At 41.0% G+C, this 72,089-nt stretch overlaps 1 protein-coding gene and 2 long non-coding RNA genes across 3 annotated transcripts; all 3 read left to right on the top strand.

The window, feature by feature from the left end:
• Positions 1–5,399: 5,399 nt before the first annotated feature.
• On the top strand, positions 5,400–6,498 carry LOC131018054 (uncharacterized). Its single transcript, XR_009100001.1, has 5 exons — positions 5,400–5,623; positions 5,750–5,784; positions 5,954–6,044; positions 6,138–6,208; positions 6,288–6,498. It is a non-coding gene; the product is annotated as an uncharacterized LOC131018054 (long non-coding RNA).
• A 5,402-nt stretch (positions 6,499–11,900) lies between these two features.
• Positions 11,901–53,013, top strand: LOC131018051 (uncharacterized). The gene is made up of 5 exons (XM_057946786.1): positions 11,901–12,334; positions 13,440–13,512; positions 52,031–52,143; positions 52,225–52,332; positions 52,426–53,013. Exons 3-5 carry the CDS (start codon positions 52,060–52,062, stop codon positions 52,822–52,824), a joined length of 591 nt encoding a protein of 196 aa, XP_057802769.1. The 5' UTR covers positions 11,901–12,334; positions 13,440–13,512; positions 52,031–52,059; the 3' UTR covers positions 52,825–53,013.
• A 2,700-nt stretch (positions 53,014–55,713) lies between these two features.
• Positions 55,714–58,351, top strand: LOC131018057 (uncharacterized). The gene is made up of 3 exons (XR_009100004.1): positions 55,714–55,950; positions 57,455–57,518; positions 58,030–58,351. It is a non-coding gene; the product is annotated as an uncharacterized LOC131018057 (long non-coding RNA).
• Positions 58,352–72,089: the final 13,738 nt, after the last annotated feature.

Below are 72,089 nucleotides of genomic sequence, written 5' to 3' on the forward strand. Positions count from 1 at the left end.
CAGCGCAACGATCAAATCAGATCCACTTCCGCCACCTCATCAGATCAGATCCACCGCCGCTTCATCAGATCAGATTAGATCCGCCGCCGCCGCCTCATCCTCCGCCACCTGACCAGTCCCTCCTCCACGCTGTCGATTTCAGAGGACCCGATCTCCTCCACTGTCGCCGCCTCATCCTCTACTCCGACGAATTCTGCCCAAGCGGCACGCTGGAGAGAGAGAGAGAGGGAGATGAGGAAGAGAAATGAGAGAGCGGCAGCCGGTGGAGAGAGAGGGGGGGGGAGAATCTCCTCTACCGCCACCGCCTCATCCTCTACTCCGACGAATTCTGCCCAAGCGGCGCGCTGGAAAGAGAGAGAGGGAAATGAGAAAGAGAGAGGAGAGAGGAGAGAGCGGCAGCCGCTGCCCGCTGGAGATAGAGAGAGAGGAGAGAGAGAGAGAAGGGTAGAATAGTCATGACATACAAAAAATGGCCAAAATTTATGTTTTTTCAAATGGTGGACAAAATTTGATGTTGTATGTTGAATAGGGTCATCCGGTCCTATTGTTTCTTAATTAGGTGATCGCGAATCTAACTATGGCCTAATTAATCTAGCTAATTTTTCGAATGGCCTTATCGTAGCGTGTGTAATTCTGCAACAACTTGTTAACTCTTTTTACATGGAGTTGGGACAGATCTTGAGTTAATTTGTCTCCTTTTGTAATAATTAATCTTTTAAGAAAATGAATTATGCATGCATATAGAACAATTTTATTGTCTTAGTTGAGAATATGATCCTTAATAAAATCAACTATATATTCTTAGACAAAGAATGATATTTCGTATATTTAGAACCAATTAAACCTGTAGTAATTAAATGAATTGACTTTTTTTTTAGAACCAGAATGCATTAAACCCAATCAAGTAGAGTTTACAGCTGAGGGAAGCTCAACAGCAGAAGAAAAGGGAGCAGAATTACACAAAGCAAAAGAAGCTAAGCTATGTGCATCCAAATTACTATCACGAGGCGACCAACTAAAATCAGCATGACGAAAAAAACTTAACAGCCCATAGATTGCGTTCAAGGTTGATCCAAGGTAAGAGAGGTCGGCTTCCTTCTTCGACACAATCCAGAAAAGAGATTGGCAATCAGTTTCGAAAATGGCATCTGTGATCCCTCGTTCCCGGCAAAGAGAAAGGCCTTCAAGCATCGCCAACGCTTCACCTTCAATGGCCGAGAAAACTCCCATTTTGTATCCAAAACGGCAACCAACCACATTATTCTCCCCATATTTCATCACCACACCAATACCAATGCCAACCCCATCTTTCACCGCCACATCACTCGATACCTTCAACTGTCCTTACCGACTGCATTCCATCCGGAGCGCCCGATGCTGAAACTGAGTAGCGGGCACAAGAGACGTCCATTGAGCACGAAGAGCAGTCGCCAAACAGTCTACTTGCGACATCTCTTTTTGCTGGAAAACCAATAGGTTCCTCGCGTACCATATGGCCCAAGCAAGAGTGGCGAACTGTGCATGGGTCTCCCTTTGAGGGCAGCTACGAATTTTGTCGAACCAATCTGCAACAGAGCAGATCGTCTGCATCGGCTGGAGTCGAATAGGAGACACGGCCCATAACATCTCAACCCACTTGCAATCACGAAGCGCATGTTCCACCGTTTCCTCATGTTCGCCACACCGTCGACACACAGGATCAATATCAACACCTCTACTCCTCAAAGCCAAAGTCGAAGGGAGAGCACCGGCAAGGCATTTCCACATAAAGAGGCGCACTTTCGGAATGACATCGAGGTTCCAAACCCAACTCCATAAACAACCAAACAGAGACGAGGAAGACGCTTCATTTCTCATTCGCAACTCCATTGCAAGATGGTAACCAGACTTAACTGAGTACGTATTAAGCTTTCCACTAGGCCAAAAGGGCTTATCCAGCTCATGAGGCCTCCCTTGCATTTGCGCCAGAATCTTCCAACGATCTCTATGATCCATTATCTCCTCTAGCTTTCTCAAATCCCATGAGTAATCTGCCTCATTCATTAAATCTCTAGCACGCAAACCTGCTCCATCACCAATCACCCTAGCACGTTCAAACTGTCATTTCCCATTAGGTAGTCAAGGATCTAAACCAACTCGTATACGATCTCCATTGCCCAATTTCCAAGCCAAACCAACCCCAAGTAAATCTCTGCCCACTAGAATACTTTTCCATGCAAAAGGTGGGTTATGAGCATTTCTAGCAAGAGGAAAACCATTAACAAGCACACGGAACGAGACAGAGGAAACACAACGCATAATCAAATCCACAAAAGTCAGAGAAAAACCCAAGTGTCTCATAATGGAATCCAAAAAATCCCATTCAACACGATCATATACCTTAGCCATATCAAGCTTAAAGGAAAAAACCCCATGATTTTTCGCCTTATTCAATTTCATCATATGGAAAATCTCAAAAGCAAGAAGAGCATTATCAGTGATTTGATGACCCGGGACAAAAGCCGATTGACTCTCATTAATAATAGAAGGGGGACACACTTTAAGACGATTAGTAATGACTTTGGATATAATCTTATAAACCACATTACACAAACTGATAGGGCGGAACTCAGAAGGATGGACACACTTTTTCTTTTTAGGAATAAGACAAATGAACGTCGAATTAAGAGGACGCGGAGAAGCACCATTATTAAGAATATCAAGAATCAAGGGAACAATATCAATTTTTGCAGAAGACCAACAAGAAGTGTAAAAGATAACAGGCATACCATCCGGCCCGGGAGCCTTGAGATGATGCATCTGCTTGAGAGCATAGTCAATCTCGGTCTGAGTGAAAGGGAGTGTAAGATCTCGATTCATATCTTCAGTAACTACCGGCTCAATGGAACGGAGGACCTCACCAGGGTTATGGATCGATCCCGAAGAAAAGAGCTCCTGAAAATAAATCCGAAACACATCATCCATCTCATCATTCTTCCTTGTCAAACTACCATCACTTTTCTGGATTTCTCTGATATGATTCTGCTTTTTTCATCCCTCGGCAGCTTTATGGAAAAAGCCGGTGTTTCTGTCCCCATTAGCCAACCAGTCAGCTCTCGAGCGTTGTTTCCACATTAGTTCCTCTTGTTTAAGCAGTTCATCTAAATCATTCCCAAGGATTTTCTGCTCGTCTTTCGACCAAGGCTCACGTGAGGAGCTCTGCATAATCGCTAGCTTCTTCCTGATCTCAGCACTCTTTTTCTTGACATTGCCGAAAGCTCTCTTCTCCCACATTTTAAGCTCATGACCCATGTTCTCAATTTTTCTACTCATATCCTCCACCGACCTGGACTCAGGTCCAGAATTCCAGAGAGCTTCACAGAGCGGCTTACAACTGTCATTACGAAGCCACATCGCTTCAAAACGAAACGGTTTCGGCCGATTTGAACATAATTAGAGCCTTTATCAAGACAAAGAAGCAACGAGCAATGGTCACTGGATTTACGCAAAAGGTGAGCAACTTCATATTCTAGGAAAAGATTAATCCATTCCTCACTTCCAAAAATACGATCAATCCGCTCTAAAATGTTGTCCGACCCCTGCTGGTTGTTAGACCAGGTGAATGGTTCCCCAACATAACCAAGATCAATGAGTCCACAGTTCTCCGCCGTATCCCGAAATTTCAAAAGTCTGGAATCAGCCTTAAGATTACCACCTCTTTTCTCAAAATGAAACATCGTCTCGTTGAAGTCTCCGCCACAAATCCACTTATCAGCCACTTGAGGTAGCAAAGAGCTCATAAGGTCCCATGTAAACGAGTGCTCATCAGTTCTACTCCAGCCATAGATACCGCATAAGTCCCAAATACCGTGTACACCATCATTAATACTCACCAGGATATGATTAACACTACAAGAAAAACAGGTTCTTGTGACGACAATCTGAGTGACGATAAAAATTTTGTCACTACAAACGACTGTATTGTGACACCAATTTTTGTTGTCACAAAATACTGTAACAGTGACAAATTTTATTGTTGTCAGTAGTTATTGTCACTATATGTTAGTGACGACTATAATTTTATCACTATAAATATATATGTTGCGACAATAAATATTATCGTCACAAAAATGTGTAATAGTGACACAATTTTATTTTGTCAGTATTTATCGTCACTATACGTCAGTGACGATCATGTCGTTGTCACTACAAACATATATGTTCTGAGACTATTTTTTATTATCACAAAAAACTATAATAGTGACAAGTTCTGTTGTTGTCAATAGTTGTTATCACTAAAAGTTAATGACGATCTTATTTATGTCACTATAACTATATATGTATAGTGATGATCTTATTTATGTCACTATAACCCTATATGTATAGTGACGATTATTTGTCACGTCACAATAAAATAAATTAGTGTTAAAATATATTATTATCAATATTTATCGTGACTATATATCAGTGACGTTTATGATGTTGTCACTAAACATATATAGATGTTGTCACTATATATATTATAGGGACAATATTTTCGTCTGACACAAAAACTATATATTAGTGACACGTTTTTTTGTTTGTCAATATTTGTTGTCACTATATGTTTGTGACAATCTTTTTTTGCCACACCAACTATCTCTATACTATAATAATATCTTCTGTCACAAATAATAGATAACAATGACAAATTATAATATCACAAATATATATATCCTATTAGGTAATTTTAATATGTACAATATCTAAAATTATATATATAAACATCAAGAACTCATATTAAAGTAGTTAGTTTTTTATGTGTTTGATGTAGATTTGATCGTTTTTTATGTATTAATTTTAATATAGAATTTTATTATTGATTTTTTTTTATTGTACTAAAAGTTAATAAAGTATACATTTATTTTGGTATAAATTTTTAAATAATTTTTTGAATTACAAATTATAAACATAATTTATATCTTGTGTATTTTGTAAAACTATAGTGTTTTGTTTTAAATGTCATCTATTTACATGTCATTTTAATATTACCTATTAATTTAAGAGTGAATTTTGAAAATAACAATTTTGGAATAGTAAATTTAAAAATTGACCACTAAGATAAAAAAATTTAAAAATTGGCCACACTTATCATTTTCCCATTGCATATAAAAAATTTAAAAAATATCAGCGAATTCACAACCGACATTCATTTTAGTTGTGAATTCAAGTAGTGTGAATTTGAGTTTTAAATTTTGAATTCACAACAAAAAATAGTGTTAGTTGCGAATTCAAGTTTTAAAGCGTGAAGTCACAACTATAAAATATTATTAGTCGTGAATTCAAGTTTTAAAGCGTAAATTCACAACTAGAAATATTGTTAGTCGTTAATTCAAACTTAAAAACTCACATTCACGACTACTTAAATTCACAACTGAGAGAATTCAAATTAGATGTCCTTCTGGATGAGTTTGTTCTCCTTAATTCAAATATAAAGGCTTTCAGGTAAGCATCATCACCTTGAGAGAATTCTTACATCTACTTCACTTGTTGCACTATGTGATGGTGTGATTATTCTCCGTTTTGGGTGCTTTTAGGTTGCACCAGCGGAGCTAGAAGAGTTGCTTCTCACTCATCTTGAAATAGTTGATGCTGCTGTTATAGGGTGAGCAACAAACACCCCAACCCATGTATCTTAAATGTGTTATGCAATCTGATAATCAATGAGTAGGCAAAAGTTATGACCTTGGCTTCATACAATCTGAACTTTTTTTCTTTTTGCTTCATATAGTTAGGGACAGCTTCTAGAGAAACGACGAATCTAATGTAAGAGTTGAAAAATCTGTAGATTACTTGATGGTTTTTCATGTTGATTAGGATAGGTAGATATATTTTGGTTTTTCTGCCAGTAGCTCTTCTTAATGTCCATTCTCCTTTGATTTAATTATATATATTAGTGACAGCTAACATATTATATAATATTTGGCTACACTAGGATTCTTTCATGTTTCAAGTTAAATGCTTTTGAGTATCTTAACCTTCCATTTACATCCTCTATAGAAGATGTGAAAAGACAATATTGTAAGGTGAACTTCTATTTTTATTTTTTTTATGAAATTGCTAAGTACAGGTTAATTGCCATATGTGAGAAATAATTGCAGGTTAATTTCTCTTAACAGGTCTAGCTAACTAAAGCTCACAACTGTTACTCGATCAGCAAGAGAGGGATTATAGGTTAATGCTGCAAGAGGTAGATTGATTAGTTTACTTTCACTCTTTGGTTACATTAATGTAAAGTTGTTAATGTACTATTTTTCTTTGACTTGTAGATTGACATGTTACATGGAGAAGTTCTTGCCTGCTGATATGGCTTATGAAAGTTTATTGGAAATATTATGATGTGTGGGTATTGTATGTAAGATTGTCATTTGAAAGATACTATTATGGTGTACGTAGCATTTTAGATGTTTGTTATGATGTTGGGAGATGTTGTAAAAGAATGGAACTCATTTGTAGATGTTGGATGATTTGTTATTTTCAGTATGTGGAGTACAATTTATTTATATTTATAAATTTAAAAATAGGAAAAATAAATATAAGCGTGATCACGCTTAAAATTTTTAACGCCTTATGAAATAATACTGTCAAACTAGCGTGATCACGTCTTTACTTAAAGAAGCTTCCGCATTAATTTTGCAATTTGATCTAGTACTTTTAGAAATAAATATGATCACGTCTTTTCTTAAGAAGCTTCTACATAAATTTTACAATTCGTTTTTTTAAAATAAACGTGATCACGCCCTTTTCTTAAAGAAGTTTTTAATATTAAAATAATTCATATAATTATACATGTATAGTGACGATTGTAACATGTGACTAAATGATTACGTTTTAATGACGATAAAAGCATGCGACTACATGCTGATTTATATAGTGACGGTAAAAATTATGTCACTAAATGAGAAACTTATAGTGACGACAAATACATTGTGACTATTGACTTGAAAATTTAGTGATGTTTGTATCATGTCACTAAATTAAATAATTACAATGACGACAATATCATGTCACTGCAAACAGAAACTATTGTGACAATCTTGGAACGTGGCTACAAATTTTAAAATACAGTGACAAAAATAATTTCATCACAATTTAATCATGTTCAGTGGCGACATCATCCGTCACAATAATTAGATTTGTAGTGACAATGTTTTATCGTCGTCACTGTAACTTTTAGCGACGGTTGATATAGCTGCGACTTACCGACGACCACAAAAGTTGTCACTGAGATGCTTTAGTGACGATTTTGGCACATGTAGTGACAAAAACTGTCGCCACTAAAAACCTTTTTTTTTGTAGTGTAAAGGAAGAGGATTTCAACTTGACAGTTAAGTCATCCGCCCAAAGTAAACATAAACCACCACTTCGGCCCCTGGCCGAACAAACACAATCAACCGCAATGAAATTTGAAAAACCCGTTTGTAACAGAATAGGTGACCATTCCACAGAGAGAAGCTTTGTTTCCATTAGAAAAATCACCTCGGGACGCTTTTGTTTGGATAGCCAAACAAGATGTCGAACTGTCGAAGGATTCCCAAGCCCCCGACAGTTCCAGAACAAGGAATTCATTGTGCCCAGCGGGACTACCTTGAGGCAATCTCCGCCGATGGTGCAGGTGAGAGGGTATCATTGTCAAGAAATGTTTCTCTGGGCCGTTTAGGGGGCATATCAGCATCAACATTTATGACTGAAGAGACGTTCCTTTCCTCCTCGCGCAAGGAACATTTCTGTCCAGATTGGGAAGAAAAAGATTCAGGCTTAGGTGTGGGGTTGGGAAGGCGGGCATTACGCTTCCATTTTTTCACATGCTGTCGTAATGACTGGGCAGGGGAGGACGGAGTATCAGTAGAAGAGGAAATTTTAAGAAGTTTCATGATTTCTGAAGTTGGAGTGAAGGGAGCTGGGGATTGGACATCAGAGGACTCAAGAATAGGCAGGATTAAATTAAGGTGAAGGATGTAACTTGAGGAATTCCATAACATCAGTAATAGTGGAATCTGAGGTTTCATGGGCTTTAGGGGTAACTGCTGGATTAAGAGTATTAGCAGAGGGAGGTTCGGTGCTAGGATTTTTCGGCAGCAATTTGAGAGCGGGACCGGGAGGGTTGGGGTTATCATCAGGGATAGAGGAATGTTTAGGAGATGTTTTAGGATCAATGATAGGGTCATAAGAGAGAGGTGGAGGGCGGGGCTTTCGGTTATTATTCTTGGAGAGGATAATAGCTTGGAGATCATTAGATATACCGGAGGGTGTGTAGGGGATGTTGGGGTGTTAAACAGGCGGGGTGGAGATTTGGGGTTCTGAGCAGGCCTGATCCTTTTGAGTGGAGAAGCCTTTAGCATAGGGCCATATAGGAGATCTTCGAACTGTTTGCCATTATCATCTTCCTCTCTTTCTTTATCACAACCTCTGGTGTGATGACCCATTAAACCACAGCGGTAACAATAGATCGGAAGACTCTCATATTTGAGGGGGATCCAAAGCTGTTGGCCTTCAAAAGATATGGCTATTCCTCTTAGAAGAGGGACTGTTATATCAATCTCAACTTTGAATCTGACAAAGCACCCAGCGTAATTAGCATTCGTATCAATTTCTTCCACTGTACCAATTTTCTTCGCAATGTGTCGTAGCACCGCCGGTCTAGTGCACGTCATGGGCAGATCGTAAGCCCTCACCCAGAAGCTGCCCCTCTCAATTTTGATGTTTGATGGCTGCTCAGATCCATTAAGACGAGCGATAGCAAACAAGTGACCATCGAAGTGCCATGGTGGACGTCGAAGAACCCATTCCCGATCCTCTGCAGTATTAAAAGTAAAAAGAAACAAATTCTTTCTCCATTCACGCGCACTAAATTCCTTTTGGGTTTTCCACGATTTATGCATGATTTCCAAAAGATGGAAACCATTAGGGGCCTTTGCACATAAAAGCTTGCCCACCAAGCAGTAGCTTTGATTAGAATTCAGATTCTCCTCACCCACAATATCATGGGAGATTTCCACAATATCAGACTCACGATCAGTACGTTCTTCAACTTCAGCATCTAAACCATAACCCCGGGAGGATCCACCACGTTCCATGAACCTGCAACCACAGAAAAACACAAAAGCGAGAAGAAAACACAAGCCAAACCTCAGACACAAAAGAGAGACGGGAAGGGAAAAGAGCCGAAGGGGAGGAGAAGGATGGGGAGTGGAAAGAGAGACGTAGGTGCTGCCGGAAAGAAGGGCAGCCGACCAGAAGGGCAAAACCCTAGACAAAACTCGAAAGAAGAACAAAACCTTAGTCGGACCTAGAGAACGCAAACCCTAGACCTCTAGGGAACGATCTTTGGAAATACGTCGTGATGTAATGAATTGACTTCAAGTAAAGATCAAATGTATTCTTAGTTTAATAATATAATTGGACATACATAAGTTAATAATTTAGGCAAATATTTGTTTGCATCTAGATTTACGGTGCATGAACTCTAATTAAATTTCATTAAAATTATTCAATACCCAAATATAACTTGTTTTTTTTTTTTTTTTTTTTTTTGATCGGGCAAAGTCATGTTAGATGTTAGTAATTAGTTCCCCATCCACTCCAAGAACCCCTTATCTCTCCATTCACCAAAATCCACCTTATATCTCCAATCTCCAATTCGCTCCCAAGAGGGATCGAACCCGGGTCACTTCACTTAAGTGAGGACCCGGTGGCCAGTGGGCTAAGCCCCCTGGTTAATAATTAGAACTAGTATATTCACCCATGCGATGCACGTTGGTTATCGAAATTAAATGATTTATTGGTTAATTAAATATGTTATATTTTTATGTAACTACAAATCACTTTCTCCATCGGTCCCAATTCAATATGTCACATTTTCTTATTTGAACGTCTCATTTCGATAGATTAATAATTAAAATTATGACTTATGCATCAGGCATCCGAAGGTATCGTGTCTCGTTAACTTAAATGTCAATCTTAACCCCTAACTAATTTAGAGGGAATTTAGTGTCCCATAAACTTTTTGTGTATGCCATTGTATATCATTATTTAATGATATTTATATAAAAAGAAAATTTAATATAATATTATGAAATATTATATACTCCACTTTAACTTTGGATTTATCAACCATAATTATGAAGTAAAACTGAAATATATTATAAAAAATAATTATATACCCATATTGAATGAAATCGACCCCGTAGTTAACATTTATAAAATTAAATTAAAGCATACAAAATTGAAGTTGAAGAAAATAAATATGTACAAAATTATAGAAAGTTGAAAGTGAGACTAATATGATATCAAGTGTGGTATACTAATTTTCAAGAAAATAACTAATTTGTGACCGCAACTATACATTGTGACCTCTATAATATATATATATATATATATATATATATATATATATAGGGAGAGGTTCAAGAAAGAACCATAAATAAAAGAAGATCGGAGAACCATTTTCAGCCATTCGATCATCAAGATCTACGGTGGATGCATCATCTTGTTGGATGAATGCAGATCCTGGGTTCGAATCCTGAAGGGAGCATTTTTTTTTTATTTTTTTAGTGCATTAATTTTAACAGCGAATGCATTAATTTTTACAGTGGATGCATTAGATTTGATGGTTCTCCCGTTCTCACAAATAATGTAGTTCTCTCTAGAACCACACCCATATATATATATATATATATATATATATATATATATTGACGTACACCTCTTCTTAACATTAATAAATTAACACTTTCATCTGAAACCCTAACTGGAGTGGCGACTAGGGCTTCGAGAGTGCAACGTTCTTTTCTTGGAAAATGTGTCGTCCCCTTGATCGGAGGGCCAAGTGTAACTAGTTCGTAGAGAGAGTGTTGTGTAGCTGATCAACCATGGACCCTAAAGAAATTGCTCATAGAGTAGTGGCGCTGAAGTTGGAGTGGGACACCCAATCAAGATCTATCAAACTAACTATGACAGAGAAGGAGATTGGGAAGAATCAAGCAGCGAAGATGCTAATAGGCACGATATTTGTCGATCAACAACACCCTTACGAGAAAAGCTTCCAACAATACTACAAATTCGGGGGCCTTCAGACATGGAATTGGTATGCTTTAACGTATTTGTCCTCCACATCGACCTTGATGCGGATATTGATCGAATTCTCATGGATGGGCCATGGCATATATTTAATGGCCTCATACTACGCCAAAAACTGGATCTTATGCAACAAATGGCAACGATGGAGTTTAAAGACATAACTATATGGGTTCAGGTCAATAACCTTTAGACAACATCCTTGCATAAAGATATTGTCAGATAAACAAGAATCTGCCATATGGACTTTAGCTTAGAGCGGGTCGAGGCTTTGAATACTATCGACCAAATGGCCCAACTGAGAATAGGTTCATCCCTTGTGCTAATCCAAATGGATCAAGATCACCACCACTTGGTCTCTTGAATGATGGAAAGACAACTACTGCTAGCCCGACTACTAACGGGCAGAATGATATGGTGGTAGTGATGGTGGCACCTATTAGTGAGGATTTGGGATAGGAGATAAAATGGCTACAAAGGAGGACACCATCATCACCCACTACAAGAAACAGTGTCGGACACCGACAGAATCAGCGACGGAAATTTGTCTGTTGTTAAATAACGACGGAATCGCCGACCGAAAACGACGAATATAGTAGCTCCGATTCACCGTCGGATTTAACGACGGAATGACGTCGGATGATGTTTACGACGGACGGATTCCGTCGTTAAAGATGATTTTTATTTGTTGTTTAATTTTTTTTTTTCGATTAACGATGGAATATGGATCCGTCGCTATTTTGCGACGGACATCTCCGTCGTTGTGCCCTAAATTTTAAAGTTACGGGACTCACTTAGTCAATTTCATCTTCCTTTTTTCATCTTTCAATTTTCACCGCATCCCCTCTTCCAATTTTCTTCATCCTTCAAATCCCCCCCTTCAATTTCACCGCCGATTGCCAATCACCGGCGACCGGGCCGTCCCCACCGCCACCCGCATTCGCCTCCGCTGGCTTCCACGTATCCCTGCCTTAGAAAGCCATCACAGAAGCTCTGCCTCCGCCGGAAACTACGTCGTCTGCCTTCGCCGCTCTGCTGTGCTTCCGGAAACGACGTCGCAAAGCCTCCGCCGCTCCAAATCCGTTGTGGCTATACACCATTGCTGGAGAAGGTCAACCCCGCCGCTATCAAATCCGCCGTCGATCGGAGCCTGCCGCCGCGAGAGAAGGTTCGCTCCCGCCGCCGCCACTAAAGAAGCTCCGCCGCTACTGTCAAATATTCCTCTCCGCCGCTGAACAATGTCAGTGGTATAGTTCTTCAAAATAATTTTTTGAGTCTTTCTCCTTGTTTGTGTGTAATTCTGAAAGTTAGTAATAAATGTTTGAATTCGATCCTTGAATTTTCAGTTAATATGTGATCATTGCTTGGGTATTTGGTATTTGGATATTTGGTATTTGAAGCTGATCATTTATCTCGACCCGTAGCTTAGTCGACCATCGTTTAACTCAGAACCACGTTAAAACAGTTGATGGATTTCTTCTTTTGATGTGAGCATTTCATGCTGATGTTGAAAGAGAAGGAAATACGAGTGTTGTCCATTTTCTTTTCTAGTATTATCTTTTTACTTAGTTGAGACATTCTTGATAGGAGAAGGCTAAGTATCAGTTACTTTTCGAAATATTGGAATGTGATATGGCTTGCTCGGACTGCTGAAGTCTTTGATTCTTACTGAACCTATGTTGCTTGTGTCAAGTTGAGTACTGTACTTTAATATGTTTTAAGGTGAATTCTAAACATGTAATTAATTACTACGTCCACAAAATTAGTTCTTTTCTATTTTTGGACAATATTCATTTATATGTTATAATACAATTACTTATTATTATTAATACTACTTTTTAAATAAGACTTTTTCTCACTCACAAATCTTTTTTTTTTTTTAAATTCACTCACAAATCACTCAATCATTTTTATTAAAATTTCTACCATTCTTTTTTAAAATTATTGCTTGGGTATTTGGGTATTTAGCAATAATGTAGAAATTTGCTAATTGCTTCGAACAGAGCATTAATATAAATTAATATAAATAGGCTACTAAATCTTAAAGCTTTGATTTTTTGTAAAGTTGAATTAAATGCTTCGTCCCCCAATTTGATAAATTGTTTATTTTGTTTAATTATAATTTTATATACTTTGGTTCTTGTAAATAATTATCAATCATGAATAATTACTTATTTTTTTGTAGTTTTTTTTTTTGCTTTGGATTAATGGACCTTTGGATGTAATTTAAAATTTTTGGTATTTATCATTTTGTGTGTTACGGTTACAAATTACAAGTAGCAAATACATACTTAATTTTAACAAAATAATAGATTAGACTAAGTAATGTTTGTTATCATTGTTAGGGGTCATTCTTGATTTGTGAGAAAGAAAGGAAGAACTCAAGGAGAACAAAAAAACGAAGGAGGAAAAAAACAAGTAAGTTTTTACTACATTATCTTTCGCTACTATGGCTCAAATGGTAGCCATAGTCATAATTTTAAAATTTAGATGAACATGTATCTAGGTTTTTATTTTTTATTTTTATTTTTGGTATATATTAGATGAGCATGTATCTAGGTAGTAAATGGAGATTAGGTTGAGGGATGGCTGTGTTCCATCCCATTTTCTTGTCATGGTGATGGCTTGGAGCCGCATACGTGTTTTTGTGTTTGATTTATAGAATTTGTGTTGAACATGTGTTATATTATCATAGTAGATATAAAATTTCTACTATATCAGTAGATATAAAATTTCTAACACGCTTAAATGAACAAAAATTGTAGAAATGAGTGAAAATTGTAGAAATGGTTTGAGATTGTTGCGCGGAGGTATAAGGATTTCGTCTTCGACATCAAGAAAAAGAAGAACAAGAGGCCTTCTTTTATGGGTCAAAATTTAAAATACCCACCTTCATAACTTATCTATCAAAAATACCCACTTTCACAAAACACATATCAACCATATCTAACTCATAATTAATGACAAAACTACCCTTCAACAAATCCTCTACAATTTCATCATCATGCCATTCCATGTTCAAATTAAAAAGACATTATCAGGCCCAACATGCTTCCGTAACACTTCAAAATAAATCTTAAATTTAAACCAACATTATACCTTTGTCGACTGGTCTTCTTCAGGAGTCAGTCCGTTGCGTTTTACGGCTCGTCTGCCCACTCGGCACGCACCAACCACGCACTCGCAAGAGATGGTTGCAACCTTTCTCCTTCACTAAGTGTCGACTAAATAATATGTTGGAAAAATAAAGAAAATATTTTTACTCAACCGGAATAGTTGGACAAAAACTAAGCGTTTATAGAGGAATTATATAATAATTAATTTATTTCATAAATCTTCCTCAAGGGAGGAGACTAACTTGTTTAGCTACTCATAGTAGCTAATACTTGTGTACATAAAATAAAAAGAAACTAAAACTAAAAACGAAAAACTTTGAAAATAAGAATTACTCCCTCCTATTCAAAATATAAGTCTTCCTAAGCTTTGACACACATATTAATAAATTAAAAAATTACCTAATTTAACCCTAATAAATGATAGTTAATTAATGTTAAATACTACCACAGAGAAAAGAAAACGGTGGATATATCGAAAAATGAATCAACTTTTTATTGAGATCCTCTAATATTCAATTAATGCCCCTTTTATAAATGAGGTTAATTTTGACATATTAAACCAAAACGACATATAATACACAATTAATTGAAAACAATAAAACGACATATAATTCGAATAGGAGGGAGTAAAAGATACAAAGATAATTTTTCTAGAGAGAGAAAGTGGTGTGTGAAAATGTGTTGTGATTTTCGGATGCCTTCTTCTCTTCAGAACTTGGGTTTATATAGAGGTTTGATCCCCTCTATTATTGCTCGGTTGGTGGCCTCGGATTCTCTCTTCGTGGCCAGCTATCTTGAATGTGACCTCCACCTTCTTTTGTCGGCCATAATTGCCGACACTAGTTAGTGTCATCACATGGTGCTGGACCCTTGCTTTATCGTTTTGTGATAATGCTGGTAGGGGCCGGCTGCTTTTCCCTTCCACTCACGTTTGTCCTGGAGCGTTTGGTGAGTGGTCCTCCTGTGATTCCACCCACTTTTGTCATTTCTTTTGTGGGTGCGATCCTTGCTGTGAATCACATGATTCACTTTGCTTTGTTGGCCACCTTACTTTTTTGGTGCCCTAGGTGTCCTTCCCTTTGGAGTCTGATGCTCATCATGTTCATCAGACCGGAACCTCCTTCTGTCAGGCTTCGGGAAGAATCCTCTGCCGAATTCTGGCTCCTTCTGCGATGAACATTGACCGCAGACTTTCTCAATCCAATGGCCCAGATGAGCCATATTGCAAAATTTGCGACGAGTCTCCTTGCTCCCCGCTATCTTGTTTTTCCACAACATTTGCCATTTATTTTCAAAGGATTTTTCGGCAAAAGGGGTCGTAGTTCCTGTCATAGTGTTAACCAGGAACGTTCCCAGATTCGAGCTTTGGTAGAACTTGAATCTGGACTTCATTTTGTCCATCTCTGTGAGACAGACCCATAGACCCCATGCTCGTCTAATGGAGATTTGATCCTCCTTGAATGTTGAGACGATTGCGGCCTGGAAGTCGGGAACTTTGATTCGGTTCAGGGCTCCCGTGTCAGGTCTCCGAAGCTTGATGAAGTGGAAAGCTTCATGGATTCCTTTTCCAACTGGCTCTGGCGCTGCACTGAAAAAGTACAATTCCAGAACATCTCCCCGTTTGAGGGACTCGTTGTTCTCCCATGCATCAAACACCATTTTTTGGATCCATTTGGGTAGACCTTTGATTTCGGTGAAGGCTGGAGAGGTGGTATAAACTGAGGCCAACGCCCCAAACTCATACCATTCCTTGACGTCGTTTGGATTGGCTCCTGGAGCGTCCAAACCCGCGGATATTTTCCTGCAACATCAACCCGGCAATTTCCCGGATTAATACCCTTTCTTGTGAGAAGTTTCTCCCACCTGTCTTGATACATCTGCCAAGAAGGAGAAATTTCAATAAAATCAGTATCAACCTTAACTTGGCCTGTCATTGGCCTAAGATTGATCTCTTCCTCTTTAACCCCAGAGGTGGAGGGTTGACATGTTGGTTCAGGGTGTGACCCCTTAACAACATCTTTTCCTCGAGGGTTCGGCTGTGAAACCATCGCCTTAGGACTTGTGCTAGGGGTACTTGAATCCCCTGCTACAGGTAATCCGCCCTGTACGGAAAGCATTGCTTTAATCCGATTATCTCGGATAACGCGCAAGAGCGGCTTGTTGAGTACTTCCTGAAGATTGAACATCCTCATGAAGCAAGCATCGATTTGGTTAGATACTTGGGCTTCGTCAGCCGCTTGTATCTTTCCCGCTTGTTTGGTGTGTAGAACACACTTTTGCCATTCTTGTTGTAGCAGCTCTAGACTTTCAAAGAGCTGCGCCTGTTTTGCCTCGATGGCCTCCACTTCAGGGAGCTCCATCCCTTGTAAGGAAATCTGCAAGAACATTCTGATCAGATTTCAAAATGACAATATCATAATCATAATATTGGCATTCTGCTTGCCATCTAAGCAATCTAGCCTTTTCAGGTTTAGATTCTATCTTTTTTGTTAAGAAAGCTTTAACGTTAGTGTTATCTACTTTCAAAACGAATTTTTTAGCAAGTAAGAAAAGCGGCCATTTTTTAAACGCCTTTCGCACTGCAAAGAATTCCTTCTCGTTGATATGCCATCGCACAGCTTCGTCGTCGGAGAAAAGGCCACTACAATATCTGCAAGGTTCTTCTCCAAAAGGGGTGATCTTGGTAAGAACAGCTGCCCACCAGAAATCACTCGCGTCAGTGTAGAGGACCAAGTCATCCTCGTCTTGTGGTATTGAAAGCTTCGGGAGATTTTTGCAAATCTCTTTCAACTTCTTTATACCCTCTCGATGTTCCTCCTTCCATATGAATGGAACATCTTTTTTCAGTAGTGGACTGAAAACCTTTCTGTGTTCTGCAAGGTTTTTGATAAACATCCCTGCAAAATTGATAACTCCGAGAAAGCTTTGGAGCTGCTTTTTCTCCTTGAGATCCTCTGGAAATCCCTGGACTTTTTCCACAATATGATCTTGTAGAATTATTCCTGATTCATCGATCTCGATTCCCAGAAACTCCATCTTCTGGGTGGCAATGACTGTCTTCTTTTCAGACAGCACAAGTCCTTCCTGTTGACAAACATCCGCAAAGATCTCCAGATGCCTAACATGTTCATGAATGTTTTTTGATGCAATAAGAATGTCATCAATATAAACAAACATAAACGAAGAAAAATCCTTGAAGAGATTATCCATTTTTCTTTGGAATATCTGGGGCGCGTTGGCTAACCCCATCGGCATGACATTCCAGACATAATGTCCTTGTGGAGTTGAGAAGGCTGTGAACTTCTTACTCCCTTCCTCCATGCGAATCTGGTAGAAACCCGATTTGCAATCGAACTTTGAGAATACGCTTGCACTTCTGATGCAGTTGATGAGGTGTTCTCTACTTGGGATGAAGTATCCGTCAAAATCAAGAATGTCATTAATCCCTTTATAATTAATGACTAATCTTGGTTTTCCTCGCTTGATCTCCCCATGATTTCTAACCAGAAATCCAGGACTGCTGTAGGGTGATCTTCCTTCTTTGATTAGCTTTAAATCAAGGTGTTCCTTGATTATATTCATCATATCCTGTTGATCTCTAGGGTTCATCAGGATAGGTCTGAACCTTACGAACTCATGCTCCTTTCCGGTTTTAACTTTCAAGGTTGCTCTGAGCTGATTCTTGTCCCACCATGCTAAAGGATCCTCGTGATAACACTTCTGGATTCTCCTTTTGACATCGGCGATGGACACTTGTTCTTCTTCCTTGATATCTTTGTGTGATATCAGGGATACTTTGAGGATTTGAGTTTCTTCCTCGGAGAGATCTGGGAATCCCTCAGTTCTGCATTTGAGCAAAACTTCTCCGAATCTCCTTTGATCCTTCATTTGGGGTCTCCAGAGTCTGCCATCATCACCACGCTTGCTGCGGAATTTGATTGGCATTGAGCGATGAAAAGCTCCATTGAGCCTTTGTACAATGATCTTGTGATCACAATTAGTTGTGAACACTAGCCTCCTGGCTTCATTGTCTTGTATATACCTTTTGAATCTTTGCAGAAAATTATTTCCAAATAATATATCTGCTCCGGTATCATGGAAATAAATTGGTGGAGTCTTGACCTTGTACCAAGGTGTCTGACCTGCTCCGCCGATTAATATTTTCGTTTGTTTTACTCCCTTTGATAGAAGCAAAATCTTTTTGGAGAAATCCCTTCCTGTAATTCGGGGTAGATCTTCTTCCACTTCTGCTGGAAAGACTTCTCGTTTTGCTGTACAGATTCCTGCTCCCGAATCCACGTAAGCAGCAAAATATTCTGCTTTGAATTTCTCGTATAACATCCCTACAGAGATGTAAATCGAAAATGGACTTGTCATTGGATCATCACTTTTTGGCGTCCAATTGTAATTTCCATTCCTCCTTATTTCCATGACCATGGTTTATATTTGTCAAGGAAATCTCGTCCTAAGATCAGGACGTCTGCTTCTTGTCCGGCTTGGCCTTCGGTCTGGATTTCAAAACCTCCAACCTCCAGAGTTCCGATGTATCGGTTGTCGCCTGGATTTGCCAAATAATACAACGAACTACAAGGAAACTTGTTTTCCCTGCTTGTTGTATCCAATCTTATGGAAACTTGTCTCCAACCTTCGGGACATTTGAGCTTGATTCTCATGTCCGAAACTGGTGTTTCCTGGATCGCCCTTCTCTCATATGAATGAGAAAAACTTCTTGTTATAGGCCCTGAAGTTAGCCTATTTCCTTGGAATGATAGCCTTGGTGCTCCTAGTCTGAGACTCTGGGTATGGCTGAGCACCTGCTTGTCTCCAATGTCGATGTCGATTTCTCCGATCTGAGGAATCTCCACTCGGTTTGGATTGACTGCCTTGGCAACCTCCTTGAATATTTCTGGAATTTCAATAAATTCTTTTCCCAGAAATAACTCCGTGTGATGGGAATTTGATAAGGCATACGAGACTTGATAAGTCAGTGAGTATGGCCTATTTCCTCCCGTCATAAGCTCCTTCTTTTTGTAGTCCTGATAGAGGGTCAGGGTGAAGGAATATTAAATTGAATTAACGTTCCGTTTGCCCGATGATCGTTTCTTGGTTATTATTAATTTACCATACAACGATTAATCCTAACATGCTCCTATGAATTTAACAGCTGCACGTTGGAGTTCAGAAATACCTGAAGAATTCAGAAGAATTCGTCAATCTGTCGCTGAACAGGTCAGCCAACTTCAACGCTCCGTCTGACCCCTCAAACGACCTCCAATCGTATTTTGTGCAGAAATACGACTTCTTCGTCTTCGAAAGAGCTTTCCGTGGCCGCCTGATTCATCTGAATCGGAGTTCTGTGGAGGAAGTTATGGCCGTTTTACGGAGACTGCCAGAACTTGATTTCCTGCGAAAAACTGACTCCAGCTCTGATCTTCTCGACTGTATCCCGCTCAGCTTTCACCGTTGGATGGACAACGAGCTGTGAAAGTCCCAAGAGAGAATTATGCCTATCACGTTTGGTGCCGCTCTAATCTGCTCTCTCAAAACCCTAATTAATTAGTGTGTTTTTCCTGAGAGCTGACAGCTGTATTTAAATAAAATAAATAAGCTGTGGGACGCCAGAAATCTTGTGATAGGCGTGTTCTCTCTTTGCTAGGGCAAGGAGACATTGGGCCAGTCCAGGGACAAAATACAAGGAATAAAGATGGGCCTCAAATAAATTAATTATCTATGGTCAGCCCAGACCATAATTAATTTATAAATATCAGTTCATTCCACTAGAGAACCGATACTGACTTACCCCTTTATTGCCGGTGATGAGTCGGGGGCTTGTATTTAGACTTATTAAATCTCCGTATTTAAAATATCCGACATCCATTAATTAATTAGAGCTCTGACAGCTTAAATTAATTAATCTCTTTATAAATCCTTAAGCAGTACCACTCAAACTTTATTATTACGCCTGAACTTAATCAACCTGCAGGGTTTAGCGTAATAAACCTTATTGAGCTCTGGCACACACCCGTCGTGCGGTGCGGACAAAATACCTGTGTAAGCCCAGTACGGACAATACACGCTCCTACTTCTCACGACAAGGACTTAGTCTTAGCGGTAAGCGTAGGGTCGAATCCCACAGGGAGTGAGGAACCACTTTGTTCTCCTACGACAAACTGAGGTGTCACAATTCTCAATCTGTATACTCTGCACAAGAAATAAACACAATCAATAATAACAAAGGGGTGAGGTTATTCGGTTAGGTCATAACTGTTGTTAACATTCGTTTCGGTCATAGGCACACTGATGATCCGTCTATGATCCATGCAATTCCAGGGCGTGGCCCAAAGACATTGGGGCGTTTCAAGGAATTGCACTTCGCATATAGGATGGTTGATCTCATTGTGATCACTTGGTCCGAAGGTCACACAATCCCCGGTCACAAGGCAGTGCTTCACTCCTCCTTAGATAGTAGTCATACCCGTTACTCACCAAGTATGACCCTCACCAACCTTCTCTCCCGAGGTCCCCAACTCCGCACTAGAGTGACACATGCCTCCTGGACTCAACTATTTCCGGCCTTGTCGACCGACCAGTCATAGACATGCTACGGCGCCGAGATTGCTTTCCTCGTTTGATAACCATGGCTTTATGCCTCGTCACAGTTGATGGATATTCTCTAGAGAAGCCCAAGACTGAGGGAGGACAGTGTATCCCATCAATCCTTTCCCCACCTTCCGGATCTACAACGCCTTTTGTTGACGCTGCTCAGCTACTCGGTCTTGGGCATACCGGTTGTCACGCCTTGGTATACCCTGGCCTTTGCTTGATACGGACAGCATTTTACCGAACGAGGGTCTCCCGTTAGGCCTCTACTGCCCATGATATCGAACAGATCCTTCCGGAACCACGAGATTCAACCGAAAGAGCAAGTGCCTCACGAATGTTTACATGTTAACAACAATTATTTCCTCCCCTCAAACCTCACCTAAAGGACTACTCACACATAATAAAATTCATAGATGCGAAAAGAAGTAAACACATGATTGAACGAAATGAAATACTGAAATAGATAAAGTAATACCTAGGCTTCAAGCCTTCGAACTTGTTCAAAAGTAACAACACGACGGAATTAAAGTACGGAAATGTAAAGTGTTTTCGATGCCACACGCGGCGAATAATAACTAGAGTAAAGTAAAATGTTTCTGGAGTGTCAAGAGCTTCTTCACGTTGCACAACATTAGCCTTTTATACTGCCGAATGGTAGAGGCCTAACCCTAGCTGCGCCGGTTCCAAATCTTCGCCGGGATCTTCTTTCCTTAATTAGCTCGATCTTTGATTGATCCTGATTGAAGATGGCGTCCAGCTGCAAGCTTAGTCAACCTTTCCCATCCCTTCGGTCCTTCTAGTCTCTTCTTCAACCTTCCGCTTGTTCCATGAGATCTCCGAGATTGACCTTCCTTTTATGGCTCTGGCTGCCTGCTTCTTCCGGTAACGATCAGATCGACTGCTCTTATCGGTGTGGCTCATACCAGGTGGTTGCTCCAGGTTCCCATGCCCCAAGTTGAATTGGAGAGGTACTTGTTGGCCGAAGCTTTATGCTGGTAAACATGATGTAGCAATCTGGGCTTGGTAAGGCCCATACTGACCGCATTTCTTCCGTTTCCGCTCCACTGATCTTCCTTCCTCCACAACTTTGTTTTCCCCCTGGACAGACCTGAACTGACACAAATAAAGAGAAAAAGAGGGCCAAATGGCCCAAAAGTCGAAGACGCATCACACCTACACACTTAAAGCATACTTGCCCTCAAGTATGTAGGTGGATTCACAGAAGACACGGACGAAAAGGGCGAAAGAAAAGAAATAAAACTAAGAGACACGAAACTTGCATATATTTTAGGATCAGATCATACCAACATGCGTCATTCAGTTCAGTCAAACCACAAACCAGAGTACTGATCATGCATAAAGTGTGATGGTAGTCTCTCTTCTCGCTCAAGCACCGGCTAAGTGTTTACACTCATAATTTGCTGTGCTAGTTCCTCTAAGAGTTTGATCGAAGACTACAAGTTAAGCACACTAGTATGACTCATCAAAGGGTCTTTGTTGGGTTGTAATGGGTCATACGGAGCTAAGGTGGGAAAATATGGTCCAGTGGCTAATTTCAGTATCTCCCTTACTCAGTATACACATTTAGTACAGTTATAACTAACCCTTAATTTTCCCGCTTTCAATGGGGTTCATTTCCCTTTTGATTCTTCTTACGGGCAATCATCTTTAGTCACAAAATTTTTTTGTGCCCGGATTTCTTTCTTTTCTTATAATCCCCTGTTCACCATTTCATTCATTTCACAAATTCTTCCTCCTAGATATAGCATTATCAAAGCTTAAGAAAGAATGAGTTCGGCTCAAGTTGGCATACTAGGGATTATTTTCATACTAGTCATCAAAGAAAATCTGGGGCCATAAATCAAAGAATCGTGCCCAAATCACACAAGTCATGTACTAGCAAAATTGAGTCCTCAAACAAAACCAAGATTCCCTAGTCACAGCAAATTCTCACCACAAGCATGCATTTTTTTAATTTTGGTCCTGATCTCACCGGTGGGGTATTCTCTGTATTCTCACAACTACCATCATGCATTTCATACTCAACCCACCAATCATACCAAAACAGGAATCAGCATGCATAATCTTTCACCATCAAACAATGCAAGTAGACTCGACTCTATCACAGACAAAACAGACGCTAAAACAAGAAAAAGCAAAAGATAAAATAAAATCCTAATCTACGAGTTCAGGGGAAAGTACTTAGTCATTTTGGTCGGAGGATCTCACCTCCGCAGCCATCATCTCTTTGATTTCCTTAAAGCAAGCTTCCATCGCTTTGAATCCTTCCTCCACAGTGTCCCTCAGTGTGGCCACTTCTCCTCCCAGCATCACCAGCTCGTCCTTGACTTCTTTCAGTTCGTCCGTCAGTTTGATAATCTCGCTATTGACTGGGCGAGAGGTTCCTTGTTCCCTTGCAACCTTCGGTTCAGGTCGAACTGAGCTGCCTTCTGGTTGGACCAAACGGTAGTCTCCTCCTTCATCCATCTCAACAATCCGCCACCGCACGAGCCTCCCGATATCAAAGAATCGGGTTTCTGCCACAGCTGCCTCATCCGCGGCTTTCTCGTTGAAACCAGCAAGCTTCCTCGCCAAGAGGGTCACCAGTGGGCATAGGGAGAGATACTTGTTGGTATGGGTTACCCCATACTGAAATTGTAGTGCAGCGGTGAACCCAAAGTTCACCCTCTTTCTCTCCACCATGCACCAAAGCACAAAGAGCTCTTGCTGCGTGACGACGTTGGATCCCTCAATCCGGCCATAGATGTTATAGGCCAACCAACGATGGCAAATCTGCAAGGCTGGGTCGCGGAGTTCGTTGGATTTGCTAATATTCTTCACATACTTGGTCCCTGTTGAGAGTTGGGACCAGTACTGGTCAATCTGACTGCGCCACTCCGGTGGAGCCATGGTCTCGGCTTGCTTGTACTCATCATCGTACACCTCTGTGGCTTCAATCACCCCCAGGTGGATGTTCAAGTCGTTGATGGACAGAGGGAACGTCTTCCCCCGCAACTGGAAGCGGAGGGTACCTGGTGTTTCAATCGAGTAGTTTCCCTTTGGCTTGAATTCCACCGTGCTCATGAACTCCTCCGACAGATTCTTGAATGCCAACACATTCCACTCCAAAATCTTCCCCCAACCAACATTCTGAAAATATCCCTGTACACGCTCTTTTATCCCGAAACCCTCCAATACTTCAGTCACCAGATAATACCAAGGGGTGATCTCCCGGTTTTTCAAGACTGCATACCTCTCACTGTCTCTCGGTATAACCGTTTCCGTAGTGCTGGGTCGCACCACTCCCTTGCGCTTGATGCCCTTGGGTTTTGATGTGAGCGTGCTCGTCACCGGCTTAGCAGGGGCGATCACATCCTCTGAGTTGGAGCTCTCTACCGTCTCGGTTCTCTCTGGATCTACTTCCATTGGCTCCTCTATCTCCTTGGCCTTTCCTTTTTCGGCTGCAGTGGGTTTCCGTAGCTTCTTGCTTTGTGCAGTCCGGGTTTTACTGCTGGCCTTCTTTGGTTGGGCCTTGACTGGTAGTGGAGGTTTTGCAACATCTAGCTTTCTCTTTACTCCGGGTCTCTTGCTCTGGGGTGTTGGGATTTCCACTTCCTTCTCTTGAATTGCCTCAACCTCCTCTGCTTCCTCAGCCTCCTTCTCCTCCTCCTTTTCTTCTTCGCTCTTCTCTTCCGCTTCTTCTTTTTCTTTCCCTTCCGTATCTTCAGAAGCTGTCTTTCCTTCCTGCATGGAGGCTTCCAGAATTTGTGGTTGCGGTTGAACTTGAACAGGTGGTGGTGCGACAATGGATCGCGCCGGAGTTGCTTTGCTTGCCTGAGCCTTCCTTGTTTTCTTCACGGGCGGGGTGAGCTCGGGCTCCCCTTCTTCCGGTTGCGTAGACTCGGCGGCTGCTTTTGCTGTTTCTCGCTCCTCTTGTTGGAGAACTTCGGCACGCCCTTTGTCTTCGGGCTGGATTTTCAGCAAAGGGTCTTCAGTAACTTTGGTAGAAGTCTCCTCCGAAGCGCTTCGCCTTGTGGTGCGCTTTGGAGGTGGAGGTTTGGTGCCTTTCTTCTTCGGCGGTTGGGTACTGCCGGAGCCCTCTCCTTTGGTTTTTGCCATTGCGAGTTGCAGAGTTCTAAAAACTTAGAATTTGTGTAGGGGTTCGGATTCTGTGGGAATTTTGGGGGTAGGGTTTGCTTTTAAGAAAGGTGATCGGCAGTTATGGAAATTTAGGGTTTGAGGTGAGTGGTGATCGTGGTGTAGCAGTTTCCGGAGGTTAGGGTTTGTGGGGAAGAAAATCGTGGGTTAAGGCTTTGAATATGGTAAGTGTGGCGGTTATGGCAGAAAAAAGGAATTTTAAGGAAATAAAAATCATGACCGAAATTTGAAATTCAAATTTTCTGCGGAAACCGAAGGGTTGCAGTCCCATCGCCGCCTGCTCCTGACACGCTTGCGTCATTTCCCTGCGTAAGCCCTCTCCCAGACCGTTCCAATCCCTAGCTCTCCACCTACACACTTTGCAACGCAAAGTGGGCTCGGATCAACCTCTGGGCCTTTTTCCAATTATCTCGGCCCGACTTACCTGCAAGTTAGTGCATCCAAACACGAAACAAAACAACTTAAAAGAAAAGAAAAGAAAAAAAAAAAAAAATCGGTATAGACCATACCGAAGTAACCACGCTGGGTTGCCTCCCAGCAAGCGCTCTTGTTTCCCGTCTTGAGCTCGACCTCCCTTCACTCTTCACTCGTACTCAGGGTCGAGGAGGTAGCATTCCTCCTTCTCTTTTTCTATTTCAGCAAGCTCGTGATAAGGCTTAAGGCGGTGCCCATTCACCACGAACGTATCAACTCCATTTTGATCATATACTTCAATGCTTCCGTTTGAAAAGATTTCTTTGATTACGAATGGTCCTGACCATTTTGAGCGGAGTTTTCCAGCCATCATCTTGAAGCGTGAGTTGAAGAGTAGGACCTTTTGTCCCACTAAAAATTCCTTCTTCCTGATCTTGGCATCATGGATCCTTTTGGTTCGCTCCTTATAGAGCACCGCGTTGTCGTAAGCCTCCAACCGCAGTTCCTCCAACTCGCTCAGTTGCAGTTTCCTTGTTTCTCCAGCTAGGGTCATACTGAGGTTGATTTGCTTAATTGCCCAGTACGCCTTGTGTTCAATTTCCACGGGTAAGTGACATCTTTTGCCATAAAGTAGGCGAAACGGGGACATTCCGATGGGTGTCTTGAAAGCAGTTCTGTATGCCCATAACGCATCCCCTAGATGGTCACTCCAGTCTTTACGGTTGGGGTGCACCACCTTTTCTAGGATACTCTTTATCTCCCTGTTTGAAATCTCGGCCTGCCCATTTGCTTGGGGGTGATATGCAGTGGTGACCTTGTGTGTCACCCCCATCTTCTTGGTTAGTGATCTGATAATGGCATTACAGAAATGCGATCCTTGGTCACTGATTAGAATTTTTGGTACACCGTATCTCCCGAACACTTGCTCCTTCAGGAAACCTGCCACGGTATGGGCATGATTGCTTGCGGTTGCCTTGGCTTCAACCCACTTTGATACGTAGTCCACTGCCACCAGAATGTATTCGTAGTTCTTTGACTTTGGGAAGGGACCCATAAAGTCAATCCCCCATACGTCGAAAACTTCGACCGGCATGATTGGAACTTGTGGCATTTCATCCCTTGCGGTGATCCCTCCAGTCATCTGGCACTTCGGGCAGCTCTGTACCCATTTCCTTGCATCCGCAAATATTGTGGGCCAGTAGAATCCACTCTCCAAAATTCTGTGGGCTGTGCGCTTTCCTCCAAAATGTCCGCTATTTGCTGTCCCATGACACATGTCCAAAATTTGGGTATGCTCATCCTCAGGTATGCATCTCCGTATGACTTGATCTGCTCCAGTCTTCCAGAGATATGGATCTTCCCAATGGTAGTATCGCGCTTGCGCGAGTAACTTCCGTTGTTCGAATCTTGTCAATCCTGAGGGTAACTCCTTAGTAACCAGATAGTTAGCTATATCCGCATACCAGGGCTCCTGCTTGGTTAGAGCGTATAGTTCTTCTTCATCCTCCAGGGTGCTCATGGAATAAAGTTTTTCGTCTGGAAATGTATCGGTAATGGGCATACCTTCATCCTCCTCCAGTTGCAACCTGCTCAAATGGTCTGCCACGAGGTTTGCAGCTCCTTTCTTGTCCCTTATCTCTATATTGAACTCTTGTAGTAGCAAAATCCACCTGATGAGTCGAGGTTTGGATTCCTTCTTGGCCATTAAGTACTTCAACGCGGCGTGATCCGTGTAGACCACCGCCTTCGTTCCCAAAAGGTAGGAGCGAAACTTCTCTATGGCAAATACCACCGCCAGGAGTTCTTTCTCGGTAGTTGTATAGCTGCACTGTGCTGGGTTCAGTGTTTTGGATGCGTAATAGATCACGCAACTCTCCTTGCCTTTCTTCTGTCCCAGTACTGCTCCAACTGCGTGGTTGCTGGCATCACACATGATCTCGAACGGTAAATCCCATACTGGCGGTTGAATAATGGGGGCCGACACCAGCTTGCTTCTCAGAATCGTGAAGGCCTCTTTACAATCATCATCAAACTCAAACGGCACGTCTTGTTGGAGAAGTCTGGTCATGGGCTGGGCAATCTTGGCGAAGTCCTTGATAAATCGCCGGTAGAAGCCTGCATGGACGAGGAATGCCCGTATGTGCTTTACGGTTGTCGGGTAAGGCAATTTGGCAATGGAATCGACTTTCGCTTTGTCCACTTCAATCCCTCTTTCTGAAATCACGTGCCCAAGTACTATCCCTTCCCTAACCATAAAATGGCATTTCTCATAATTAAGGACCAGGCTTTTCTCCACACATCTTTTCAAAACAAGCTCTAGATGCTTCAAACATGTGTCGAAAGAACTGCCATACACGGTGAAGTCATCCATGAATACTTCAATGCAATTCTCCAATAAGTCGGAGAAGATACTCATCATACACCGCTGAAAGGTTCCCGGTGCGTTGCAGAGTCCGAACGGCATTCTCCGGTATGCAAATGTCCCAAATACGCAGGTGAAAGTGGTTTTCTCCTGGTCTTCATGTGCCACAAAAATTTGCATATATCCAGAATACCCGTCTAGGAAACAGTAATAGGCATTACCGGCTAGTCTCTCCAACATCTGGTCGATAAAGGGTAATGGGAAGTGGTCCTTTCTGGTAGCATCGTTCAGCTTCCGATAGTCAATGCAAACTCTCCATCCAGTTTGCAATCGGGTGGGCACGAGCTCGCCTTGATCATTCTCCACAACCTGTACCCCTGATTTCTTCGGTACGACATGGACTGGACTCACCCATTGGCTGTCGGATATGGGATAAATGATTCCCAATTCCAACAGCTTAAGGATTTCCTTCAGCACTACCTCTTTCATGACCGGGTTCATCTTTCTTTGAGAGTCTCGAACGGGTTTGGCTCCCTCCTCAAGGTAAATGTGATGCATGCACTCCGTAGGGCTGATGCCTTTGATATCGGCTAAGGTCCAACCGATGGCTTCCCTATTTTCTCGTAGTACTCTCACCAAACGCTCTTGCTGCACAACAGTTAGATCAGAACTGATGATAACTGGTAGCGTCTCTTCTGGTCCCAGATAAGCATATTGTAAATGCTTAGGTAATTGTTTGAGCTCCAAAACGGGTGCTTTCTGGATTGAAGGTAGCAGCTTCTCGTACTGCCCATACTGAGACAATAACTCCGGTTTGCTTATCTCTGCTCCTCCAGCTAGATAGACTTCCTGGATTAATTCCTTGATCTTCTGATCTACCTCCACCTCGGCTTCTAAGGTGCTTTCTCTGAGGGAGTAGAGTTCCATGATAGCTTCCTTCATTTCATCGTCCTCCATATGCTCAGCATCCCGATCCGTTAGACCATACTGAATCACCTTCTCTGTGGTATCCCTGGAACCGAAAGTAATTCCTTGTTCCTGCACCAAGGGTTCAAATACGTCGACCATGTCCACCGTCTCCATTGCTTGTTTCCTTTTCATAGTCTCATAGATGTTGAATTCTACTTGGACCCCATCGAACTCACATGTCAATATTCCTGTTTTCATATCAATCTTGGTTCCGGCGGTCATCATGAATGGCCTTCCCAATAATATGGCATTCTCTCCAGTTTCAGGTCCGGTATCTAGGACGTAGAAATCTGCTGGAAAAATCAAATCCCCGACCTTGATCAGCACGTCCTCCACTACTCCTTCAGGGTAAGCGTTGGACCTATCAGCTAACTGTATGACCACACGGGTGTTCCTCATCTCGCCAATATTTAGTCTCTTGTACACGGCCAATGGCATCACATTAATGGAGGCTCCCAGATCCATCATCGCCTTATCCATGTTGGTTCCTCCTATGTTGCATGGAATAGTGAACATCCCTGGATCCTTCCGCTTAGTGGGTAGCTTCCGTTGGATCACCGCCGAAACACTTTCTCCCATCACGTATCGGACCTCTTCCTCCATTTTGACTTTTCTTGAACAGAGATCTTTCAAGAATTTGGCATATTTAGGAATCTGCCTGACGGCATCGAGTAGAGGTATGCTCAGTTCAACTTTTTGAAACATCTTCATCATTTCACTTGCTTCTTTCTCTCTGGCTTTCTGCTTCAGGCGTCCTGTGTAAGGTGCTTCGGTTGGGTTACTACCTCCAGCCTGTTCATCAGTTGGACCTTTCCCGTTCTTATTCCATCCTCCTCGAAGCAATTCAGCCTCTGCTAACAATTCTTCCTCCTTTTCTTCCCCCTCAGGAAATTCGGTTAACACCACTTGGGCATGCTCTCTGGGGTTGATTCCCATGGCTGGGAGTTTACCAGCGTTCTCCTCTAGTTTGGCCACTGCCTTAGTCAAATGACTAATTTGCTGGTTAGTTTGGTTTATGCCGGCTCGAATTTCATTGCGAAACTTCTCGCTCTCCTTAGCCATGCTTTCAATTGCTTCTTCCCAGGGTGCTCTCCGATGTGGGGGTTGGTAAGGAGGTTGTTGCTGATTCTGGTTATGGTGTTGATGTGGTCCTAACTGGTACTGTTGTTGTTGCTGGTTCTGATTATACTGAGGACGTTGCATTGGTGCGCCCATATTGTTCTGTTGCTGGGGCTGACCATCCTGCTTCCACCGAAAGTTGGGGTGATCCCTCCATCCGGGATTGTAAGTATTTGCATAAGGATCGTACTTTCGTGGGTTCCCATCATGTCCTCCGATAGCATTGACATCAACAATATCTTCACCAAAATTTGGACAATTTTCAGATTGGTGTCCAGTGGCATCGCAAAGGCCACACTGGCGAACCTTCTTCGGTATAGTCAAGCCCGACAGAAGTTCTTTGAGTTCATTCATGCTCTTCTCCATTGTTTTCTCCAAATTAGACATCTCCCCTTTCTCTTCAGCTTTCCTTGGTCTCTCAAGATTCCTTTCATGCCCTTCATCACGTGATTCTTCTGCCATGGTGCCCAATAACTGGAAAATCTCCATCGGGGTTTTGCTCATCAATGATCCATTACAAGCTGCTAGAACCAGACTGCGATCGTTCCTCCGCATGCCCTTTACAAAGCCCTCCACCTGATCTTTTGGAGAGATTTGGTGATGGGGGCAATTGCTTAACATTCTCTTGAATCTCGTCCAGTATTCGTAGAAGGATTCTAGCCCATCTTGCCTGATGCTTCGGATATCCCACCGCATTCGCTCCACTCGTGCTGCTGGGAAGAATTCTTCTAAGAAAGCTTGTTGCAGTTGTGCCCATGTAGTAACACTACCCGCGGGTAGATCATACAGCCATCTTCTTGCGTTGTCCACCAAGGTAAAAGGGAAGAGTATCAACTTGACATACTCTTGCTGCTCATCGTTTGATTGGTGCATGATTGTCATCTCAAAATCTTGGAGATGAGTATGAGGGTCATTTCCTTGGTATCCATTGAACTTCGGTAAGATCTGAAGCAATGAGGGCTTCATTTCATACCGACGAGGTGCGAACGGATTTGCGGGTAAGGTGATTCCGTTCGGCCTCAAGTTGAGGTTAGTTGGGTACGCCAACTGTCTGAGGGTCTGCTCCGGTACGGCTTCTGCATGTGGTGCATCTTCTGCCATAGCTTCGCGTCTCGCTATCCGTGCTCCTGCGCGTAATCGTCTTTCGGTGCGATCAATATCAGGGTCAAACACCAACGCTCTTACAGCTCTACGAGTTCCACGCATACACCAGTAGCGGAAAATGGAATGAGGAGAGAACAAAATTGCTGCGCGTCACTCCCCGGCAACGGCGCCAATTTTGGCACACACCCGTCGTGCGGTGCGGACAAAATACCTGTGTAAGCCCAGTACGGACAATACACGCTCCTACTTCTCACGACAAGGACTTAGTCTTAGCGGTAAGCGTAGGGTCGAATCCCACAGGGAGTGAGGAACCACTTTGTTCTCCTACGACAAACTGAGGTGTCACAATTCTCAATCTGTATACTCTGCACAAGAAATAAACACAATCAATAATAACAAAGGGGTGAGGTTATTCGGTTAGGTCATAACTGTTGTTAACATTCGTTTCGGTCATAGGCACACTGATGATCCGTCTATGATCCATGCAATTCCAGGGCGTGGCCCAAAGACATTGGGGCGTTTCAAGGAATTGCACTTCGCATATAGGATGGTTGATCTCATTGTGATCACTTGGTCCGAAGGTCACACAATCCCCGGTCACAAGGCAGTGCTTCACTCCTCCTTAGATAGTAGTCATACCCGTTACTCACCAAGTATGACCCTCACCAACCTTCTCTCCCGAGGTCCCCAACTCCGCACTAGAGTGACACATGCCTCCTGGACTCAACTATTTCCGGCCTTGTCGACCGACCAGTCATAGACATGCTACGGCGCCGAGATTGCTTTCCTCGTTTGATAACCATGGCTTTATGCCTCGTCACAGTTGATGGATATTCTCTAGAGAAGCCCAAGACTGAGGGAGGACAGTGTATCCCATCAATCCTTTCCCCACCTTCCGGATCTACAACGCCTTTTGTTGACGCTGCTCAGCTACTCGGTCTTGGGCATACCGGTTGTCACGCCTTGGTATACCCTGGCCTTTGCTTGATACGGACAGCATTTTACCGAACGAGGGTCTCCCGTTAGGCCTCTACTGCCCATGATATCGAACAGATCCTTCCGGAACCACGAGATTCAACCGAAAGAGCAAGTGCCTCACGAATGTTTACATGTTAACAACAATTATTTCCTCCCCTCAAACCTCACCTAAAGGACTACTCACACATAATAAAATTCATAGATGCGAAAAGAAGTAAACACATGATTGAACGAAATGAAATACTGAAATAGATAAAGTAATACCTAGGCTTCAAGCCTTCGAACTTGTTCAAAAGTAACAACACGACGGAATTAAAGTACGGAAATGTAAAGTGTTTTCGATGCCACACGCGGCGAATAATAACTAGAGTAAAGTAAAATGTTTCTGGAGTGTCAAGAGCTTCTTCACGTTGCACAACATTAGCCTTTTATACTGCCGAATGGTAGAGGCCTAACCCTAGCTGCGCCGGTTCCAAATCTTCGCCGGGATCTTCTTTCCTTAATTAGCTCGATCTTTGATTGATCCTGATTGAAGATGGCGTCCAGCTGCAAGCTTAGTCAACCTTTCCCATCCCTTCGGTCCTTCTAGTCTCTTATTCAACCTTCCGCTTGTTCCATGAGATCTCCGAGATTGACCTTCCTTTTATGGCTCTGGCTGCCTGCTTCTTCCGGTAACGATCAGATCGACTGCTCTTATCGGTGTGGCTCATACCAGGTGGTTGCTCCAGGTTCCCATGCCCCAAGTTGAATTGGAGAGGTACTTGTTGGCCGAAGCTTTATGCTGGTAAACATGATGTAGCAATCTGGGCTTGGTAAGGCCCATACTGACCGCATTTCTTCCGTTTCCGCTCCACTGATCTTCCTTCCTCCACAACTTTGTTTTCCCCCTGGACAGACCTGAACTGACACAAATAAAGAGAAAAAGAGGGCCAAATGGCCCAAAAGTCGAAGACGCATCAAGCTCCTTAAGGGGATGTCATTATCCTATACCGGATACGGGTACTAATACAGATAATCAAATATCATATTTTAACCGCTATCACCTAAGATACAGAGTACTCGAGTTAGTATATAACTTTCACCCATAGTAAGTCAAAGTGATATACGAATTAATATATATATCTGAATACTTATTAGTATTAAGATTTATAAGTCACCGAGATCTTGATTCTTCACTTAAGTCAGATAGAAGAATACATCTCAAACTGTGGTCCTATCAATACGTAATGACGTACCAGTATAGACAAGTAGCCAAGACAAACTACTTCCATCTATACTGCAGCCTAAACCAATAACTTGTCCTAGAGTTATTTCGGCTGTGATCATATTATATCTCTTAAGGTTATTCCAATTATATGGTCTTCTGTGATCTACAACACACCATATAATCTACTTATATAGAGATAAAGAACATACATATGCAATCATGAACACAATCAGATAGGAGATTAGATAGTGAACTTAGGAAACATTGTATACAAGCATAAAACGTTCTTGCTTTCAGTATACAAATCCAACAATCTCCCACTTATACTAAAGCAAACTTTTAGTATACAATGCGTCTATTTACCAATCACCTAACACTTCTCCCACTTATACTTAAAGTTTCCTAAGTGGGTGGCATCAATCTGGCATCAATCGCATTCCCATCTTTCAATGACCATTTGCGATAAGCCTTTTGTGAAAGATCAGTAGGTTTCTCCAATATGTGAGAATTTATTCTTTGAGCACAAAAACCTCGATTTACGAATAATCGTATAACTTGGTACTTACTCTCCATGTGTTTAACCCCTTGTGGTTCTTGGATTCCTTTGAGTTCGCAACTGCACTTGAGGTATCACGAAGGTGATGCTCCCACGCAAACTAGGAATTACTCTTAGACCCTGGAGGTAGTGGTCAAACCAAAAGGTTTTACCTCCCAAGAAAAAACACATAGCTCGAGGTAATTATTCTTTGTACCGGTCAGCCTGGAAATCCGAAATCATATAATCCAAAAAGGAACTAAACTGTCTAACTGGTAAACTATCCTTATTCTCTAGTCAGGGACTTGAGAATATAATTTACCACAATTCAGTGTCCTTAACTAGGACTATATTGATATCTTACAATCATGCTAACTGCATAGCAAATATAAGATCTCGTACATAGCAATCCATACATGAAGCTATCTACTGCGGAAACGTAGAATACTGCCTTCATTTCCTCAACCTCAACAGGTATCTTAAGACATAGTCTTTAGATAAAGGAACGCCATATCTAAAAGGTAGCAATCCTTTCTTGGCGGTATTCATACTACAACGAGTATTCTCAGTATCAATGTAAGACACTCGAGATAAGCCCAACATCTTTTTCTAGTGATCCCTTATAACCTTGATCACAAGGATGTATACTGTACCTCCTTAGTCTTTCATATGAGACTGTTCGGATAACCATTACTTTATGTCTTAACAATAGCTCCATATTGTCGCCAATTAGGAGGATATTGTTTACATAAAATGCAAGATAAACCACATCACCGATGACACGAGAGCGATTAACACGAGATGTTTCTCTCCCTCCCTCACGTAACCTCGATGGTTTAAGTGAGCTGCTATGGGTAAAATGATCCGAATGTTCTGAGCATGGTACTTGCGAAAATATCATCATAACCTATACCCTTACACTGGGCATAACCTTTCGCCACCAGTCTAGCTTCGGAAGCTACGACCTTGCTCATTCGGGCCTGTCATTATCTTGCATACTTACTTACAACCTAAGGCATAACTGCCTCCTGGTAGCAAGATTTTTTAGTATACACCCTGTTGGATTTGTATACTGAAAGCAAGAACTTTATGCTTGTATACAATGATTCCTGTTATTCACTATTCTTATCTCCTATCTGATTGTGTTCATGATTGCATATGTATGTTCTTTATCTCTGTATAAGTAGATTATATGGTGTGTTGTAGATCACAGAAGACCATATAATTGGAATAACCTTAAGAGATATAATATGATCACAGCCGAAATAACTCTAGGACAAGTTATTGGTTTAGGCTGCAGTATAGATGGAAGTAGTTTGTCTTGGCTACTTGTCTATACTGGTACGTCATTACGTATTGATAGGACCAACAGTTGAGATGTATTCTTCTATCTGACTTAAGTGAAGAATCAAGATCTCGGTGACTTATAAATCTTAATACTAATAAGTATTCAGATATATATGTTAATTCGTATATCACTTTGACTTACTATGAGCGAGAGTTAAATACTAACTCGAGTACTCTGTATCTTGGGTGATAGCAGTTAATATATGATATTTGATTATCTGTATTAGTACCCGTATCCGGTATAGGATAATGACATCCCCTTAAGGAGCTCAATAAGGTTTATTACGCTAAACCCTGCAGGTTGATTAAGTTCAGGCGTAATAATAAAGATTGAGTGGTACTGCTTAAGGAATTATTAAGAGATTAATTAATTTAAGCTGTCAGAGCTCTAATTAATTAATGGATGTCGGATATTTTAAATACGGAGATTTAATAAGTCTAAATACAAGCCCCGACTCATCACCGGCAATAAAGGGGTAAGTCAGTATCGGTTCTCTAGTGGAATGAACTGATATTTATAAATTAATTATGGTCTGGGCTGACCATGGATGAATTAATTTATTTGAGGCCCATCTTTATTCCTTGTATCTGGTCCCTGGGCTGGCCCAATGTCTCCTAGCCCATGAAGACAGAATTTTCGGCCCTAGCACTGTAATTGGCGCCTCCTCCTTATTTCTGTATTATTAAATACAGCTGTCAGCTCTCAGGAAAATACACTGATAAAATATTAGGGTTTGAGAGCAGAGGGAGGCGCAGAAAATCGTGAGGTGCCATTCTGTCTTGGGAGTTCTCATAGCTCGTTGTCCATCCAACGTTGGGAATTGAGCGGGATACAGTCGAGAAGATCAGAGCTGGAGTCTGAATCATTCAACGCGATTATCAACCATTTGTGCATCCGATTCTCAAGTAAGTTTTCCTAACACCTATGTGCAGCTGTTAAATTCATAGGAGCATGTTAGGAATTAATCGTTGTATGGCAAATTAATAATAACCAAGAAACGATCATCGGGCAAACGGAACGTTAATTCAATTTAATATTCCTTCAATTGGTATCAGAGCCCAGGATTAATTTCTTGGCTCTATTATTAATTTGTGTACGATTAATAATGTGCGTTGTCTTTTAACTGCTGTTGTTCTTCGTGATTCGTTGATTCGTGGGATACGTCGTTTGACGTTGTAATCGTTTTTCACCACGAGAAAATCCGTGGTTAGATTAGGATTTCAATTGTATTTGTTTTTTCCGTTGTAAATCTGTAAAAATTGAAGAACGAGACGAGGACGACGACGAATCAACGACGAGGAAGGTGTAAGGAGGAGCAACGGGCACGGAGCGAGCAAGGCCGCCGGCGCCAAGGGCTGCGCGCGCGCTGAGCGCCGCGCGCCTGGGCAGGCGCCGTGCGCCTTTGCTGCTGCTGCTCGATGCGAGGCGAGGCGGGGCTGCTGTGCGGGTCGGGCAGGGAAGGGGGCTGCAGCCGGCAGGGGCTGTGCGCGCTCGGGGCCGCGCCTGCGCGCTTCGCGCGCTGCGCGCCCAGCGGGCGGCGCACTGCCGCTGCTGCCGCTGCTGCTGTCCACGCCGGGATGCCTGCTGGAGCTGCTGCCGCTGAGAGCGCCGGAGTCTGCTGCCGCTGTGCGCGCGCTGGAGGCGCGCTGGAGGCGCGCGGAGGCTGCTGCCGACTGTTGCTGTTCGCCCGGTGCCGCGCAGAGGCTGCTGCCGCTGGGCTGCTCGCTCGCCGGGCTGCTGGTGCGGCATACGCCGGTCTGCCGCGCGCGCCGGGGCGGCTGTGCAGAGAGGCGGCGGCGCCTAGGGTTCCAAACCCTAGGTGGCTGCGTTTCAAACCCTAGGGGGCCCAAACCCTAGCTTGACGGGCCCATGTGTTCGGGCCGAGTTTTATCTTCAGTTTTTGGGCTTGTTTTTCTATTTTATTTTGTAATAGAATAGATGTTGGGTTTCCACGAATGGATCACGAAGAATTTTAATTCTTTTATTACTGTTCTTTGCATGTCGTGGTTGTTAATCCCTTATGCTCTTTACCTGCTTTTTGCACGTCTTTGCTTGTTAATATTTGTTTATTAATTGCGCTTAGACGAGCATGTTAGTAGGTTTGCCGTTTTCTTAAGCATGTTTTAGAATTCTGCGAGCATGATTTACATGTTGCGTTCTAGAGAAGCATGTTTAGGTTTATGTGCTTGAGCATGAACAAACCTTTTGAAAGAAAAAGACTAAGCAGTTTAATAATTTTTATAGTAATTAAAAATTATTTTAGACCTCCACATGCGGTCTCTAGACAAAGTGATTAGCAATATGAGTAAACGTCCACCCAACGTGGCTTACTTCATATTTGTTTTTCATAAGTTTGTCAGAAGAGGTTTCTATAAAAAATATTTAAACCATTAAAGTAGTGGGAGTTATGCAGTAAACGTCCACCCAACGTGGCTTACTTGTGTAATTTTCACAAGTACTTTGGAGAATGGAATTAAATAAGATAACCAAGAAAATTAAATTGAAAGCGGCATGGTCCTAGTGAGTATGCTAATTTCGAGAATTTAATTTTCAAGGTTAAAATGTGGTCATTGCTTAGATATCATATCAAGTACAATGTACAACTCCCAAAGGAGTCCCTTCTTGATGATGATATGGTCTAGTTAAGGTGCCAACTATTAATTTCCTTTGTCAAAAGGTTAAGTTGACATGGATGGAAATTAAATGACTAGGTAAATAGTCTGGTTGAGGAGTTCATGTGTAAACGTCCACCCAACGTGGCTTGCACATGGGATTCTTTGAGCCGTTGGAGGTTTCATTAATATTGTTTTATCAAAAGGTTACAATATTACTGTTACGAACTATATGCGTTTCATGTTCTTACATGTTTATTTGTTTACTTTCAGATATGTCTATGTCTCCGATTATTAACATTCTAGCCAACAATCCTCTCACCGGTCCAAATTACACTGAATGGAAACGCCATATTATGTATATTCTTGACGCTGATGAGCACAGTTTTGTGCTTACCACTCCACGTCCCGCGGCCTTAACTGATGAGTCGACTGATGCGGATCGTGAGGCGCATAAAAGGTGGCACAAGTCGAATAATATGGCCAAGTGCTATATTATGATGACTATGTCGCAAAATTTGCAACTCCAGCATCAGGTCATGGATGACGCAGCGACCATCATGTTAAACCTCAGTGAGGTTTATGGGGAGTCCGAGAGGTCTGCTCGTTTTAACTTGATGAGAGAAATCTTGTCTTGTAAAATGAGCGAGGGCAGCTCGGTGCACGATCATGTCATGCATATGACAAATCTGTTTGACAGGCTTGATCTGCTAGGAGGGGGTATCGAAGGCGAAGCCAAGGTCGATATCATCCTCAATACTCTCCCCAAGACTTTTGAGCATTTCCGTCTCAATGTCGTTATGAGCAAGGCCAACTATACTCTTAATGAGTTGTTGAATGCTCTAGTTTCGGCAGAGGGGGTCATGGGCACGCGCAATGGGAAAGAGGTCCTTGTTGCTGCCAAGGGATCTACTTCTTCGTCGAAAGGCGGGAAAAAGAAGTGGAAAGGTCCAAAGGGCAAGCATGACCATGAGGCTAGTGGGAGCGGTAAAGCCAAGGTTGATGGCCCTAGCGGCGGCGTGAACAAGCCGACAGCCAAGGGAAAGTGCTTCAAGTGCGGCAAGGTTGGGCATTGGAAGAAAGATTGTCCAGTGCTCAAGGCAAAGGGACAAGGTACGTCACAAGTTTTAGTAACAGAAACATGTTTAGCTTCGTTTTCTACTCATTCGTGGGTAGTGGATACGGGGGCAACTGACCATGTTTGTTACACCTTGCAGGGGTTCAACCCAACAAGGGAGCTGGCAAGTGATGAGATCACCATCTCCATGGGCAATGCGTCGAAGGTCGCAGCTGTTGCTATTGGAGATTTATCTTTATGTTTTGGTGATGACATTTTAGTTTTGAGAGATATTTTATATGTGCCGGAGTTTCGGCGGAACATAATTTCTGTTTCAAAGTTGTTTTTGAATGGATATTCTGTTACTTTTGATGGGGGTGTCTCTATCATGAGAGATAACAAGATTATTTGTTCTGGAATTTTGAACAACTCTCTCTATACTATTACATGTCCAATGAATAACTCTGTCCATGTTGCATCTACATCACAAATTCTTCCAAATCCTAATAAGAGAAAATATTACTCTCATGAACAATATACACATACTTGGCACCTAAGATTAGGCCACATCAATCTAAATAGGATCCAAAGGCTCGTTTCAAATGGAATCTTGAAAGATTTTCAAGCTGTGCCATTTAGAACCTGCGAATCCTGTATAGAGGGAAAGATGACGGCAAGGCCTTTTAAGGCAAAGGGGAATAGGGCCTCGGATGTGTTAGAATTGATTCACTCTGACTTGTGTGGACCGATGTCCACTAGAGCTCGTGGAGGATACGAGTACTTCGTCACTTTCATTGACGATTACTCAAGGTATGGGTATATTTACCTACTTCAACGCAAGTCTGAATGCTTTGAGAAATTCAAAGAATTCAAGGCGGAGGTGGAGAAGAGAACGGGTAAATCTATCAAGTCATTGCGGTCTGATCGCGGTGGCGAATACCTCGGGAACGAGTTTCTGCAATACTTGTCAGATCTTGGGATTACATCCCAATTGACTGCACCAGGTACTCCCCAACAGAACGGTGTAGCGGAGAGAAGAAACAGAACTCTTATGGAAATGGTACGATCTATGATGAGCTATGCATCATTGCCTATTTCGTTTTGGGGATATGCCTTGGAAACAGCGGTTTATTTGCTGAATCGGGTACCGTCCAAATCGGTTCCTAAAACTCCTATTGAGTTATGGTCAGGGCGTAAGCCCAGCTTGAATCATATAAAGATATGGGGTTGTCCTGCATACGTGCTAGACAAGGAAGCGAGGAAATTGGAGCCGAGATGCGAACTAATGCTGTTTATAGGATACCCTAAGGAAACGAAAGGTGGTTACTTTTATAATCCGAAGGATCAGAAAGTGGTTGTTAGCACCAACGCACGATTCTTGGAACACGATTATGAAAGTAATCACAAGTCTAAGTCCGAGATTGTCCTTCAAGAAATCGAAGGCAATGGACAGGCGATTCCATCACCCCAGCCAAGTGTGCAAGTGAATGCACCACAAGACCCTGCACAAACCATTGTCACAACTGTACCACCACCGCTTCGTCGTAGTGGGAGGGTTGTAGTTCAACCCGATCGATTTATGTTCTTGGGAGAATCTTCGGATCTACTCCCTGTTGATGAACAGAAGGATGTCGACCCTGATAACTATAGACAAGCGATGAAAGATCAAGATGCAGATTCTTGGTACGAGGCCATGGTTTCTGAAATAGAATCCATGGGTGCTATGGATGTATACGAGAAGACCGAACTACCAGATGGCTTCCTAGCTATAGGTAGTAGGTGGGTATACAAGAGAAAGAGAGATTCGGATGGCGAAGTCGCAGCTTTTAAAGCTAGACTGGTGGCGAAAGGTTATACCCAGGAACAGGGTATAGATTATGATGAGACCTTTTCGCCGGTTGCCATGCTTAAGTCTATCCGAATACTCCTTGCCATAGCAGCCCACATGAACCTTGAGATTTGGCAAATGGATGTCAAGACCGCTTTCCTAAACGGTTTCCTTGAAGAAGGAAGGGACATCTATATGCAGCAACCTGAAGGGTTTGTGAAGAAGGGCGAAGAGCATCTTGTGTGGAAGCTTAAGAAGTCCATTTATGGACTTAAGCAAGCTTCGAGGTCATGGAACAAACGTTTTGACGAGGTCATTAAATCCTATGGATTTACTCGTTGTGAGAACGAGAGTTGCGTGTACCGTTTAGATGCCAATGGTGACGTGGTTTTCCTTGCACTTTATGTAGATGATATCCTCCTCATTGGCAACAATGTTGAGCTATTATCGGACATAAAGAAGTGGTTATCCGAACAGTTTCAAATGAAAGACTTAGGAGATGCAGCGTACATCCTGGGGATCAAGGTCGTCCGTGATCGCCAGAAAAGGATGTTGAGCTTATCTCAAGCGTCTTACATTGATACTGTGATTGCTCGTTTTAGCATGCAGAATGCCAAGAAAGGCTTGCTACCTTTTAGACATGGCATTCCTCTGTCTAAGGACATGTGTCCTAAGACGCCTAGTGAGGTTGAGGAGATGAGGAAGATACCCTATGCTTCCGCCATAGGTAGCCTCATGTATGCGATGCTCTGCACGAGACCTGATATTTGCTATGTCGTTGGCATGGTTGCAAGATATCAGTCGAACCCTGGACCAGGACACTGGACTGCGGTAAAGCATATTCTCAAGTACCTGAAGAGGACTCGAGATTATAGGCTAGTTTACCAGTCAGACAGTCTATTTCCTTTGGGTTACACCGATTCGGATTTCCAGGCTGACCGGGATGAGAAGAGATCTACCTCTGGTTATGTGTTTACCTTGGGAGGTGGAGCCGTATCATGGCGGAGTGCAAAGCAGAAGTGCATTGCAGACTCCACCATGGAAGCCGAGTATGTAGCTGCTTCGGAAGCTGCTAAGGAGGCTGTATGGTTCCGGAACTACCTCTTGGATCTAGGAGTGGTCCCTAATTTGCCTAAGAGTATCATAATTTATTGTGATAACTCGGGTGCAGTGGCAAATTCTAAGGAACCCAGGAGCCACAAGGCGTCAAAAACACATAGAGAGAAAGTACCACATTATACGAGAAATCGTAAACAGAGGAGATGTGCTAGTAGAGAAGATTGATACATTGGAGAACCTAGCTGATCCTTTCACGAAAAGCTTACCGCAAAAGACCTATGAGAAGCATGCTCGAGGGATGGGATTGCGGTTGATGCCACCCACTTAGAGAAAAACTTTCAGTATAAGTGGGAGAGATGAAGTGAAGTTTTGTAATAGCTAGTATTTAGACACATTGTATACTAAAAGTTTTGCTTTAGTATAAGTGGGAGATTGTTGGATTTGTATACTGAAAGCAAGAACTTTATGCTTGTATACAATGATTCCTGTTATTCACTATTCTTATCTCCTATCTGATTGTGTTCATGATTGCATATGTATGTTCTTTATCTCTGTATAAGTAGATTATATGGTGTGTTGTAGATCACAGAAGACCATATAATTGGAATAACCTTAAGAGATATAATATGATCACAGCCGAAATAACTCTAGGACAAGTTATTGGTTTAGGCTGCAGTATAGATGGAAGTAGTTTGTCTTGGCTACTTGTCTATACTGGTACGTCATTACGTATTGATAGGACCAACAGTTGAGATGTATTCTTCTATCTGACTTAAGTGAAGAATCAAGATCTCGGTGACTTATAAATCTTAATACTAATAAGTATTCAGATATATATGTTAATTCGTATATCACTTTGACTTACTATGAGCGAGAGTTAAATACTAACTCGAGTACTCTGTATCTTGGGTGATAGCAGTTAATATATGATATTTGATTATCTGTATTAGTACCCGTATCCGGTATAGGATAATGACATCCCCTTAAGGAGCTCAATAAGGTTTATTACGCTAAACCCTGCAGGTTGATTAAGTTCAGGCGTAATAATAAAGATTGAGTGGTACTGCTTAAGGAATTATTAAGAGATTAATTAATTTAAGCTGTCAGAGCTCTAATTAATTAATGGATGTCGGATATTTTAAATACGGAGATTTAATAAGTCTAAATACAAGCCCCGACTCATCACCGGCAATAAAGGGGTAAGTCAGTATCGGTTCTCTAGTGGAATGAACTGATATTTATAAATTAATTATGGTCTGGGCTGACCATGGATGAATTAATTTATTTGAGGCCCATCTTTATTCCTTGTATCTGGTCCCTGGGCTGGCCCAATGTCTCCTAGCCCATGAAGACAGAATTTTCGGCCCTAGCACTGTAATTGGCGCCTCCTCCTTATTTCTGTATTATTAAATACAGCTGTCAGCTCTCAGGAAAATACACTGATAAAATATTAGGGTTTGAGAGCAGAGGGAGGCGCAGAAAATCGTGAGGTGCCATTCTGTCTTGGGAGTTCTCATAGCTCGTTGTCCATCCAACGTTGGGAATTGAGCGGGATACAGTCGAGAAGATCAGAGCTGGAGTCTGAATCATTCAACGCGATTATCAACCATTTGTGCATCCGATTCTCAAGTAAGTTTTCCTAACACCTATGTGCAGCTGTTAAATTCATAGGAGCATGTTAGGAATTAATCGTTGTATGGCAAATTAATAATAACCAAGAAACGATCATCGGGCAAACGGAACGTTAATTCAATTTAATATTCCTTCACACCCATATTCTTAATGGATTGCTCCATTGAGGTGTGCCAAGAATCTACATTCTCGTCTTCCACTAATTCCAAGTAGATATCTGGGTCGATTCTCTTATATTCACTACCAGGGACTGAATCCAAAGATTCTCCCAAGAACATAAATCGATCGGGTTGTCCCACAACCCTCCCACTACAATGGATCTGTGGGGGCACATGTGTGTCAACAGTGCGTGCAGTGTCTTGTGGTACAAAAATTCTTGCATACTTGGCTTGGGTGATGGAATCGCCTGTCTAATGTCTTCAATTTCTTGAAACACACTATCTGACTTGGATTAGTAATTATTCCCATAGTCCACTTCTAAGAATCGTGTGTCATTGCTAATAACCACCTTCTAATTCTTTAAGACTAATTGCAAAGATGCATAACTCATCATCGGACATATTTTTTCGAGAGTGACCTATTTCTTCTCTCCACCACACCATTTTATATAAGGATTACATGGTGTAGTAAACTGGGTTGGAATCCCAAACACTGACAATGAATCAGAAAAGATAATTCCTAACACATTATTGGCCCTTTATCCCCTTTGTCATGAATGACCTGGTCTCCATCTTTTCCTCTATACAGGATTCGCAGGTTCGAAATAGTACAACCTGGATTGAATCCAATGTACTTATTTAGACACGAGCCTTTAGATCCTGTTAAGATAGATGTGACCTAATCTAGGGTATCAATATATGTGTAAGATCCTCATGAGAGATTAGCCTTAACTTTTCTCTTTCTTTTGTTCGATGATGTAAATGCAATATAAAGGTATTTTGAAGACAAGTTATAGTGTGAAGAGAGATGTTCAAAAATACCAGAATAGACAACTTTTGTCATTTCTTATGATAGAAACACCACTATCAAAAATGACATAAGATCCATCTATTCAAAATTTTGGAACATGATAAGGAACTCTCAAAAACTAAACTTTATCTTTAGAACTTAAAGACAAGTCTCCAATTGCAACAACTGCGACTCTAGTCACGTTGCCTATGAAGACAATCATCTCATCACTTCTCAGCTTCCTTGTCAGCCTTAAAGCCATGCAAGGTGCAACAATCATTATCAGTTTCTCTCGTTATCCACTACTCACAACTGAGTAGAAAACGAGCTGACATGTCTCAGTTACTATAGCAAGTGAAGTACCTTAACCCTTTGCCTTGAGTATTGAAAGAAGAAATTTCCAATACTCAATCTTATCACACCACTACTCCCACTATTTCCCTTGTCTTTCTTGCCCCTTGGACCCTTCTTCTTCCCGTCATTCGACGAAGAAGATGGCTTTCCTTTGGCAATAACAAGTGCTTGCACATCTCTTCCCACAACTTCCTTAGCCGTAACTAGAGCATTCAACAACTCAAAAAGAGTATTATCTTTCTTGCTCATAACAGCGTTGAGGCGGAAGTTCTTAATTAAAAGACTTGGGAAGAGAGTTTAGGATAATATCGACTTTTTGCCTCACCGTCGATACTCCCACTGAGCAAGTCAAGTCCGTCAAAATTTGCATGACATGCTCGTGCACTGAGCTGTGCTCACTCATAAAAATAACGAGATTACTCTCATCAAATTTAAATGAGCAGCTCAGTCCAACTCTCCGAACACTTTCTTGAGATTCAGCATGATGCTAATAGCATCGTCCATGCCCTGATGTTGAAGCTACAAGGTTTGTGTCATTATACTCATAATATAGCATATAGCCACATTATTCGTCTTATGCCACCTTTTATGTAATTCATTTTTCTCATCAGTTGACTCATTGTTCGGACCATAAGAACGTGGAGTAGAAAGCAACACAAAGAAAACTTGTGTTAATTTGTGATAAAGATAAAAATCCAAAACTGCGTTTCCATTTTATATATGTGGACCGGTTAAAAGTCTTTGTGCAAGAATAAAGAAACAGGAGACATAGACATATCTGAAAGTAAACAAATAAACATGTAAGAACATGAAGCACATAATTCGTAACAATAATATTGTAACCTTTTGATAAAACAATATTATTGAAACCTCCAACCGCTCAAAGAATTCCATGTGCAAGCCACGCGGGTGGACGTTTACACACGAACTCCTCAACCAGACTATTTACCTAGTCGTTTAATTTCCATCCATGTCAACTTAACCTTTTGACAAAATAAATTAATAGTTGGACCTTAACTAGACCATATCATAATCAAGAAGGGACTCCTCGGGGAGTTGTACATTGTACTTGATATGATATCTAAGCAATGACCACAATTTAACCTTGATAATTAAATTCTCGAAATTGACATACTCACTCGGACCATGCCGCTTTCAATTTAATTATCTTGGTTATCTTATTTAATTCCATTCTCCAAAGTACTCGTGGAAATTATACAAGCAAGCCACGCGGGTGGACGTTTACTGCATAACTCTCACTACTTTAATGGATTTAAATATTTTTATAGAAACCTCATCTGACAAACTTATGAGAGGACAAATATGAAGTAAGCCACGCGGGTGGACGTTTACTCACATCGCCAATCACTTTGTCTAGAGACCGCTTGTGGAGGTCTATATAATTTTAAGAATAAAATTATTAAGTAGTAACCACAACCTAACTTTTGAAATTAAATTCTCGAATTTGACATACTCACAAGGACCATGCCGCATTCAATTTAATTCCTTAGTTATCTTATTTAATTCCATCGTCTAAAGTACTCGTGAAAAATTATACTAGTAAGCCACGCGGGTGGACGTTTACTGCATAACTCCCACTACTTTAATGGATTTAAATATTTTTATAGAAACCTCATCTGACAAACTTATGAGAGGACAAATATGAAATAAGCCACGCGGGTGGACGTTTACTCACAACGCCAATCACTTTGTCTAGAGACCGTTTGTGGAGATCTAAATAATTTTAATCGTCTATAAAATTATTAATACAGCTTAGTCTTTTTCTTTCAAAAGGTTTGATCATGCTCAACACATAATCCTAAACATGCTCATCTAGAACGCAACATGTAAAACATGCTTACAGAATTCTAAAACATGCTTAAGAAAATGACAAACCTACTAGCATGCTTGTCTAAGCACAATTAATAAACAAATATTAACAAGCAAAGACATGCAAAAGCAGGTAAAGAGCATAAGGGATTAACAACCACGACATGCAAAGAACAGTAATAAAGAATTAAAATTCTTCGTGACCCATTCGTGGAAACCCAACATCTATTCTATTACAAAATAAAATAGAAAACAAGCCCAAAACTAAATGAAAAAACTCGGCCCGAACACATGGGCCCGTCAAGCTAGGGTTTGGGCCCCCTAGGGTTTGAAACGCAGCTAGGGTTTGGAAACCCTAGCCGCCGCCGCCGCCTTCAGCCAGCAACAGCAGTCCACGGCGGCGGCTGCCCCGCCGCCGGTCTCCTCCTCGTGCTCGGCTCCGGCAGCACCAGCCTCGGCATGGGCAAATAGTGTGCGCAGCAGCGGCCCGGGCAGACGGCCGAGCAGTGCGGCGCTGGGCGCGCAGCACTCAGCCAGCAGGCACGCGCGCGCACGGCCCGAGCACGCCCAGCCCTCGCCCCTTGCCGACTCCAGCAGCAACACTCGGCAACCCCGGGCGGCAGCAGTTCCAGCAGGCGACGAATAGCAGCGGCAGTGCGCCGCCCGCTGGGCGCGCAGCGCGCAGAGCGCGCAGACGCGGCCCCGGGCGCGCACCGCCCCTGCCGGCAGTTCCCGTCGCTCGCCCAGCCCGCCCTGGTCCGCCTCGCCTTGACCCGCATCGAGCAGCAGCAGCAAGGGCGCACGGCGCCTGCCCAGGCGCGCGCAAGCGCTCGCGCGTGCGCGGCCCTCGGCGCCGGCGGCCTTGCTTGCTCCGTGCCCGTTGCGCCTCCGTCTCACCAAACACCGTTCCTCGTTGTTGATTCGTCGTCATCCCCGTTTCGTTCCTCGATTTTACAGATTTACAACGGAAAAACAAATACAATTGAAATCCTAATCTAACCACGGATTTTCTCGTGGTGAAAAACGATTACAACGTCAAACGACGTATCCCACGAATCAACAAGCCACGAAGAACAACAGCAGTAAAAACAACGCATATTATTAATCGTACACAAATTAATAATAGAGCCAAGAAATTAATCCTGGGCTCTGATACCAATTGAAGGAATATTAAATTGAATTAACGTTCCGTTTGCCCGATGATCGTTTCTTGGTTATTATTAATTTACCATACAACGATTAATCCTAACATGCTCCTATGAATTTAACAGCTGCACGTTGGAGTTCAGAAATACCTGAAGAATTCAGAAGAATTCGTCAATCTGTCGCTGAACAGGTCAGCCAACTTCAACGCTCCGTCTGACCCGTCAAACGACCTCCAATCGTATTTTGTGCAGAAATACGACTTCTTCGTCTTCGAAAGCGCTTTCCGTGGCCGCCTGATTCATCTGAATCGGAGTTCTGTGGAGGAAGTTATGGCCGTTTTACGGAGACTGCCAGAACTTGATTTCCTGCGAAAAACTGACTCCAGCTCTGATCTTCTCGACTGTATCCCGCTCAGCTTTCACCGTTGGATGGACAACGAGCTGTGAAAGTCCCAAGAGAGAATTATGCCTATCACGTTTGGTGCCGCTCTAATCTGCTCTCTCAAAACCCTAATTAATTAGTGTGTTTTTCCTGAGAGCTGACAGCTGTATTTAAATAAAATAAATAAGCTGTGGGACGCCAGAAATCTTGTGATAGGCGTGTTCTCTCTTTGCTAGGGCAAGGAGACATTGGGCCAGTTCAGGGACCAAATACAAGGAATAAAGATGGGCCTCAAATAAATTAATTATCTATGGTCAGCCCAGACCATAATTAATTTATAAATATCAGTTCATTCCACTAGAGAACCGATACTGACTTACCCCTTTATTGCCGGTGATGAGTCGGGGGCTTGTATTTAGACTTATTAAATCTCCGTATTTAAAATATCCGACATCCATTAATTAATTAGAGCTCTGACAGCTTAAATTAATTAATCTCTTTATAAATCCTTAAGCAGTACCACTCAAACTTTATTATTACGCCTGAACTTAATCAACCTGCAGGGTTTAGCGTAATAAACCTTATTGAGCTCCTTAAGGGGATGTCATTATCCTATACCGGATACGGGTACTAATACAGATAATCAAATATCATATTTTAACCGCTATCACCTAAGATACAGAGTACTCGAGTTAGTATATAACTTTCACCCATAGTAAGTCAAAGTGATATACGAATTAATATATATATCTGAATACTTATTAGTATTAAGATTTATAAGTCACCGAGATCTTGATTCTTCACTTAAGTCAGATAGAAGAATACATCTCAAACTGTGGTCCTATCAATACGTAATGACGTACCAGTATAGACAAGTAGCCAAGACAAACTACTTCCATCTATACTGCAGCCTAAACCAATAACTTGTCCTAGAGTTATTTCGGCTGTGATCATATTATATCTCTTAAGGTTATTCCAATTATATGGTCTTCTGTGATCTACAACACACCATATAATCTACTTATATAGAGATAAAGAACATACATATGCAATCATGAACACAATCAGATAGGAGATTAGATAGTGAACTTAGGAAACATTGTATACAAGCATAAAACGTTCTTGCTTTCAGTATACAAATCCAACACAGGGCTCGGCTGAAGGATGAGTCTTGCAGATTATAAGCGATTTGTGGGTAGAATTCGGTTATAATCCTCTTGGCATAGAGATTGCCCGAAAAGGCTCCAAGAACTGATGCTCTTGTATCTCTGATCCTTTTGTCGCAAAGTGCGACATCAATTGGTTGGTCTGTCCCTGGGGAGAGGGAGGATTTGATTACCAACTGAATTGCTCCAATATGAATCCATTTCATCGTACTTGCGACTTCTGGCTTCATTTTCTTGAGATCCTGCATAATATCTTCGGCTGGAACTAGCTGGATCTCCACCTGATTGCTTGTAATCTCAATTGGAAGCGCCATTTCTCGGTTTGTAACCCCAAAATAGACATGATGCTTCCTCTTGGATGGAATCAAGCTATTTAAAACTCGATTCAATCTTCCATTGGAAAATCCTTGGTATGTCTGTACCTCTCCAGTTTCCCTATTGAGTTTCTTTACGAGCTTCTTCACCACTTCTTCCTGTGGAATCAGAAAATGGCTAGTGAATCCATTCTGATCCTCTTTCTGGATGTGGTGGACCTCGTGTTCTTCTTTAGTCTGACTCGTCTCCGGTTGATCCATCGGTCATCTCCGAATCTTCAGAACTAAAGACTTTTTCTTGCTCATATATGCTCTCATCAGAGGATATATCTTCAAACTGATACACGGGTATCAGATTCTGGTAAAAGATAGCATCTTCGATATCCTGTGTGGATTCAAATCTTTTTATCCCTTTCTTCTCGTTGTCGGGGCAATTGGTGGAGATATGCCCCTTTGCACCGCACGACCAGCAGTTGCAATCCTTGAAACTTTCATTTGCTTTGGCCTGAGTACGCCTGAAAGTTTTTCTCGCCGGGATTCTCTTTTGATTTGAGAATCGGTTTCTTGATGGTCCACTCCGTTGGCCTGATTTGTAGGAGCGTGCCTTCTGTATGGTCCACATAGTTCTTGGCTTCCAAGAACTTCTTCTGGACTTTCTTTCATAGGGTTGGTACCTATGCTTCTTTCGGCTCTTCCTTTGATATAGCAATTCAGCACCGATCTCTGTTGGAAGATCAATGTTGTCGCACATCAATGGAGATTTCTTATTGAGTCTCCTCAATCTCTTGAGATTCCTCTGGTCCGCTGCCTTCTGGCACCATTCGGACAGCTTCTTGTGGACATAAGACATCCTCCTTGAAGCGCTATCAAGTGGATATCCTCCTGGTGATATATACTCATTGATGAGCATCTCCCTCCATGGACTCGGAAACTTTGGGAAAAAGAGGTCCATGGCTTTCTGATCATCAACCACCCCCATATGGACATATAGGGTGTACAGGCGCAGAAATTCGTCGAGAGCTTTTGGCTCTAGCACCATCAATCTTAGATTGTAAAGTGCCTGTTGATATTTCTTGCGCTTCTCCTCTGCGGATCCCTCGAAAAAACCCATTTCCAAGAAACGGATTTTAATTTGTTTAGTAATCTTCTCAATGATTTCATATATTGACGTGCTACTAAACAGCTTCTCCCTTGCTGAGACCTCAATTTTGTCCCAGTATTGTTTTGCCATGCCTGCCAAGCTGGCTTCGAAGATTCTGACAAATTCTTTTTTGTCGTAATCAATTGTGGCAATTACGACTTTTAATGATGAAGCCCATTCGTCGATGAGACACTCCCATTCTTTGAAACCGGCTTCGTCGAGGTTGAGAATCAATCCATATGGGTGGATTGGTTCTAGTGTGACCTTTCCTACAGGAGTATCCTGCATTTTAGGCCTCCGTCGTCTGGTTCGTTGGAACTCGCTTGTATCTTCTTGAGCTGGTCCCTTCCTTGACGGTTCTCCTTCTTGAGGCTCGGTTTTGGGCGCCTCATCTCCTTAGTTCATCTTTAGATCAACCATATTGAGGTTAGCAAAAGATTCTGCTAACTCTTGTAGATCTTCTAATCCGATTCTGTCAAGGCTATTCATGATATTTGCCCTTCATGATTCGGATTATGTCCTTTGGCTGCAACTCCTTGGGTGCTGCATCGAATAGAGGTAGATACGTTGGATCTTTGGACCATTGATTCCGAATTCTTCCGGAACATGGTTTTCGCCTTTCGATCTCCTCCACCTTTTTCTGGATATCACGCAAGAGGGTTAGGATTTCCTCTTGTTTGAGTGATATTTTACTCATCTCCATAGGTAGCTCATACAGCTTGTTGCCGTAATATTCCACCGTTTTTTGAATCTCCCGCAAGTTGACATTTTCGGAAGAGTCTGGCTCGATCTTGTGGTAGCTTGGATAAGCTACTCCCGCCTTGTTTTTTGGTTCCATCAATCGTGTGACTGATGGGCCTCGTCTCTGTTTCGTTCAATCGCCGTTCTGGTGGCGGTGAATCTCATGAGGTTCTCATGATAGAATTGGATACTCGCGATAATCTCGCGAATAAGCTCGATATCTCCTCCTCGTCGTAGGTTGGTAACGAGGGCTCGATTGTTCCATGTAAGATCGCCTAATAGACGACTGGTTTCTTCCTCCAAATGTTGGAGAGAATTCCTGTATCGTACACATCTCGGACACTCGTCCGGATCCATAATTTTAAAGTGGAGTCTCCTCCCACATAGGTTAATCATAAAATCAATTAAAAATAATATAATTCCTCTATAAAAACCCGCTCTGATACCATTTTGAGAAGCGCGGGATAAATTTGAACAAAGATCAATTAAATCGTTTTTTGCTTAACAGTACGTGGCGTTGTCTCACAGTCCAAACCCAGATTACAGAGTAACCTATCGGGCACGAGGAAAGTTTTCAGCCGATATACCAGTCAAGCTTAATTAGGCAAAAGATGGAAGATAAAGAGAAATTAAGTATAAGGGTAGAAATGGTATTTCACTATGAAGTGGGTATTTTTCATAGATGTTTTATATAGGTGGGTAGATTTGATAGATGTATTATAAAAGTGGGTATTAAAAACCATTTGCCCTTCTTTTATTCACGTGGAACACTGGCCTAATCGGCTTAAGTACTGGGACTCTGATGAATTCAAAGTCAAATCAGAGATAGCAAAAAAGTGTAGGATGTCTGAGCCTTTAGGTCCTGGAACTGGTCAAGTGAAGCACAAGGGAGGTTCGAGGTCTATTCTTCAGTATGCTGAAGAAGCGGTACGTTGAAATTGTATTCATATTATTTTTTTCATTGAAATTCATATTAATAATATTTATATTTGTTATATTTTTTAATAGGCTAAAAGGAAAGGAGTGGAGCCGACTGAATGTTTCTATGATGCTTATCAGATCCTTCATAAGAACAAGGATGGTACTTATACAGACGAGAAGTCTAGACAGATTGGAGTATGTAGTAAAATATTAATTACTTGTTTAAGTATTATTTTTATTGCTCTAATTCTTTAGTATAACTCTTTTTTTATATATATTATATTGTAGGAAAGAATGGATGAATTAGTTGCTTCTCAGAGTCAGCCTGTGGATGATGATTCTGATCCACGAGAGATCGATATGAACAAGGTGTACGTGGAGGCTGTTGGTGGACTCGACAAAAAGAAGAGAATGTTTGGAGTTGGTGGACTTGCAGCCAGCTATAGGAGTAGTGAGCAGTCGAGTGGTACATCTCAGTTTCAGGGCCCTACTGTCGATCCACAACGACTTGTGGATGTGGAGTTGCAGTTGCAGGATGCCTTAGCGGCGATAGAACGTCAGAAAGAGGAGATGAGGCTGAAAGATGAGCAGACCAAGGCTCGATTTGAGGCTCAGCAGCGTATGTTCGAGCAGATATTGGCTAGGCTTCCACCTGGACCGACTCCACCCTCTGGACCATCATCTTGACTATTATGTTTGTGTTTTTATATATGTTAGACCAGATATTGGCTAGGCTTCCACTTGGACTGACTCCACCATCTGGACCATCATCTTGACTATTATGTTTGTGTTTTTGTATTTTGAATACTTGAATATTTCTATTATGTTTTTGAACAGTTGGATATTTTATGTCATGTTATGAATATTTGAATGCTAGTTTAAAATTTTAATATTTTATATATTTGGTGTTTTGGAGATTGATGTATTGATAATAACAGGACGTCGATAACTAGGAATAGTAAATTATAATTTTTTTATTTTTTTTAATTTAAATTTAGCGACGGAATCGTGGTCCGTCGCTAAAAGTAGAGCGGCCGAATAGCGACGGAATCGTAATCCGTCGTTAACGTGGGGAAGCTGAATAGCGACGGAAATTGCGTCCGTCGATATTTCCGTCGTTGATTTCAGACGATGTTTTCGTCGTCTTTCACCGCCGACGGCCGCGCGTCGTTGTTTCCGTCGGTAAGTTGGCGACGGATGTACTAATCCGTCGGTAAACAACTTAGCAACCACTAATACGGCGACCACGGGTCACCGTCGTTGATCACTTTTAGCGACGGAAATTTGGGACTTAGCGATGGAAAATTCCATCGCTAATCGTCCAGTTTCTCATAGTGACCATGGAGACTGAAGTGGGGCTGGAGAGGGATGAGGGTGTTGAGGGAAAGGAGAAGGGGGAAGCGTGCATGGGAAATGATGGGCTGGTGGATGAAGGTGAGATGGAGGAAGAATGGGAGGTGAGGGAAGAAGGAGGCTGGAATAAGGGGGGCATAATAGGGAGTACGGACGAACGGATGGTGCGGGTGGAAAAGACGGGCATGAGTCAAAACTATGGAGGGACATAATATTATCATGGAAAGTATTGACGTTAGGATAGTAAGGAAATGGAGGGAATGGGAAGGTGTAACGATTGAAGCTATGGAAGACAGGAGGCATAGGATGTTGAAATTGGTGGATGAGGAGGAAACACTCGATCTATTATCGGTGGAGGCTGCCATGCAGCCATGCCTAATCCAATTAATTTTTAAGTTGGAACGTGAGGGGGCTGAGAAACCCCAACACATTCCATGAGTTTAGGTGTCTGATGAGCTCAGTTTGTGCTCATTTTCGAGTCTGTTTAGGTCTAGGTTTCGTCCTTTTTCTTGTGTTTTTAGTTTATGTCGTGTACCTGGGATAGCATAGTACTTGGGAGAGCCCAATCTTTGGGCATAAGGTGCAGGTAAGGCATAATGCTACTGCATTCCGTGAAAGAGGCACAAAAATGATGCTGAGGTGTCCGGGGCACACAACAACTTGATTTGAAGACTCAAGTCTGAGAAGAAGAAAGTTGGGCAAATCGGTCCTTTGCTCATAAGTACCACGCGGGATCCAGTAGGCATCAGAAGGAGGATGAAGCCAGGAAGCGGCGCAGCAGGTAGCAGCACCCAAGAAGAAACCGACAAGATTAAACCAAGACCCTGTCCAGAAAAGGAAAGAAATATTGTAACACCCCGTACTTTTATGAGTAGTAGTAGTGTCGAGACACTACAGAGAGTACTACGGTACTGAGATATGAGATTATAATGAGATGGAGTTATGATGATAAATAGAAATATTGAGCATTAGAGTTACACTATTTTGATGAGATGAGTTATTCTTCTAGATAGAGATATGAGTCTGATAGAATCAATGATAAAGATAGAGATGCTGATTGAATTGAGAGAAGAGCATAATTTATTTTTCCCGATGACGGATACAGAGGTATCTGTGAGTTTAATTTTCCTATTGCAAATAGGAACATCTGAAGAAGAATAGAGTTGAGATAAGTGAGTGAGAAACCCTATAGAAGGGAGAGTCGATCTGAGAGATGAATGCTGATTGCTTTAATAAGAATTGTATCCGTGTTTTATCTGAGATGGTTTGAGTGATTTTCTACGTGACTATTTGTTTACGATGATGTGAGTGTGTTTTGTTTTGTGTTATCTTAACACGGATTATTTTCGAGATTTTGGAAAACGAGATTATTTTTTTTAAATCGGGAAATGGCATGCAGCTATTATTATTTTTGAATATCAGTTTTTTTTATGAGAAATATTTTACTGAGATACATATAAATAAGTTTATGATGAGATGAGATTTTTCCAATAGTTTGAGCTATTGTTTTTTTTTTTGATGAGGTTAAAAATTCCTTTCCTTTCGATAAAATTATAACAGCTCTGGCGTAGCTGAGCTCTGCTCTGGAGGCAGAGCTGAAAACCGAGCTCTGCTCTGGAAGCAGAGTTGAAGTTGAACCGAGCTCTGCTCTGGAAGCCGAGCTGATGTTGAGCCGAGCTCTGCTCTGCTCTGACGACAGAGCTGAAAACCCGAGCTCAGCTCTGGTGACAGAGCTGAAATCAAGCTCTGCTCTGCCGAGTCAGTTAGCTCTGCTCTGGCCGAGTCAGTTAGCTCTGCTCTGCTGAGTCAGTCAGCTCTGCTCTGGCTTGCGAGCTCTGCTCTGGATGTGAGCTCTGCTCTGGATGAGAGCTCTGCTCTGATGCGAGCTCTGCTCTGGATGTGATCTCTGCTCTGGATGTGAGCTCTGCTCTGGCGAGATTTTTAGCTCTGCTCTGGCCGAGTCTTTTAGCTCTGCTCTGCTCTGCTCTGGTGGCAGAGCTGAGATCGAGTATCTGAGTTTGAGATCGAGTGTATTAATTTCACTAATACTACACTTGAGATATTTTGTTTTTACCACATGCTCATTATCTTAACTGGCAAGTGGATTAGGAGGTAGGAGTTAAGGGGGGACATGCTTTAATTATAAAGTGAAAATGTTGGGATAACACTTTGATTCAAGTGGGATTAAATTCTTGAGCAAGTCATTATCCTAATTCTACAAATAACTCACGCACACCCCCTCCCTTCTCTTCCCCATTCTCGGCCTCCCCTCTCTCTCTCTATATTCTCTTTTCCTCCATTGATGTCCATTGAAGAAAGCTTAGAGAAGCTTCATCAAACACTACTATGAGATAATCCACCATCCAATCCAATCAAACACTATCATATCTCATCAAATTCAAGAAGCTAGAACTAAGATCAAAGTTGGAGCAAAGTCTTGATCACCTTTTAAATCCTTGAGTAAGTGATGTTAGATTATTTTTTTGATCATATTAATGATATGTGAATGAGTATATGATCATGATTGAGCTAGAAAATCACCAAACTTATTCCTAGGAAATTTTCGAAAATTAGGGGTTTGAAACCCTACGAATTTTGTTGTTTATTTTCTTGAATTGGATTGAGTTATATGATGATGGATTTGAGTTTATGAGATGATCTAGATGATTAATAATGGATGAGATTGAAGCTTGAGGTTGAGAAGTGAAAAATGAAAGTGTTAGTTGAGGAAGAAGATGACATATATGTGTATCTATATGGGATCTTGTTTTATGATGTTGATTTGTGCTAATTGGTAACCTAGGATGTTAGATCTATGTTTTGATCAATAGGTTATACATGATTAGTGGTATTTCAAAAGTTTTAGTTTAATAAAAACTAGGGTGATTAATAAATCTATGTGATTAATTGTGTGAAATCATTTAAGTATATAATCTTGAGCATGAAATAAGTATATGTTGAGGATATTGGCTATGGTTTGCCATGGGAATTTAATTGAGTTAAAGTGAGATTTGCTTTTGCTTTGAGTTGATGTTCGAGAATGATATGAGATGAGAAGAGTCGAGGTTGAGTATATTTTTCGCTCGATCGTTTTGATGTGGTTGAGCATATAAAGAGTTTGAGATGAGATTTTGGAGAAATTTTCGTAGGCCTTACTGACCCCTACTGTGATCGACGGTTTGTCGATGTGAAATAGCTTTGAAAATTTTATAGGAAGTCCATACATGAGTCTTGAGTACCCTGGTAAAATTTCAAGTCTTTTCAACTTCGTTTGATATTTCTTTAAAATGCAAAACTTAAACTGCACATTATTACCGAGAATTTCAGAAAACAGGGGAACGAGACTTTCGTTTCAGTAGCTTCCTATGTGATCTAGCTTTCCAACTTTTTATGGTATCAACCTTATTGTGTTAGCTAGATATCCACCGAAGATGAGCCCAGTTTGACAACGTTTACTATTTTTTAAAAATTGTAACCTTCGGTTACACAAAACTGCCAGAAATGGTAGATAATGGTAAAAACGTCATATCTCTCAAACCACTTGCAGTTTTCGACTCTACTTTTTTTTAAATGAAACTAGACTCGAAGATCTTTCTTTCGGTATGAGTCTCCAGTCCAGGATATGTCGGAGTCAGAACAGTTTAAATTTTGAAGTTGAGTCAGTGTAAAAACAGAGCATGTTTTGATGATGTTTGTTTGTGATTTCTTATGTGCCTTATGTGATTGTGTTACCTATGTGTTTGAATGAGATTAGACGAACCTTATATGAGAAATAAATCGAGACTTAGAGCCATGATTTTCTTGAAACCTATCCTTGAACTTAAGGATGTGAGATGAGTGGAGAGTTTATATAGAGTTGAGTAAAGAGATAGAGTATGAGATAAGGCCTGAGAATTAGTCAATGAGTTCTAATCGAGATTCATTTTATGACATGAACTTTCGATGATGATGATGATCCCTGAAGACACGAGAAGAGCAAGGAAGTAAGTAACTCCACTTTGACGGGAGATTTTGAGTAAGGTCTTCAGGTGGGCAATATTTTGAGTATATGTTTATCATATGAGCTTTCTAAAATGATTTGATGATGTTATGAGATTAACAAATGTTTTTGAGATAAATGATGTTTGAGAACTGTTTGACTTGCCAATTTTTGATGTTGAGCTTGTATGTTTACCCTCTACTGATGAGATGAGACGAATTCGGTCCTGCCACAAGCGGGATTTTGTGCACAAAGGTGACTGTGAGCCGTCTTCGGGTCGACCGGTCACGGTACTTGAGAGGGAGGCCTACTTCTCAGTACCTTAATTATAATGATGAGTTGTAGATGCGGTACATACATGTCAAGTACTTGTCTGCAGACACTTAATTATGATGTTTATGGTTAAAACTGCTTGCACAGGTTCTTTTAAGATATAATTCCTGTGTATTGCTGAATTGTGGCAAGTTCAATTTATAGCTCTATGAGCAGCTTTGTTTTTCGGCGATATGTCCACTGAGTATTTATGTACTCACGCCCTGCATGTATTTCTAAACGTGCAGGATAAGCGGAGGGGGAGTATGGTGCGGTGCTGGTGGAGAATGTTTCGGGTTGACGTTTTCTTTCTCTATCGTATGTCTGTTTTGTCGATAGAGTTTTGATATGAAGTTATGTTAAATAGAGTTTGATGTTTAAGATACTTAATTTCCTTTGAAAATCAAGCAATACACTCACGGTTATATGTCTTCATACATATAATCGATTCGCCTTTTGCTGCGATACTCTGCATATTATTCTTCATTATGAAAAATGAGCTATACCCGTTTTGTTTTTGTTCGTGAAATTCCTGATAATCAAAAAGATATAACGATGTTGACGATTTTACCCTTGGATTCATTTATGATGATTTCCTTAACACCTTTTGATGTGAGCTTCCGCTTGATGTTTGACCTATACATCTTGTCTTTTATTCCTTTAAAATAGTCGTATCGATACTCGATCCCCGCTATTACTAGTGTCGGAATCGGGCTGCGACAGAGTGGTATCAGAGCAGGTCGTCTGCTCTGAGTTAAATGCTTGATTGAGTTGAGCTTTTATTTGCTCTTATTTATGAGTTGAGTACTAGTTTAATTTGAGTTCTTAGACTGGTTTGAGAGTCGGTCGAAACAGAACCCCAACACCCCATCTCCTCCGACTTATCGAGGTAAGAGCTTTTGATGTTTTCTTTTCCGCTTTCATGCTGAGTTTTGAGTTGACTCACTAATGAGTTATGTGATGTTTGATGGCGGAACTATCTGAGCATGATGAGAACCATGAGTTGAGGAATATTTGGGAGTCATGTTGAGGCTAGTATAGCCGTTGCTCCACCGGACCAAATGAGAGAGAGATGCAGCGTATTGTTGAAGAAGCAACGAAACGCTGGGTTAGAGAGTATGAGCCAGATAAGGACGATACGCTAGGAGAGTTTCTAGCGCATTACCATCGATGCAGGTAGAGGGTTATTCCCTACGGAATCGACGGAGCGGAAGCTATCGATCTTCTGATTCCGCGGTTACCACCCACGTGGGGAGTTTGGGCGACAACATTCGTCCCCCTATTCGTGGGCACTACGTGGTTGGGAAGAGTGAGGTATGGTGACATTAGCAGTTTAATCGCGACGCTCGGCCATCGTTATTTTGCATTCGGTGATTCCCATGCACCGCCGTACGAAGTGCCCGCTGGGCCAGTCCAGGGTGGAGAGTTAGTGGTTGCACCCCCACTGCCAGATGAGCCTTACCCGGTTGCACCACCACCCCCTAGTGAGCCGATGCCGATTATACCTGAGCAGACTATTTCAGATCCGATAGTTTTCGAGACGTATTCACCGGTTGTGGAGCACGATCCGTTTTCGTATTTGGCGATGATCACATATCCTAGCGCCGACTTACCATTATGGGAGTTGACCCCGGTGACGGCACCTTTACCAGTGCTACCTATCAGGTCAGCACCGTCGATTGGTTTTACAGAGCCTCTGATTCATCGAGTATCGGGGCCATCCGATTCGAGAGTTGCCCCAGTACTAGATTCCGATGTTTTGGCTTTACAGCCTTACACGCACCAGCTCCACTATGCACCTTATCGAGGCGCCCAAGAGGGAGGATCTCGACCTGCGAGGTCAGACGGCGATGAGGAGGATCCGGACGAGGAGACTCCGGATATGACAGTTGGACGCGGGCGAACCCAGCCTTTATGGCATCAAGTTGCGGACGACAGCACCGAGACATGGGTTTCTATTCCCGAGGTGCTGGTTTACTATCCGATGTATGATACGGATGTCGAGGATGAGCCGAGCGACGATAGCGCGTATCGGATCATAGACAAGTGTGAGGAGGAAGAGTCGGAACCGAGTGAGGATGCTCCGACTGATGATGTTAGGAGTAGGATATCAGGTGACGACGAGATGGGAGATTGATAGATGACGAACGAGACTATCTAGAGATGTATATGAATATATATATAGTAGTAATGCATAGCCGATGTACATAGCTAGAAGCATAGTATAGAACATATATGACGCTTAGTCCCTATGATGCTTGCATAGCGAGAGCATCATTATAGTATAGGGCGTTTTGTACACAGAGAACCTTCGCTTTTGTGTAAGACCTCAAAAGAGAGGCAATTTTTTCCTATGATATAGAGATGACAGTGATGACTAGAAAGCTTTATGTCACATCATAGTTTTGAGATTGATAATTTGATGCATGATGTTAGATAAACGATAGAGATAACGAGAACTATGAGAATTCTATATGAGAAATATAGAATTGAGTTGAGATATAGAGAACTGAGATGAGAATTTAGAGATTTCATTGCGATTTATAGACACGGCCCTAATAGGGCGAACGTATTATGGAGACCTCATTGGATGCATAGATACTATTGACCAATTGTACTTCGTAATAGAGGTATTTTCACCGGGACCGCGTTTAACATCGCTAAGAGTAATAATGAGAGTAGACTTATTGAGTTCCTATCCCGCTTGGTCATTTTTAAAATTTTTCTGCATCCATTTGAACTCCTACATGAGATGAACTATTTGCTATTGAGAAATTTTTCCAAATCCACTGTGTTCGAGCCTGAGTCGTTTGTATTGGAAATCCTTACCCCTTGATTTAACAGTGGACAATTTATTCATTTTCCACCTAGTGGATTGCTTCTACTTCCAGTATTGATTTACTCCCATCATATTATATCTCAGTTTTTATCTTAGTTTTGTTCTAGCTTTTGATCTTCCTTTGATTGTAACTTCTTCATTATCCTTGAGATAGCACTGGCTATTATGGAATCATTCCATTACTTGAGCTCGTCTTGTTCAAGATCAGACATTTTTATTCATCACATCCTAGTCCCTACCACATCCGACAAGAGTTAGGAATGTCTAGGTAACTAGGATGGCATAATCAAGAAGAGTATTTGAAAGAAAACACGAGTTATGGGAGCAGTCGTAAAATATATTATTACGGGATGAGCACAACTGTTCGACTATGGATTTTCATATATTAGCCAAGTATGTAGAAAGCTAACCATTTCGAGGATGAGAAGAAGTAATGCTAAGCCAGAACAGGCAATAGCAGATTTAAGGAGATCGAGATGACAGATTAGAACAGATGACTTTTTCCACGATAGTAGACTGAGATGACGACTAGTATAGAAGTAGCATCGTCGTCGTAGTACGGGATGTTTTATTTCCGTTATGCCCCGCAATTAGTAAGAGTTCTCGAAAGAGAAGATTTTCTTATATGTCTATACGACGATGATCAGAGAGTCTCTATGTTTGAGTAGAGTTTTGAGCTAATGTTATGATGATAGACATGAGATATGTCTTTGACGTTGAGTTATGAGAACTAAGGAAATAATATGATGTTGAGTAAGAGTCTTATGATTCGTGAGCAATGGGAATTAATTCTAAGGCTGAAATATGTCCCCTTAGACTTTTGCCGAGAAAGAAAAACCGATTGAAGAGAGAAATAGAGTTGATGATAAGAGATAAGGCAATAAAACCGTAGCTAAAAACGAACGTCAATTTTGCGACTTGGTTCGGTATGCCACATATCAAGAAGAGATGAACAAGAAGATGTCAAAATTGTTTCGATCAGGTTTGAGATAAGAGGTACGAGACGATGTAACGAGTCGGAGTGCGGTTATGTGTACTGAAACATTAAATAAAGCATTGGAGATAGAACTGGCATTGTAGCCATAGAAAGTGTTTTAAGCTTCAGCACCCCAAAACGGTTAAGAGCACTCGAACATTCAATCTATCTTTTTCTGGACGAGGGCAAGAAGGAAAGAGAAAATGGGACAAAATACCTGCTACACCTGTCGAGGGGACGGGCACTACTCAACTAGTGTCCGAATCGTCAGCAAAGTGGAAGCGGAGAACGACCGAGTCAGTTTCGGCCGCAGCTCAAAGCGATGGAAGGAGTCCTACCGCTACCGCCGCCATCGCGACAGCAGCTTGCCTATCAACCACGTCAGTAAGGAAGGCAGCCGCCAGCCCCGCAGGCGAATCAATCCCATCAACAGAGAGTGTTGCGCTTGAGCAGAAGGCTCAGGACAAGAATCGAAGAAATCTAGCAGAACCACTATGGTCTCACTCGTATGTCCTGACTTAGAATTCTAGCTAGAATCGATTAAGCTCAAGGCTAAAAACCTAAGGGTGATGTCTATGTGGTACATAGATATTATTTTGGGAATGGATTGGTTAGAGGAGAACCATGCGACGATACAATGCAAGGAGAGACGAATATCGTTTCATTTTTTTCAGGCCAAGAGCCTACTTGTTTATTGGCGTTGAGAGAAAATGAGAAAGCCGCCAATAATTTCGGCGCTTCAAGCCGAAAGCTTTTGTAGAGAAATGATACAACCGCGTATGTTGTATACCTGAATCAGAGTGAGGAGTCCAAAACAAACATAGATGACGTACCAGTCATGCGAGAATACAAAGACATTTTTTTCTGAAGCTTTACCAGGATTACCCCAGATCGATAGCTCGAGTTTACATTTGATCTTGAGCCCGGAGCCGCACCGACGTCAAAGGCACCATATAGAATGGCCCCGGCAGAGTTGTAAGAGTGAAGCTGCAACTTCAAAAATTGCTAGATTTGGGCTTCATTCGACCTAGTGTTTCCCCGTGGGAAGCACCGATTTTTTTTATTTAAAAAGAGGGACGGTAGTTTGAGGTTATGCATTGACTACCGCGAGTTGAATAAGGTGACACTGAAGAATAAGTATCCGTTATCTCGGATCGATGATTTATTCGATCAACTCCAAAAAGCGAGCACTTTTTCAAAGATTGACTTGAGAACGGGGTATCATCAGCTGAAGATAAGATCGGAAGATATTTCGAAGACGGCATTTCGTACGAGATACGGGCACTATGAATTCATAGTCATGCCTTTTGGATTGACGAATGCCCCTGCTGTGTTCATGGATCTCATGAACCGAGTCTTTCACAAATACATGGACAAGTTCGTGTTAGTATTCATAGACGACATTCTGATTTACTCAAAGAGTAAACGAGAGCACGAAGAGCAGTTGAGAATCGTGTTAGAGAGATTGAGAGCTGAAAAGCTATATGCTAAGTTCAGCAAATGTAAGTTTTGGCTTAAAGAAATCAATTTCCTTGGCCATATCGTTTCTGCGAGAGGGATCAAAGTAGACCCAACAAAAGTTCAAGCGGTACAAGAGTGGAGAGCACCGACTACACCGCATGAAATCCGCAGTTTTCTGAGATTAGCAAGGTATTACCGAAGATTTATTGAGGGCTTTTCGAAAATCACTAAGCCATTGACGCACCTGCTAAATAAAGAAGTTAAATTTGAGTGGACGAACGAGTGTGAGTTGAGTTTTTCAGAGCTGAAGAAGAGAATTACCACTGCCCCAGTTTTAGTTGTTCCAAAGGCGAACAAAGAGTATGCAGTCTATACAGACGCATTAAAGAATGGATTAAGATGTATACTGATGCATGATGGAAGAGTTATTGCAAGTGCCTCATGGCAACTCAAGCCACATGAGATGAATTATCCGACGCATGATTTAGAGTTAGCAGCCGTAGTGCATGCTTTGAAGATCTGGAGACACCATCTTTATGGAGTATGGTGTGAGATAAACACCGATCACAAAAAGTTTCAAATACTTCTTTGAGCAAAAAGATCAAGACATGTGACAGAGAAGATGGATAGAGTTGGTGAAAGATTACGATTGCGGGATAAATTATCACCCCGAAAGAGCTAACGATGTCGTTGATGTGTTGAGTAGAAAGAATCAAGGAGAGTTAGATTTTTCCTTACTCAAGAAGAAAACTTGATCAAAGAATTCCAGAGATTGAGATTGGAGGTAGTGATACCACCTCAAATGTAATGCCCCGCTCTTTTAAATATATATTAGATTAAACATGTGCATTAGTTATAAAATTCTTTTAATTATTTATTGTGACTATTTTATTCAGATAATATTATTTCAGCAAAAGTCTGTATAAGAGATACAGAGCTGTGATTTAATATTCAATCATGAATCAAACCAATAATTAAATTATTGGTTTAGCTACACGTTTGAGACCTTGCATTACCAGTTGATTGATTTAATCAATAGTATTAGAAATTTTAGATTTATAAACGATTTCATAAATCGTGTTATTTAAATCGAATTGCTAGAATTATAACTCGAGTTTATGTTAATAATAATTTTATTATTTCACGCTTTATATGTTTAGTACTAAGTCGCGAATTAATTTCGACTTTCACGTATTAAATCTCAAGATTGAGGATTTAATTTATATAAATACGACGAGTATTTATTAAACGAGAATTGGAGAATTATTACAGGAACTAGGAGAAACTAGATCACGGCACTACACGTATGTCTCGATTTTTCATCCAACACATAAATTCCTACACTAATTCCTACACTATTCTCTACACTATTCCACCTTCCCCTCCAACACCTCATTACTGCAACAATTTTTTTTAAAAGTTGCATTATCTTCATGCATGTGTAATTGCTCCATTTTACTACATTTTCTTCCATCTTAAACTCTTCTGCAAAAAGTTCAGTTTATCACCAACTCTCTCCTACAACTATTCATCTTCAATTTTCAAAAGCTTCAGCACGCCGAGAAAGAAATTTCACGGCAAGATCACAATTGTCAAAGGATGCAAATTTCAACAATCAAATCTTCAAAAGTTGCAACTCCCGGTACCAAAAATTTCCACCATTTTGATTCTGTTGTCTGCAGAAACTCCTCTATAAATTGAGGAGAGTTCTGCAGAAGGAAGAAGTGCAGCAAGAGGTGTGAGGCAAGAGAGAGTTTAGGAGAATTCTTAAAATTTCTTACTTGCAAGAGCTCAAGTGAGCTCCCTTCGCCGGGCCATTTCTTCGTCGACCGGCCACTAGGCTCTGAACCGAGAACGTGTACTCGTTCCTCCATCTTTAGGCTACCAAACCCAACAATCGAAAGGCCGAAACCTTCTCTATATTTTCCCGACCAAAGGCCACAATATCCTTCGGAGGCCAACGTCGAATTCCCGACTTAGCCACCGGCCAACTTACGGCCTTCGTTTCTCGCTATCCTTACGACGAAAAAGGATCGAGAAACCACCGTTATGTAGCCTGATCTACCTCGCACGAGGAAAACTAAGTCGTAGACCTTCGCGGCTAAACACCATCGCGGAACGACGACCGGAAAACCCCCGACGAACAACTTCCATTAGTGCTCACTTGGACAAGGGTAAGTTGACGCCCTTATTTCGATGCATTCCCGTTTCTATTATATTATGGGAAATTTCTGGGGTATAGATGGGAGTGTGGTGAATATTTGTACAAAGTTTCATGTCATTTGAACTTCGTTTACTACCCTTTTAAAATTTGAGAAGTCTACTTCCAGTATCTGCTGAAACTGTCGTGAGGCAGATGATTAGGTTAATTATTTCAGTAACCATATGTTGATATTTAGCTCTCAAATTTTTATTGTATGAAGATATATGTGTTAGCTATCTGCATATAAAATTTGAGGTTATTCCGGTAACGTTTGCTATTTTTTCAAAAATCTGGACTTTCAGTTGGCAGAAACTGCCGAATCTGGTAGGCGATGGGAAAATCGCTATATCTCTTAAACTACTTGGAGTTTTTCAACATACTTTTTTTTTTCAATTAAACTAGACTCAAAGAGGTTTCTATTGATATTAAATTCGACTCCATACGAGTTCGGAGTAAAAACAGTTTATTAGTTGAAGTTGAATCTATACAGTTTTGTTGAGATGGAAATGATTCAAAATAATTCCTATTAAGGATTTTAAAGTTTTATTGTTGATAAAAAATCACTTTTAGATTATAAATGAGCTATTGATGTGCATATATATATATTGGTGATTGGCATTATTAAATGGGGAAAAGGAAAACGTTTTATGTTTATAGAATTATTCTTTATTTATAATAGATAAATAAATGAATAATATAAAATGGAATTTCCTACATCCTCAAAGGTACATGAAATATTTTGATAAAGGAAGAACGATTGTATATGAGTTAGATATAGTCGTTTAAGGAAATATGGGTAGTTAGAGAAATGAGTGAATAGTGATTCACTGCATTTGTTGTTATCTTTTCTATTATTCACTTGAACACATGTTTTCGTGTTATCAAAGGTTCAAATAAACAAAAGCATCTGAGTAACCTATCGCGCTAAGGAAAGAGAATCATTGTCTTAAGTAGCAAAACACTGCAATCAGGTGGGCATTACTTTTACTATACGTATATAGAGATCCACTGCGTGTCGTAGGCCTCTTATACGAATGAATGCATGGGATGATCTAACTGTTAATTTCAGTTTCATATATATCAAATGAGTTTAAATGTTACATTCAAGCAAGTTATTTCATGACAAAATCTTTGAGTTAAAGTTATTTCAAGTATTGTCTTGCCATAAAATGTTTAAATTTTAGTATGATATCTATCTGCTTTGGCTTTGCCAATGATGCAATCGAATTCGGGTCTTGAGCAGTTGATAGCTATCCTGCCAGGGCTAGTGTACACCAGTGACCGTGAGTCATCTAGCGGGTTGGCCGGTCAAGTGACCGTGAGAGGTGGCCACCTCTCCGGCACACAGTTCCAGATATGATAGATTACAAGAGAACTTAGACTGCAGTCGAACTTTAAGAATCACAACTGAATTTAGTAAGCTTGGGCCTTTTTAGCGAAAAAACCCTTGCTGTACTGTTTATGATGGCATGACAATTTAAATCTTTACGAAGCATGTTATATTTCATAGTAGGCATATGTGCCCACTGAGTATTTTTATACTCAGCCCTGCATGTATTTCTAAATGTGCAGGTTGAGCAGCTGATGGAATGGAATGATGTTGAGCGGGTGTTCCTTTGACATTTCAAGAAATGTAACCTTGAGTATACATCTTCATATGTATATCTCACACGTTTTCCGCTGCAAACCACTTTGATTAGAATAACTCTATGTTATGAAGTTGTGACACGTGTTATTGGGTAACCCACCTTAATCAGTTCTCCTTTATGTGTATGTTTTATAAGTATCCAAATGATCATATATGATCCTAGCATTTTATCTATGAGTGACATTTCCATATACTTTAATGTTAAGTAATAGTCCATATCCGTTCCCACTCATTAATTCTTATCCCAAGTCATAATCCCGGCTAAATTTGTCATTAAGGGTTGCGGGCTGTGACAGAGTGGTATCAGAGCGGTTCGTTCGCTCTGGCCCTAGAAACCTTATTCTAAAAGAGTCGAGTTTAGTTTGATTCTTTAGACTTACATGGGTTTATACGGCACCGCTCAACACTCCATTGCATCGTGCTCAATCAAGGAAAGAAGGTAACTGTAGTTCAACGTGTTAAAGATGTTATTGTTCTAAGATGTTTTATGAATATGTTTATATAAAGAGCATGCTATGATGAAATGTTGAATGTTTTGCCTTTCATGGCATATTTTCGCAATCTATGATGTTATGATCAGACGAATAATAGAAAAATTGACATATGTTTTCCCAGAGAAAATAGATTGCTATAAGTTGCATGATCACAATTTCAAAAAGAACATAGACTACTAGGTTAGTAGGATATCTCTACAATCTAGATTCTTAAGGTGATGATGTAGAAGAATGAAAGAGAACTTAGAGCATTTCAGCTCCCTCAAGAAAACAATGATTCTTTTGAACTACAAAGAGGAATGAAAAGATATGTACGAGGTAAAGGAAAAGCACAGAATGACGATACGCGACGAATTCAAGGTAAACGTTGCATCAAAGGTTGAACCATAGTCTCTACGTTCGAATGTTCAAGTGCGACGGAACATCGAATCGACTTTTGCTATACGATAGATTTTAAGAATAGTGTGTTTCGCCTGTGTACGTATGTCTGTGTGTATATGTCTTAAGAGAGGTTTGGGGTTTGAGATCAATAGGATAGGGAACCTTAAGATAAGTTTAGTTGTCATAATGAGCTTATGTTTTGTTATGTATAGTATGTTCATGGCTCTCCAAGTTCGGGACGATGTTTCCCGTATGACTGGGAGGTGATGATGTTGGACCTGGCCAGTCCACATGATCCAAATCTCAGTAGACGTCTTTTGGGTTGAAAATCCATGTGTTTCAACTTTCGGTTGAAAAGCCAGATGGGTTCATACTCGAGGTCATTTTGTTCGACCTAGTAGTTAATCATTTCATACCCTCGGGTCATTCTTTTGATTCTCTTGAACAATTTCTACAAACCTTGCTTTGATGTTGTGTTGAGTTTGAGCCTTGCAACTCGTGAGTTGTCATAATAAGATCCCCTTGATTGATAAGACTAAGAAGTGTTAGTCTACTGACGTAGTATACTACCCAAATTATGGCTTCGTATAATTGTGTCTCATTGTAATTAGTTGAGATTAGTCTTTGTCCTATAAATGATATCGACCACTCATTATGATAGAAATTCAGAGTTCAAGCTAAGATCGTAATATAGTGTTCGAGTACGAGGACTTAAGTTAATTGGTCTACGATAGTTTTAAGTGATTCTTATTTTTATAGATCTAGATTGTATGATGTTATGTGTGAAGTATATGCCTTGAGATGTGAAAGTTCGATGGAGTTTAGTTTACCCAAAATTGGGAACTTTTGAGTCAATGGTTAAGATGATTAATAGATGATGAAGATGAGTCCATGAGATGTATATGATGATGATTGATGGAGTAAATTGAGTATATGATGTCAATTGATGATTTTGATATGAGTTAGTTTAATAAAATTAGGGATATGTGTATCTATGCTCTAATTTATAAATTGATGGGTTATATGTGAGATTAATTGGCTAAGATTGATAGATCTATGAATGGATTAAGGTATCATGTGTGTTTATTAAATTTCAAAGAGTTTACTTTAATAAAAATTAGGACTTTTTGCCTATGTGTTATTTAAGTGATTTTGGCTTAAGATATATGTATTTGAGCATGATATTAGTGTATAATTATGTTTGAGTAAGTCTTTTGTTGGCTAAGAAATTTTTTTACTTAGTTTAGTTTGTATGAGTTTTTGAGTTTTCATATTTTGAGAAGTCGATGATTGATAAAATGAGGTCTAATTGCTTTATGACCATTATGTGAAAGTTTGTCATGTTTTATTAAGAGTTTTATGATGATACATGAAGTTTCATTAGAGTTTAGTTTACATGATAAAAGGGAATCTATATGTGTATAATGATTTATATGATGAATGAGATCATGTTTGAGTATTTGAGTAATTTTGAGCATGAAAATGAGAAGAGAATTTTAATGATGCGTTCGTGGAAATGTTTTACTTAAGATTTGAGGTTATGATATAAGAAGAGAGTCAAGATTGAGTATGATGAGTATTATAATGTGCTTGAATGTTTTCAAGTGCTATATGTGTTTAAAATGAGCTTTGATTGGTTTTCATTGAAGGGATGTTGGGTTGAGCATTTAAGAGTTTGAGATGAGATTTTGGTGAATTTCGTAGGCCTACTGACCTACTGTGATCGATGGTGTTTAGATGTCTAATAGCTTTGAAAATTTTATAGCAAATCCCTACATGAGTCTTAAGCACACCGGTAAAATTTTAAGTCATTTGGACTTCGTTTACTATTTTTTATAAAATACAAAACCTAAACTGCACATTACTACCGAGAATTTCAGAGAACAGGAGAAAGAGTCATTCATTTCAGTAGCTTCCTGTGTGATCTAGATTTCATAATTTTTATGGTATTAACCTTATTGTGTTAGCTAGATATCCACCAAAGTGGAGCCCAGTTTGACAACGTTTACTAATTTTCAAAAATCCAAGTTTTCGATTGCTCAAAACTGCCGAATATGGTAGACTGTAGTAAAACAGTCATATTTCCTACAATACTTGGAGTTTTTGACTCTACTTTTTTTTATATGAAACTAGACTCGAAGACCTTTCTTTTGGTATGAGTCTCGAGTCCAAGAGGTGTCGGAGTCAGAACAGGTTAGATTTTGAAGTTGAGTCAGTGTAAACACAGAGCATGTTTTGATAATGTTTGATTGTGTTTTCTTATGGGTCTTAGGTGATTGTGTTGTCTATGTGTTTGAATGAGATTAGAAGAGCCTTATATGAGAGACAAATCGAGACTTAGAACCATGATTTTCTTGAAACCTATCCTTGAACTTAAGGATTTGAGATGAGTGGAGAGTTTATATAGAGTTAAGTAAGGAGATAGAATATGAGATAGAGCATAAGTTTCCTTTCATGTCTCTGATAACCATAAGTTTTTGATGTCAAGTCTAGAATAGTATCTCTAGACTTCTAAGAATGTCAGTAACCCTCAGCTCGCAGTCACACTGCCGCAACAAAGGTACAATAATAGTTTCAAAAATATACATATATGTATTTCAGACGTTATGAAAGTTTTTCAAGAAAATGTGCGCCTTATGTTTACGATGCTATGTGAATGCTTTTTGTCGTGTTTGGGACTACCCGAACCCATAACGACTCAATGAATGTATTTCGTGTTTGGGACAACCCGAGCCCTTAACGAATCAATGTATGTATGTATGGTCGAGTTAGATTCCTTGAATCTTTCCGGCATAAGCAAAGTTTTCATGAAAGGGACATTAAATGTCCATATATGTTAAGGTTTCAAAAGAAACAGAAGTATGTATGTATGAAAGAATGAGAAAGCTTTATGTTGTCGTTTTAGGCTAGCTGCCTATACGATTAGAATGATGGGTCCTCTTCCAAACCGTTTGAGTACCACCCAAGAATGCTTTGAGAATGTTAATCGTGATAGCACCGCTTGATCGATTTAAGTAAAGACTGGTAAGATAGAAATGTTTAACATAGAGATGTTACAACATAGAGGCAATGCTTTAAGACTAAGGATTCACTTGAGCTATTTCAATAGCGGTGAGATTAAGTTTTTCACATAAGAACTTATGTTGCTTATGATTATGATGTTAGTCGTGATAGCTTGGCTAGAACAACATAGAATGGCCTTTCATGGTATCAGTAACTTATGATGAAGTACTTATTAGTAAGTGCTTTAAGTTAGAAGTTGACTTAGAGCTTTATAAGAGATAAGAAGTTGACATGATTGGGGGCGAAGCTCCCATTTGACTGAGTGATTCATTGTGCTGGGTCTGGCCAGCCCATATAACTAAGATCTCGGTGATTGTCAATTAGGAGTTTGACCTTGAGTAGGGCGTCATCCCAATGTATAGACTCACACTATGTAGTTGTCACAATAAGATCTTATTTTACCACGATAAGCACAGTAATGACTAGAATGACTTAGTTTGCTGTCAGTTCTCGAAGTACTAGAAGGTGATATTCTCACAGTTAGAAAGATACACTAAGCATCAACCTATCTTTTGACCGACAGTCGGTAGAAACAAAGCAACTTCTGGAATCCCAAGTGGAGAACCAGGGCAGATAACTAGTATGATAGAGTTTTCAACAAAATGTCAGGACGTGCTCCAAATGTGGTGGACACTTATGAGAAACGCGTGAAGGAGTTCGCAAACGAATGGCGTCATGAGATATTCAATTCCCCTACCAAGCCAAAGAAATATTACGTAGGAGCAACCAACGAGCAAGACTCTCACCATCGAATCACTGCTACCAAGGGAGAATGGGAAGACTCCGACACAATCTGGATATACACCACCTCAAGATGTGGTGAAGGAAAGAAAATGGAATGAAGAAAACAACAGAAAATTCGAGCATAGATAAAGAACTTTAGAATAAGACTTAAGATCCAACCCAACCTCAAAGCCAACAACCTCACACTAGAAGGGTGATTGTTTCGGCAAAAGTGTCAAAAGCTCCATCAATAGGAAGCAAGTATTTGTTTTAAACTTCAGAGAACTTGAGCACTATGTCTCATTAGCCCCAAAGTTGAATTACTTGACTTATGACTTAGAACTCGTTGTGGTTGTGCACGTGTTGGAAATTTGGAGATACTATCTCTACGGAGTTAAGTATGAGGTCCTTATAGCTGACAAGAATTTGAAGTGCTTTTTCGAGCAAAGAGATTTCAATGTAAGACAACAGAGACGATTCGAATTAGTGAAGAATTATGATGGTACCATCAATTGGAAAT

Source organism: Salvia miltiorrhiza, chromosome 3, assembly GCF_028751815.1.
Source record: "Salvia miltiorrhiza cultivar Shanhuang (shh) chromosome 3, IMPLAD_Smil_shh, whole genome shotgun sequence".
Classification (NCBI taxonomy): Eukaryota; Viridiplantae; Streptophyta; class Magnoliopsida; order Lamiales; family Lamiaceae; genus Salvia; species Salvia miltiorrhiza.

What these genes read in the sequence shown, in the direction of transcription:
- LOC131018051 (XM_057946786.1), top strand. Translation starts at nt 52,060, where the DNA reads ATGTCTGAGCCTTTAGGTCCTGGAACTGGTCAAGTGAAGCACAAGGGA. An exon ending in TTCAGTATGCTGAAGAAGCG is followed by an intron (nt 52,144 to 52,224) that starts GTACGTTGAAAT and finishes ATTTTTTAATAG; the next exon opens with GCTAAAAGGAAAGGAGTGGA. An exon ending in AGAAGTCTAGACAGATTGGA is followed by an intron (nt 52,333 to 52,425) that starts GTATGTAGTAAA and finishes ATTATATTGTAG; the next exon opens with GAAAGAATGGATGAATTAGT.